Genomic DNA, 60,948 nt, shown 5'->3' with positions numbered 1-60,948 from the left:
ATATATATAGAGTGAGGTTCCAGAGAAAACCAAGTTATCAAGAAAACCGAGGAACCCACTTAGATACCGTTCATTTTTTTTGGTATATATAATTGTTTCCCAAATTAAAATCAATCAAATATATATCCTAATCCAAAATACACAGGGGCAAAATGGTAACGAATCTGTTTTTAATCAATTAAAGATTTTCTATTTTTGGCATTTGCAAGAATCCAATCATAAATCATAAAACACTCTCAAATTATTACATATACATAGTGTCCTGCAGATTATATGCAATTGTAAGAAAAGAAAAAGCTACTGGGTCGTGTAAGAACAGCGAGTCACCAATCGAAGGTTTGTAACCCTTATCATTCTCATTGAGCTTAAAACTTTTTCATCCAATATATCTGTTATGACTTTTGTATAATCTCCGCAACCACATATTTCTTTTTCAGTGATATGATGGCTGAGAAGAATCTCGATGAGAATACCGGCCGTTTGTTGGTTCGAGCAAAACCTATGTTCTTGAAGAGAGTCGTGGACAATCTTTTGGATGTACAAAGGCAATGGGTTGTGGAGACTGGTTTTGAAAAGGTTCTAGTTTTCAACATCAATGAATACCCTCAACCTTTGACTTTTTTGATTGTGAAGTCTTACAAATCAATCGATTCAAGAATTTCAATTGGTGAGAATATTATAAACTTTTCGGAAAATGATGTCCAGATTATACTTGGCTTGCCGAAGGGGGGAGTTAATGTTTGAGGATCTTACAACAGTGAATATACAAATGTTTGGAGATCACAGTTCAAGGAGTACAAGGGTCCTCATAAGATTACTGCAAATAGTTTATGTGATGTTATTTAATCATCGAAATTGGTTGACTTGAGATTTAAATTGAACTTTCTTATTGTCCTCACTAATATTCTAATAGAGGGGTCCAGAACACCTTATGTGTGTTTGAAGATTCTGTCGTATTCCGGGAATTTGAATCAGTGCTTTAAATATAACTGGTATGGTTATCTACTACAATGTGTAGATGAGAAGTTTGATCAATGGATTATAAGCCCGTCAGGACAATGCTTCACTGGATCTGTTCCTTTACTTGATGGATGTTGATCAGAATCTCCTGGAGATGGAAAGTTTCGAGGATTCTACATGATCTGCTTAGAATACTAGGTTCTTTACTAAGGTGGAAGTTGATCTTGAGTTAATTTTTGGGTGTTCTAGTTTGTATTCTAGTTATGTTTGCTTAGAATACTAGGTTCTTGTGAAAGTTGTTTTAGTTTCTGGGTGTTCTAGTTATGTTTATTCAGAGAAAACTTTGAGCAGAATCTTTTATTCAGAGAAAACTAGATAATAAAACTTTTAGCGGAATCTAAATTTATTTAACAAATAAAATTGATAATAAAAATATTAAAAAAAATGAATTTAATCATAAAACTAAAAAAATACTAAATTTATATTAAGTTATAGGTGAAACACTTAGCAGAATCTTAAAATTATTATTGTGACCCTTAGTGAAATATCAATATTACATTATATTGGCCTTCTATTAAATTATATTATTTTAAAAAGTGTTAATAAGACTTTAAGAGTTGTATTCATAACTAACTATATGTCTTGTCGAAAAAATAAATTAATCTTTCACTAATTTGGAATATCAAAAAATTATAATACATCTTGTTTATTAAGTAGTAAAAAATAAATTAAAACATTAAACAGAAAGCATTTAGTATCATAAATGCTTAATATTAAATTTAGTGATTCGATATTAAAACACTTAATCGAATCTTACTTTTAAGTAAATGATATATTCAATTTTAATATTTTTTAAAGTATCTTATAATTAATAACACCATACAATATTCTTTTAGAATATATATACGAGATTCTCTAAGATATTTTATTATTTTTAATAACAAAATTTGTGCCATGCAAAATTCTTTTAAAATTTGAGATTTTTCTTGTATAAATCAATATAAAAGAATCCCAATACAAAATTATAATAATATCTCAAGGAACACTTTAAGAAACCTCCTCCGTCCAAAAATCATAAATAAAAATAAATGCTAAAATATTTAATTTAGTACTTTGACATTAAAACACTTAATCGAAACTTAAAAATCTAATCATTAACAGGACCGTACAAGATTTTTTTCGAATATATGTACGAGATTCTCTAAGATATTTTATTATTTTTAATAGTAAATATTTGTGTCATGCAATATTCTTTTAAAATATTTTGTTTTAGAAGATTTGTTTTACCAAGATTCTCTTAAGTACTTTAATATAAATTTAAATAATAAAATATTTGTTTTACAGAGATTCTCCTAAATACTTTAATATAAATATAATAAAATATTTGTTTTACCAAGATTTTCCTAAGTGATAGTAAATATTTGTTTTACCAAGATTCTCCTAAATAATAAAATATTTGTTTTACCAAGATTCTCCTAAGTACTTTAGTATAAATTTAATAAAATATTCGTTTTACCAAGATTCTCCTAAGTGATATTAAATATTTGTTATATCAAGATTCTCCTAAGTACTTTAGTATTAAGATTCTATTAACCATTTTACTAATGATGTTAAAATATTAAGATTGTATTAACCATTTTTCTAATGATGTTAAAATGTCAAAATCTTATTTTTATTATTCAATAGTAAATAATTGATTAAAACATTAAATAGAAAGCATTTAGTATCATAAATGCTTAATATTTAATTTAGTACTTTGATATTAAAACACTTAATCGAATCTTAAAAATCTAATCATTAACAGGACCGTACAAGATTTTTTTTAGAATATATGTACGAGATTCTCTAAGATATTTTATTATTTTTAATAGTAAATATTTGTGTCATGCAAGATTCTTTTAAAATATTTGTTTTAAAAGATTTGTTTTACCAGGATTCTCTTAAGTACTTTAGTATAAATTTAAATAATAAAATATTTGTTTTACCAAGATTTTCCTAAGTGATAGTAAATATTTGTTTTACCAAGATTCTCCTAAGTGATATTAAATATTTGTTATATCAAGATTCTCCTAAGTACTTTAGTATTAAGATTTTATTAAACATTTTACTAATGATGTTAAAATATTAAGATTCTATTAACCATTTTTCTAATGATGTTAAAATGTCAAAATCTTATTTTTTTTTTATTCAGTTGTAAATAATTGATCAAAACATTAAATAGAAAGCATTTAGTATCATAAATGCATAATATTTAATTTAGTACTTTAATATTAAAACACTTAATCGAATCTTAAAAATCTAATCATTAACTAGACCGTACAAGATTTTTTTGGAATATATGTACGAGATTCTCGAAGATATTTTATTATTTTTAATCGTAAATATTTGTGTCATGCAAGATTCTTTTAAAATATTTGTTTTACCAAGATTCTCCTAAGTACTTTAGTATAAATTTAAATAATAAAATATTTGTTTTACCAAGATTCTCCTAAATACTTTAATATAAATATAATAATATATTTGTTTTACCAAGATTCTCCTAAGTGATAGTAAATATTTGTTTTACCAAGATTCTCCTAAATAATAAAATATTTGTTTTACCAAGATTCTCCTAAGTACTTTAGTATAAATTTAATAAAATATTTGTATTACCAAGATTCTCCTAAGTTATATTAAATATTTTTTATATCAAGATTCTCCTAAGTACTTTAGTATAAATTTAAATATATTTATATTATAATTTAAATATGGATAAATAATTTTTATTCATTATTAACTAGTATTGTATAAAATTTAAGTTCTAATTAGCATTATTTATTTGGCCAGAATCTTTGTTTCTAATAAATTATTTTACGCTATATATATATGAGATTCTCTAAGATATTAAGCAGATTCTTTTCAGCACCATAATTATTAAGCACAATACAAAATTTTACTATTCTCAAAATTCTTTTAAAATTCTCCTATTCCTTTTGCTATTCTACTAAATAAAAGGTCGAGAATACTAACCTTGATTGAGATCAATATCTTCGTCTGCCATGGCTGAAGAAGATGTTAAGCTTGTAACTGAATTTAATATATAGAATGTGGAACGCACTGTTCATATTATTTCTATGTCTGATTGAAGATAGAAATATTTAACAAAAATAAAAATCTCTCTAAATATGGAATATATCTTTGATTGAATTTATGTAAATCTGTATGCCTAAACTGACCCTTACTAACTAGATTTAATTGCTTTTTTCAAAAATTACTGATTAGATCTTGATTATAAAATCAACGGTGATTAGATGGGTTTCTCGATTTTATTGATAAGCTGGGCTTTCTTAGGATCTTACTACTATATATATATATATATATATGAGTAAGGTTCGAGGGAGAACCTCGATATCAAGAGAACCGAGGGATCTTCTTAGAGCCGTTGATTTTTTGGATGATATTTATACATTGCCTTTTATTAATTCAATCAGAATATCTTGAAAAGTCTACTGATCGAGGGCATTTTGGAACACAAGAAAATTGTTATTATTTCCAAATTTTTTAAATATGGAATCTTGCATCCTTTTATCTCTCAATCAAATAATACAATTCATAGATTATTATAGAATATGGAATCCAAATCTTGTATATTTAACATATATTTTATTTTTGGTATATCTCGCACCTCAATCTATCCATAAAAACGTAAATTAATACACATATGATTTTTCTTTATATGAGAATAGTTTTTTTTTTGAAACATATGAGAATAGTTGTATTCTAGAGTAGATCTTTAAGATTTTTAAATTATTTTAAATTAAATTTCACATTATTTAAAAATATATACAAGACATGCGTATAATATATATGATCGACTAACGAAACACTTAATAAAAATTTCAGTAGAATCTTAAAGTATTTATTAAAAATTTAATCATATAATTAAAAAAATTATATTAATAAAAATTAGTAAAAAATCTGTAATACACATAAATTATATTAAAAATCTTTCATTATATAGAAATTTTAATGCATCAATTCGTAGAATCTTCATTATCATACCACTAAATCATTTTAGAATAGTAGAATCTTCATTATCATTTACATTTCAGAAATATATTTAGAAATTAAAATCTAAGAAATATATTTTATATTAGAATATTAGAATTATTACTGAAACACTTAATAGAATCTTAATACTATCAATGTGACACTTAGTAGTGTATCAATAAAAATTTACTAGAATCTTAATTTACAAGAATCTAATACACAATACAAAAAATATCATAAATTTTGATTATCAATATAGAAAGTTTAATACATCAATAAGTAGAATCTTCATTAATGTATCACTAAATGATTTTAAATTAAATTAAATTTTATTTGAAAAGATCACGTAACAAAAGTATATAATATATATAACCGAATAACGAAACGCCTAATAAAAGTTTTAGTAGAATCTTAATGTACTTATTAAAATACACTTAATCACATAATTTGAAAAATTATAGTAATTCCTATATTGTTAATTGAACCCTTATTATAATTTTAATATTATTATTAAAAATATTTAATTCACAAGAATAATATACTAAAGCTCTTACTTAGGTGTTCGAATGTGTTTCATCAGATAAATAAAATATATAAATAAAATACGATCCATGTGTTTAAATGTGTTTTACTAATATTAATTAATTCTTCTCTAATAAACATATTTTATTAAAATTTCCTTAAGTCTTTTATTATTATAAATTAAATATTTTTTTTATTATCATTGTATCTCAAATTCAATACATCATTTAGGAGAATCTTAACTAAGGTTTTACTAAATCAATTTTATGAAATTCAATTATATTTTATTTAAACAGAACATAAGTTTATAAGTTTTATGAAATTCAATTATAGTTTATTTAAACAGAACCCTTATATATATGAACGACTTATGAAGAATCAATGAATTCTGCTTTTCAAAAAAAAAAAAACGACTTATGAAGAACTTTATAATTTTTTTTAATAAAATCTTAATGTAAGTAGGGAATCATATAAATAAAAATTAATATAAAAGAAATATATTTAATATTAAAATAATAGAATACTAATACTATTTGTGAAAAACTCAATAGAATCTTAATAGAAATTAAAATGGAATAAATATATCTAATATTATAATGGTAGAGATCTTATATTATTAGTATATCAATTAATTTTTAAATATACTTAATATAATTTAGTAGTATATCAATTAATTTTTAAATAGAATCTTAATTTATTTGTTAAATAAACATAAACACATTAAAAAACTTATAATAAATTTTATATTGTTAGTAAAATCCTTATAACAATTTTAATAAATTATTAAAAATCTCTAATACATTATAAAAATATATTAAAAATCTTGGTCGTCATTCAATACAAAGTTTAATACATGAATCTCAATAGAACTTTTAATAGAATCTTAATGTGTCTTTTATGCTTCAAAGTGTTTAATTGTGTTTCATTAATATAAATTAATTATTTTATTACAAAGAATTTTATTTTTTTAAAATTCACTTATATTTTGGTTTATATATCTAAAAAAAATAAAATAATTTTGGTTTATACAGATGATCGACTAACGAAACACTTGATAATTTTTTATTATAAAATATTGATACAATAAGGAATCATATTATAGAAATTAATATAAGATAAATATATTATTAATATTAAATTCGTAGAAAGTTGATGTTAATATTAATAGAATCTTAATATTTTTTAATAATTTTTCGCTACACAGAGAATTTATATTAAATAATTATATTAAGATTCAATTGAAAGTTCTGTTAGATGTTTCAGATAGATTTTACAACACCGAGCTACACATGTGACAATTATTTACTCCGTCTTGCTCAACTAATTTATTTCACTCCTATCATATCCTTTGCGATTTGAAATAATCATTTCTCAGTTTAGATGTCACCAAAATTTATAAATCAATTCAGTCATATGTTCTTGAAATCCATCTTGACACAGTGGTCTCAAGTAGAACATCGGTGTTTTGTCCAAAATTCTTTTCATTCCTCACCGGCAAGAAAAAGAAGGCCAGAGGAGATGTTGGTTAGCAAACGAGCCATAAAGAGCATGAACAAGACTCTTCCAAGCAACTATGCTTATCATTCATATCACCACCACTTTCTTTTCTCCTTTAAATTTAACAAAAGACACCTTTAACTGAAAACCAGTTACATTTGTATATATCTTGATCTAGAATCTCCAGAATAACATAAAATTTTAAACTGAGATATGGTGTTCTAATCCTTTGTATTAGAACATTGGTGAAAACAACCAGAATATATGTGTTCTAATCCAAGATTCTTTTTATTTTCTTCCTCAAGCAGAGGACCTCGCCGGCAAGCAAGAAAAGACTATAGGAGATTGTGATTAGCAAACCAGCAAAAAACATGAACAACACTCTTCCACAGACTATACTTATCATCCACACCACCACCCACCACTTTCTTCCCTGATCGGTCGTTTTTTCCATCTGATTTTCTGATATCGAAACCACAAACTCTTCAATATTCTTTATAGAACTCATACACAGAATCCAAATCGTTGAAACTCTGATTTAGAAATCGTTTCTTCGAAGGATAACACCGTGAAATAAAATCAGCTATTATTTTTAATTGATCGTCCGGAGCTTCATCGTTGTCCGCCAGTACTATATTAAACACAACCAAAAAAGAAAAGATAGAATAGTAGTTCAGAATACATATGTTCTTGGTATGAAGGATACAACAAAATCATAAAAAACTTGATGCAAATTACCTTGACGTGATCATCAAAAGCGTTGTCCACATCTTCACTCTACATCGTGTATAAAGTCTGATGTGAAAAATAAGATGAAGGAGTGGTGATTTTACATTGATTTAGTTTGCTTACTGTAATACACAACTGCAGAATTTTAAAACAATCAAAGACAGCAAGAAATCTCATTAAAAAAGATAATAAATAATCATTAATTTCTTTTATTTTTGATAGTACAGAAATACCCCCAACCCCATTAGATTTGATTGATTTTGTAAAGATATTATTTCAGAATACAATTATATTAAGATTCTTAATCAACGGCAGATGTTGGAGTTCTCTCGGTTCTCTTGATAGTATGAGTTCTCTTAGGATCTTACTCCTATATATATATATAGAGTAAGGTTCGAGGGAGAACCTCGATATCAAGAGAACCGAGGGATCTTCTTAGAGCCGTTGATTTTTTGGATGATATTTATACATTGCCTTTTATTAATTCAATCAGAATATCTTGAAAAGTCTACTGATCGAGGGCATTTTGGAACACAAGAAAATTGTTATTATTTCCAAATTTTTTAAATATGGAATCTTGCATCCTTTTATCTCTCAATCAAATAATACAATTCATAGATTATTATAGAATCTGGAATCCAAATCTTGTATATTTAACATATATTTTATTTTTGGTATATCTCGCACCTCAATCTATCCATAAAAACGTAAATTAATACACATATGATTTTTCTTTATATGAGAATAGTTTTTTTTTTGAAACATATGAGAATAGTTGTATTCTAGAGTAGATCTTTAAGATTTTTAAATTATTTTAAATTAAATTTCACATTATTTAAAAATATATACAAGACATGCGTATAATATATATGATCGACTAACGAAACACTTAATAAAAATTTCAGTAGAATCTTAAAGTATTTATTAAAAATTTAATCATATAATTAAAAAAATTATATTAATAAAAATTAGTAAAAAATCTGTAATACACATAAATTATATTAAAAATCTTTCATTATATAGAAATTTTAATGCATCAATTCGTAGAATCTTCATTATCATACCACTAAATCATTTTAGAATAGTAGAATCTTCATTATCATTTACATTTCAGAAATATATTTAGAAATTAAAATCTAAGAAATATATTTTATATTAGAATATTAGAATTATTACTGAAACACTTAATAGAATCTTAATACTATCAATGTGACACTTAGTAGTATATCAATAAAAATTTACTAGAATCTTAATTTACAAGAATCTAATACACAATACAAAAAATATCATAAATTTTGATTATCAATATAGAAAGTTTAATACATCAATAAGTAGAATCTTCATTAATGTATCACTAAATGATTTTAAATTAAATTAAATTTTATTTGAAAAGATCACGTAACAAAAGTATATAATATATATAACCGAATAACGAAACGCCTAATAAAAGTTTTAGTAGAATCTTAATGTACTTATTAAAATACACTTAATCACATAATTTGAAAAATTATAGTAATTCCTATATTGTTAATTGAACCCTTATTATAATTTTAATATTATTATTAAAAATATTTAATTCACAAGAATAATATACTAAAGCTCTTACTTAGGTGTTCGAAGGTGTTCGAATGTAAGTAGGGAATATAGGAAATTAATTAATTACATATATTATTAATTATGTTAATCAAATCATGTCTATATATTGTCAAAAATGGAAAGTTGCTCAAAAGAATCTTTATTTTCAATGTCCAAGTTAGATTAAAATGGCTGATCTACGGTAGATATGTTAGTTCTCTCGGTTCTCTCGATAAAAAAGTTCTCTTAAAAGTTCTTCACATCCTAAGAGAACTTTTTTATCGAGAGAACCGAGAGAACTAACATATCTACCGTAGATCAGCCATTTTAATCTAATGGATACTATAATTAGGAGATTTAATATTAATATATTAACAATTCAGTATAAGGGCATACTTGGACATTGAAAATAAAGATTCTTTTGAGCAACTTTCCATTTTTGACAATATATAGACATGATTTGATTAACATAATTAATAATATATGTAATTAATTAATTTCCTAATCTATATTTTCCATATCTTTTTTTGTTTTTTGAAGAAATATTTTCCATATCTTAATCAATCAATCAAGCATTTAGTGTATATTAAATTTGAATTTCAAATTTCAAATTTTAAAAGATTTTATTAAAAAAATGTTTTATTTAATTTTTATACTGGATCAACGTGTAAAATACTTTGAAGAATCATAACTTATGTACCTAGTTTCGTGTTTATAAATGAATTTAGTTGATCAAATTTGATCAGATACTAAAACACTTATATGAATCCAAAAAAAAATACTTAATTAAGTTTTAATAATTGTACATCACATGTATTTGAACCTGGACATTAATAAAATAGTGAACTAAATTTTATTTGTCATATTTTATATTCTACACGAAAACACTAATTTAAACAAATTTATAAATCTTAATTATGGTAGTTAATTTGATATATGGAATTGAAGTTGAATTATAATAGCATATCATTACAAAGAACACTTACTTGAATGTTGAATAATATAATAAATCATATTAAAATACTTACGAGAATATGATAAATTGGAATGATTCTTGGAATTTTTATTATTACAAAATTATATTTTATTTAAAAAATATGTTCATAAAAATACATTGATGATTTCTCAATTAAGTAATTAATTCTATTTTTTTTCCCAATTTTGACTTGATTTATTTGTTTTGGTAGAATCTAATGACAAGCACATACTAAAATCTAAAAATATAATTAAAAAGTAAATTTTTTTTATTTAAAGTATTTATTTTAAAAAAATTTAAAAGAAATACTTATTTGATGTTCTCTGATTAGACGAACACCTAACATACAACACGAATACGTAGCAGAATCGTGTAATAATACTTAACAAAATATACGCTGAAATTAGTTAGTAGATTAAGAACTATTACATAATAGGAACACGTAGTAAAATTAGTTAGTAGAATTCTTAATTTAATCAAAACATGCTTAAATTTATTAAACACTCACTTAATAAAAAATATTATTAAGATCTAATATAATAAAAAAAAATTCTCAAGCTCTTATTTACATATTTTGTGTATATTTGGCAAAAAACACATAGTAGAATCTACAACTCCGACTATAATTGAATATTAATTTTTCAATAATAACTTAATTTATAATATTTAAATATTATATTACTTATTAGATTTAACAAATCACCTAATAGAATCTAAAAATTCTTTAGAGTATTCTATATAATGATTTTGTAATACATAAGACATTTTGAATATTTGACAAAATATACAGTCGAACATATAACAGAATCTCAGTATTCTTTAACTTGTAGTATATATTAATTTAATGTTGGATTCTGTTCCTTTAATTATATTTATAAACATTCAGGATTGATGCATATACTTGTAAATTTATGTATTTTAGTTTAAATTATTAATTATAGATTTTGTTTAAAGTAGAGATTTTAATTAAAGTTAATTATTGTTTCTTCATAATATTCAGATTCTTTGTAATATTCTAATAAAATATATATGTTATTTATTTTGAGAGTGAGGTAAGCTTTTTTTAAATAGGAAGATATTGATTTGATTTGCATTAAATTTTTATTGATTGTCATTAATAACTTGATAGTTGTTACCATTTTAACATCAATATACCCCTCAGCAATGATACATAACTTTGAAATTATTACAGATTTACCATTACTTGAATATAATATCATTAATTAATAATCTGGCGTGGATTAACGGTCTAGATGGGGATCCTCCGGTTCTCTTGATAAAATGGTTCTCCCTCAAACCTTACTCATATATATATATATATATATATATATATATGAAATATTATATATTAAATATACATGAATAATATTATGATTGATCTTATTTATTCATTTCTTATTATTTATCAATTATTTTAAGTTATTAGTTTGATTCAGATTTGCAGAATTTCAAATATTTAATAATCATTTAATTGAAATACTCATATATTGGAATTTTGAAATATGTTATTATTGCAACATGGAGTATGAAAAAATTATCACAGATATCGTAACCATGAGTTATTTATTCATCAAAAACAGTGTTACGGGAATCGGATCTAATTGGTTGAATTACCTATCTTGGATTAATTAAAAAACGGGGATTAATCAGAGGGATTATCCAGAGTAAAAATTGGATGTAGTTTAATATTGAAATATTATTTAAGATTTAGTTATTATTATATTAGTTATTTATTATCAAATATATATTTACTTTATCACAAGTTCTTTAATTGTTCATGATTAAAATAATATGGTATCTTAATTTCAATAAATTATCATATATGCTTCGATTAAGAAAAATTTATAAAATTCAATCAAATTTTATAGATTGAATCAACCGATCACAATGTTGGAGATTAATCGGTTAAATTAGTGATTTTTAAAACCCTAACCAAAAGTGAATTATAACTTAGATAATATTTTTAAACTGGTTCTATAATTTTGACACGTGTTTCAACACATAATATATATAACTAATAATATATTATGATACAATTTGTTTTTCTAATTTATACGATAAAAATTTAGATTAATACCAAACCACACCAAACATACTCACTATATCCCGCTTACAGAGTCTGAGGAGGTACGCAGCCATGCTACTGCCTTTAAAGGAGAGAGGTTGTTTCCGTGAAAACCCCGGACTTAGTGCATAATAAATAAATAAAACAGTGTGTTCTATAATAAGAATATAATATCTTAGTTCATGGTGTTCTTCACATCGGACTTACTCAAACAGTTTTGATTGGCGCGAATGAATTTTTTAATGACTGAGTTGAACTCTTCCCTTAAAATTTGGATTAATGTCGATAGAAAAAGTTTTCGACAAATGGAAAAACCCAAATTTTCCAGAGGTTATCCTGGTGTAGTGTAGAACTTGATCCTACCACTGAGTGAGTACCACTGAGGTAGCAGAACAGTGAAATATTAAATTACACTCTTGCCCTTACGTGGTCACAAACTAACAAATCATAATAGGTGGAGGTGGAAATTCAAAGCCGCGTTTGTGTAGCATCTGAGATGATGAAAATTGACTAAATGAGGATGAGGTTGCTTTGTTGGTACGGTAATGATAAGTTTCGTAAGACAGTGGGCCGTTTGTACAATAATTATAAAAGCGATTCTTTTGTTAAAGTAAATAAGTGGATTAGAAGTGACAAAATAAGTTAATAAAGTGTTTGAACAAAAAGTAGAAACTCTTAACATTCTCAATTTTTTTTTTTTTTTGAAAAAAAGGAGATAATTCAATAAATAATGGCCATACGACATCTACAAGAATGATCGAACAAACATAGAAAAAATTAACATGCCTGTCTTCATACCCAAGATGAGACAAATAAGCGATGTTGAAATTGACGATGGTACATGTATAGATCCTTGCTCTGTGTTCACCATCTTTTCCAAAAACTCCGTTTGAGCTATCGACCACAAATGCAATTCCCGAAAGGCTTTATCTATGAATCCAAACCACTCTCACAAAAGAAGGAGAGACAAATCACACACTCTCACCAGGGAGAGAAATCAAACTATAATCAAAACAAAAAACAATTAGATCTGCACCACGACCCGTAGGAGATCCACTCACAAATCCAAAAAGGCCTCTGGAAACGAACAAGAACGAAAATCGAAAGTTTCGGTGATATAGATCTAAGAAAACTTCCCCCGAAGATGGAGATTTATTAAGAAACTTAATGAAAAAGCAATAACAATCAAAAACTAGCAATCACACGAAAAGATTTGGGGCTTTCCACCGGAAACCGATGGAAGCCCCGTCGGAGATGAAAAGAGGAGGCGGCTAGAGAGAAGAGAGAAAAAGAAAACTAGAACATTCTCAACTTTTTAAAAGTGTATCTATTTATTTATACAAACGAATCAAGAAAATCAGTAACCCAGAAGCCACTTCTGCTAAACAATATGATTTCCATACATAGACAAGCATTCAGGTGACAATAATTTACTTGAGAGATAGTTTTTAAAAAGTCTAAAATAATTATTAAAATTATTTTATTTTTTAATAATAAATTATTTTATGATATGATGATAATGTTTTCACTATTTTCACGTCAAAATTTCATTTCCATATATCTTAATTCAGAGATATTCTTTTTTTAGAGTAAGTACATTATTGCAATAATATTGCTAAATGCAATGAATATATTCCATGTAAAAAAAAAGTTTTGATATGGATAAAGTTCTAATATTCTAAAAGAATTCGGTATTTATATTCTAAGAGCATTCCAATCGGTGTTGGTTATAATTATTGGGTAAGTTGGACCGATGGAACATTATAAAAATTTTACTGAATTTGTAAGATTTTTTATTTCAATGATATTGGTTATAATTCAACAATAGTAGTTAATAATATTTTATAATGTTATAAATAGAATACGTTCTTTCAATATGACAATAGATGATGCGTGATTCTTTTTAGAGATTTCTTAGTATAGGTTTGACAAATATAATTATCCACAAGTGTTTGATTATAATTCTTGATATTATTATATTATTTTAATATATCCAAAAAATTCTTAAATATCCAATTAATTCCTAAAAATATTTATACTGATAAATAAAAAAAATATCTTAGCCTTTGAAAAAAGGTAAAATAGTTAAATTAATAATATTGTTACTATCTTACCTTTATTGTTGGACTTAATATATAATATAGGCATCTTTTTAATCTTTACTTATATATGTTTTTTATTATATTCTATTATATTTGAGAGTAGTATTTCTGTCATTTTAATTTCATAATATGATTGTACTAATTAAATATAAATTCTATTTAGCTAAATTTAAATTGAATAAACCTTTTATTATGAACCAGCAATAAACTCTTAATAATGAATAATAAGAAAAAAAAATTGAAAACATTCCTAGTGATAATTATACCAATTTCTAGTTTATTACTTTTCTTATCCTAAAATAAAAATTTCTTAAAAATTAGGACCACTAACAACAAGTTATTTTATGAACTCCACTAGGTAAAAAAATCCAGGTACAAGTCTACTTGATTTGAGTTCAACTCGTTGAGGATCAGTTGAGGGTCAAACTCGTCAAACTCGATTGGAACAAATTTTTTATGATGTTATATTGAAATTTGATTAAATTAATTCCATTTATGTTATAGATTAGGTTTTACAATGTTTTTTAATATTGTGTATAAATAATAGAAATAATATGTAATTTTATTCTTTATAAATATGTGGGAAATTATCCCATATATCATTTGTTAAGTTTTTTATTAAAAAAATTACTACTTCATTAAACTAATTGCATATTTACGCTCTTGGTAGGAAAAAAATAAATTAAACTCCGTTTACTCTCTCTTTTCCCTTCCTCTCTATGTATCCCTTTTTCTCTCTCTCTACTCTATTTCCATCTCATTGCTCTCGTTTCTCTCGCTCATTGCTCTCTTCTTCGTTCTGTCTCGTGTTCTCTCCTGCCCCCTTTTCTTTTCTCTGATTTTCAATCTCTCCTCCTCTTACTCTCTTTATCTTTTTAAAAACAAATATAAATTTACACAATCAAAACAAGAAAAACTGAGATAACATCATAAGAGACAAATGTTGCTGACTTGAATAAAACGAAGGAGTTCGTCGATAATGGGGATCGGAGCTTCATCACCGGCGAAGAGCGGCCGCGATTGTATCGCTAGCCGGCGGACAGGATGAAGCATGGCGACAACAAGAATGACGAGAAGAGAATGTTGATGTTGAGCCATTTCATGTTGTAGTAGAGATTCTTTAAATTTGATTTTTAGATTTGCTTTTGGTTGGTTGCTTTTGAGTTGATTTCTAGTTTGTTATTTTATTTACTTTTTAGGTTTCAATGTTGATATTAGTATAGACCCGGAGGGGTTTTCATTTTTTTCATTTGCAACCAGTTGTAACTTATTATACAACTAAATGTAATTTTCAAAAAAAATTTCAAAATTGCATTTTTGGTTGCGTATATATTTGCTGGCAGTTGCAGATATGATTGTATATGCAACCACCATATTTGTGTAAATATTTTTTGGAACACAATATTTTTGCAATTTGTTTTAAAAAGTGACAGTATTTTTGCAGAAATTCCTTTAAACTTGGGTATTTATAAATAAAGCCCTAAATATTTTGATAATGTGAGGCTATGTTTATGATGATAGTATTATTTTCTTTTTATCAATTTTAAATCATGTTTTCTCATCTATCTTATATGTTTATTTGTTGGAAAAAGATTTGGTTTATCTTGTATCCGTTGTACGATGAATTATTATTTATATTGAATTAAAAAATGATTTTTTTAAAAAATGAATTAATAAATGTTACAACTAAGAAGTGTTATATGATCATTTTCTTGTATCGATTATCATTCTAGTATAAATTAGTATTAATTTGTATGTGATTTGTAAAACCAAAAATTATAGGAAATTTACTAAATATATTATATTTCTTTATTTTCTTTTACAATTTTACTATTTTTTAAAATTATTTGTATGTGATTTTTGTTGAATAAAAATACGTGAGAATCGCTCGTGAGTAATATATGCGTGTGAGATTATGTTTTTTTCTTGGGAAAAGACTATTGTTAAACTAAAATTATATATACTATGTATAAATTAGTTGTGAAAGACTCAATTATGTACGAACTCAGTTTCAATTCATACTCGAATTATTTTATTCGCTGCGAATTAGGAATGACAACGGGTCGGATTGATACGGATATCTAAGATATCCAAATCCAAATTATTTTTAAATTTCCAAATCCAATCGGGTTTCAATATCAAATCCCAATTCAAATCCACGGGTTTCGGATCGAGTTCGGGTTTATCCAAACCCGCATCCCAAAATATAGGGTTTGGGCCCCAAATAACCAAATTTAGGGTGAAAATGCCCTAAATAACAAAATACCTTAAAAATGGCCCTCACTAACCAATAGAGACGCGTCTCGTGTAGCGTTTTTGTTAAAAAAACAAAAACGTTACATCGTGTAGCGTTTTATACTTTTTTAAACCTGACAAACGCTGCTGCAAGTACCGTTTAAGTTTTAAATTTTTTATTTAAAACACAAAACGCTATTTACATTAGCGTTTTGAGTAAAGCTTGCGTGGCCAAGGAGGGGGTTGGGGGCTTAATGAGTTAACAGGCACAAAACGTTACTTCAACTAACGTTTAGGCCAGTTTACCTTCTTTTAATTTTCCTATTTTTATTTCTAATTTTTTTTAATTTTATTGATCTATTTTATTTTGTGTTTAATTTATAATATCAAAAATGCTATACAAAAATACTTTTAGTTTTTAAGTATAAATTAATCATTCTAAAACCCGAACATAAACCCTAAATGTTAATGATTTTTAATTTACTTTTTAAAACTGGTTTCTCGGCCTTAGGGTCTTCGGCCCTACCGCCTTGCATTAATTAGGGTTTAGGCTCGAGGGAGTAGGGCCTCTCAATCCTAAACCCTAACCGTCGGCCAATTTATTATACAGTACGAACTAATCATTCTGCAACCCAAAACTAAACCCTAAATGTTAACGGTTGTAAATTTATTTATTCCGCCGGCGTCTCGGCTTCAGGGCCTTCGGTCCTTCAGCCTCGCTTAATTAGGGTTTAGGCTCGAGGGAGTAGGGCCTACCGGCCCTACACCCTCAATCCTAAACCCTAACCGTCGGCCAATTTAATATACAGAACGAATTAATCATTCTGCAACCCAAACCTAAACCCTAAATGTTAACGATTGTAAATTTATTTATTCCGCCGGCGTCTCGGCTTCAGGGCCTTCGGCCCTTCAGCCTCGCTTAATTAGGGTTTAGGCTCGAGGGAGTAGGGCCTACCGGCCCTACACCCTCAATCCTAAACCCTAACCGTCGGCCAATTTAATAAACAGTACGAATTAATCATTCTGCAACCCAAACTTAAACCCTAAATGTTAAACGTTAATTCAGTTAGCGTTTTTCTTTATTTGAAATATGGAAACGCTTATGCGTGTAGCGTTTTGGTTTATAAAAGAACGCTACTGCATTTGCGTCTGTACTTGGTACCGAGGGCCATTTTTACAGAAATGGTTATTCGGGGCATTAAGTCTGATATTTGGGTTAATCAGGGCCATCTTTCCAAAATATAAGTAGTATTGTAAAATTTAATTTTTGATTTTTCGCCCTTGAATTTTATTATATTTAAAACTAAACTACACTAATAATAAAGTATTACACATTAATTAAATCTCAAAATGTATTTAATAATTTCTATACACAAATCTTCACTATATACGGTATGAAATTTTAAAATAATTTTTGTTAAACAAAAAAGGCACCATCACCCCAAAATATACAAACATTCACACTTTATCTATATATATATATATATATATATATATATATATATATATGTATATAAGCAAAATTTAATATATTTAAAATTGAAAAAGGTAGATTAGTATACACAGAGATATAAATATATGTACACACGGAGAGAGTAATACATTTAGAAACTTGAAAGTGGAGACCCCCTTCATAATGCCTTTGTTGACACCCGTAGGGCTGTAATTCGAGTCGGGCGGCTCACGAGCTCGCCCGGCTCGAACTCGTTTAAGTGGGCTCGGCTCGGCTCGACTCGTTAAACGAGCCGAGTTCGGGTAAAGGTTTCCGCTCGTTTAATTAAACGAGCCGGCTCGACTCGACTCGTGAAATTAAACGAGCCGAGTTCGGGTAGAGGTTTGGGCTCGATTAAGTGTAAAATTATACGAGCTGGCTCTCTCGGCTCGTTAAAACCGGCTCGTTTAGCTAAACGAGCCGGCTCGACTCGACTCGTGAAATTAACCGAGTCGAGTTCGGGCAAAGATTTAGGCTCGATTAGTTAATCGAGCCGGCTCGGCTCGGCTCGATTAAAGTTGGCTCGAATTAGGCTCGGCTCGAAACTCGCTCGACTCGGCTCGAATTACAGCCCTAGACACCCGGGATAACTACTTCACTACTTCAGTTAGGTTATACTATTAAACTTGGAGCAAAAAACAAGGTTAGGCAGTTCACAAAAATTAAACTAATCTTTAGAACTTAAAAGTTTGTTCCTTGTTGTATAGTTACGGCATATAATTAATCCAAAAATATAAAAATATACAGAAGTTACAAATTCACCGATCATTTCCATGTTCTTATCTTCAATAATCTGGACATTAAATATAAGGAATAATATAAATCTGACATGGATGTTTGGTCTTAATACAATATTGTAATAATATATAATATAATAATATATTCTAGTAATGGGTAGCTGAATATCTTGCAAATTTATCTGATTAAGACTAAAAATACATATTTTTCTGCTTTACATGGTGTTTTCTTCTTGGACTTGTTGTTTTCTTAACTTGTACTCTTTTACCATCCTAACCTCACAAACCAATTCTTTAGTGTCAAGAATCTAGAAAGATTGTATCTTTTTAGTTTTTAATTGACTTTAGGTGCAAAATAGTCAAAACCTTAGCTTGTGTTCTTGATTTAAACCCAATTCTCTTTGTGTTAATCTTCTCATATATCTGCAGGTTTTGAGTTTTAAGATAAATCATATAGCTTCTGGGAGCTATCAGCTAATCTGATTCTGAAGGTATTCTTCACTTATGCTTATGATGTTTTTTGTTTGGTGATTCTTTTATGAAGATCTTTAGCTACATGGTTGAGTTTATGATTAAAAATTTGTGGATTTGTTTTGATTGTTGCTTAGCTGCTTATGTTAGGATAGGAATTGATATGGTGCTTTTATTAAGATGGATATTAATTGTTTTAAGCATCTGTAGTTGATTGACTTGGGAATTTATTTGTTTTAATTTGAGACATGAATTTCTTTATAGGGTGAGCTTTCTTGCAAGGTGTTTCTAATTGTTATATGATGGAAACCCAATTTCTCGAAACTTGGAATCTTTTGTTGTTGATTATTCATGTTTAATTTTCTGATGGAAACCTTGTGCCTTGAATTTTGAATTCTTTTGTTGTTGGCCATGCATGTCTGATAGGTTATTGATCTCTTTGGGTTGCGTTTTGTTTCAACTTCCTTGCGCGGCTTTAGCAAACGCATAATTAATTGATTAGTATGAAGGGCAGAGTGTATTTCATTGTTAAGTTATTTTTCTTAAATGACTGGTCTTAGCTCTTGAGACTGATACACACATTGATTATCAAATCCGGATACCCGTAGACCTTGAAATGAAATCTGTTTCTGATTGAAAGCACCGATATCTGACCTTTTGTGTTTAAGGTTCTGTTGTGTCAGATGACTTGTATTTTTCCTGCAACTGAATTAATCTACTGTTGTCTAGAACTAGAACTTGGATTTACACATATGAATATTGATTTTAGAACTTTTGCTCTTTAATTGATGCTGCCTCTTCGATATCATGACAGATCACCAGTACCTGAGAGAAGAAATATTTTCTTCAGCTGAGAGTACGTGCGAATAAGGTTTTTTCCCACTTCATGTTGTGTAATTCTATTATTCTTGTGATTATGTATACTTGAATTTTCTCTAATAAAAGGTAGCTTTTAACTTCTTTGTGAACTCAACTGTTATATTAATTTTTTGGTAAGGAGTTGTGTGTTGGCATTAAGCAGCAATGTACAGAGAAAGATATGGATATTATAAAAAAGGGACATGGGCAGACAATGTAGTGCAAAATTTTACTTTCCATTTGCATCTATTTTGTTGAAAAGAAAATAACTGCTGTGAAATGCACAACATTTTTTATCACTGATATTGACTCCGACTTAGGTGATGTACCGTCTTTCTTCTTCGTGATCACCTCTTTTTTTTTTCAGGGCGATGACCTAGTTAATGAGTTTGTGTCTAACTTGCAGATCTGTAGCAGTTTGTCAAACATGTCTTTAGTTGGTTCTTCCTCGTCATCATACGGAAACCGCAAGCATTACTCACTAACTGGAAGCAAAAAGAAATCTGGATTGTCCGCATCAATGGACAGTTCTAACAAGCCTAAGATCCTGTATGGGACTGGATCTGACAGCACCGAGAGTTATGATCCAAGTTACATCCTTGACTCACCGTCCAGTGAAGTTGTTCAGCTAGTGGCAGCCCAACAAATATCTGACTCCCCTGATGCGGCCAATATAAATTCTCATTCCTCTCTGTCCAAATATCAGTCAGACGACTTGGAAGGTCAATTTACAGAAGCAATGGATTTCGACGATAGTCGTATGAGATTAAAGCTTCAGGAACTGGAGAGAGAACTTCTTGATGAAAATGACGAAGATGATTCAATATTAGGTCCTAATGAGAGCATGGAAATCGAGAGTGGATGGGCAGACGCAGTTCCTAATGCACTAATCCATGACTCACCGAAGGAATCTTCATCCATAGATTCTAACATCAGTAGCATCAGCAGCAGCAAAGAAGTATCCCTGCTTCCAGATGATAATCCTAAGCAATTGCTTTTTTACTGTGCAGTCACAATTTCAAATGGAAATGTAGAGAATGCATCCACCATGATAGATGAGCTACGACAGAGAGTCTCAATTCAGGGTGAACCTTCTGAAAGAATTGCAGCGTACATGGTGGAGGCTCTTGCAGCTCGAATGGCGACCTCTGGAAAAGGTCTTTACAAAGCTCTTAAATGCAAAGAAGCCCCATCATTAGATCGTCTTTCGGCCATGCAAGTACTCTTTGAGGTATGCCCTTGTTTTAGGTTCGGATTCATGGCAGCAAATGGAGCAATCATAGAGGCTCTTGAAAATGAAAGAAAGGTACACATAGTAGATTTTGATATAAACCAAGGAAGTCAATACATCACTCTCTTGCAAACTCTCGCTAATTATCATGGAAAGCTGCCTCTTTTAAGATTAACCGGAGTTGACGACCCTGAATCTTTGCAACGTGCAACTGGAAGCCTTAAACTCATTGGGCAAAGGCTGGAGCAACTTGCTCAAGCACTTGAAGTGCCATTTGAGTTCCAAGCTGTGGTAGCAAATACAGAGGAGGTAACTCCTGCAATCCTCGACCATCATCCTGATGAAGCTCTTGTCGTGAACTTTGCTTTCCAGCTGCACCACATGCCCGATGAGAGCGTTTCAACTGTAAACCAACGAGATAAACTTCTGAGGATGGTCAAGAGCATGAACCCGAAACTTGTAACTGTTGTTGAGCAAGATGTAAACACCAATACCGCTCCGTTCTTACCAAGGTTTGCTGAAGCCTACAATTTCTATTATGCCATCTTTGATTCTTTAGATGCAACTCTTCCAAGAGATAGTCAGGACAGGATGAATGTCGAAAAACAATGTTTGGCACGTGACATAGTTAATGTCGTTGCATGTGAAGGGGAGGAAAGAATCGAGCGCTATGAAGTTGCAGGAAAATGGAGAGCAAGGATGATGATGGCTGGTTTCGAAGCTTGTCCTATTGGTCCAGATGTGAATGTCTCAATTCGAGAACTTATAAAGAGGTACAGTGATAGATTCAAGGTTAAGGAGGAGATAAATGCACTCCATTTCGGGTGGCAAGACAAAATATTGATTGTTGCTTCTGCGTGGAAGTAATGGGCTCATCTCAAGCTCTTGTAACTCAGTGTCTTGTTGATTTGAATCTTGTTTGCCTTCGTAAAGATATCAGGCCGCATGTTTACTCTTTCTATTTGAGAATGACTGTTTATAAATTGTGCTAATATTGCATATATTAGTTATTGTTGGAGGAATGTTGAATTTCTCTAAAATAATTCTTAGTTTTTATTTTTATCCATGTCAAATGCGACCATTTTTATAATAATTTGGCACCCCTAATTTCTGTATCAACTATTATAAGATAAATAATGAATAATATATATAATAAGAATCTAAATGATCTTAAATTAATTATTATTAGATAGAAAAGTTATAAATAAATAAGAAAAAGGTCTAAATTTGGAACTTTAGACCACCATTGAATTTGTCCTTAAATGTCAATCAGAATTCTCATTATGTGTTAGTTTTTGACATTCAAGTATATTCTAAAATTAGACAAATGCTACATATTGTTTGGAACTTATGGCCAGTCACCGAGACATATTCCTCGAAAAGGAAGCGAAGAATTTCTTTAGAACAAATATTAAAAAAGAAATACAACTGAATATTGGATTAGTATCTGTAGAAACTGTACATTTGTTGCCCTCCAGTACCAATATATCCTTCATAGCAATGAAAAGGGCCTGAAAAATCTCTTAGCTCAACAATAGCAACAGTGATGTAGATTCCGGCTGCTCCTCCAGTAATCCTCGGATCTAAGATGTAGGGAGCACAAGAAACTAAAGCAGTAGATCATAACAAAAAGGTTCGTTGTCTCAAATGTCAAAAATTCTGCTCCTTTTAATTATGGTTTGGTGTTTAAATCGACAAGCTGTCAGATAGCTGTACTTGTATTTAGTGCTTTACGCCCACAAAACACAACCCTACTTCAGCTTGGGCTTGCAGCTCTTCCAAAACTTTAATTATGTGCTCACGCTGTAGAGCAGTTTCCACTTGTTGTGTCAGCATTCTCCTCAATCTTCATATGATAAAAGAAATGAAAATTCATATTGTAAAGGGAATAGAAGTGGACGGAGAATCAATGTAATTTGTAAAACGAAACACACAAAGTACATGTATTTCAAGCTATCAAGTTTAGAAAGGTGATATGATGACAATCTACTCTACACCCAAGATACTTAACTACTTAAATGCATTTCTATGTCATGTGAGAATTAGATGTGAAATAAACAAGATATGCCTGTCCCCAAATGATTTTGTTCGAGTCATTCATATTATGGTTGTAAATACTAGAAAATAATGAATTCCTAAAAAATATTGTAAACAACAAAATTTACCAAGATAATATACTTATATAAGCGACATTCAATCTTCAGATATACAAACGTACCTATTTAAAGTCAACAATTATATCTTGTATTTGTAGTTCTTTGGTATTGAAATTTTGAATTTCCTAATCCAGCGATAAGTAGCCTTTTAGCATTTATTACCACGATCAAGGATAGTAAAACTTGATCATTGCCTCTAGAGTCTAGACTCTACATTGTCAGTTTCTTTAGTACCACTTGATCAGTTTGTCAGTTTAAACTCAAGTTGACATATAATACTTACATGACTAATCAATGTGCTTATTAATACTTGTAATGCGTTATCTTACAACACAGGAGGATGTCAGACCACTTGAGGTAACTTAATAATGAAGATAAAAAAAATAAATGGTTGGATGAATTTAAAAGAATAGCGAGGTTTAGTGATGTGTACCTTTGTACAACTGCAGTGTCCCCATGACCAGTGCAAATAATGATCATGGTATTTGTAGGTAAACTGGTGTACAAAGCTTTGACACGAGTATTTAATCCATGAAGAGTGTCCTTCAATTCAGAGGTAATCTGGCACTTGATGCTTTTTTTTCTTCTGGTTAACTTTTTACAAGTAATCAATGCTATCATCTCTGCAAGGGTTTCCTTTAATTTAGCATCATCCTCTGCTTGCTTCTTTAAAAAGGCATTTAACTCGGAGAATTGTACCCATACAAAATGCACCTTTTCATTATTGATCTGCAAGGAAAAAATCAAGTTACAATACGAACTATACATATTCCCAAATCCCACCTACTATTTCTCAAGATTTTGCATAAAACAAAATCCAGATGAGTACCTCTTTATTGGCTTTTATTAGAGCCTCATCGTCAGATGACACTGGAATGGCATTGGAGGAATCAGATGCATATCGCTTCACCACAAATATGTTGTCGATAACAGATGAGGTTTTGCCACATTCACCTAAAACTGTAAGCAGTTTCTTTCGCGTGAATGAAGGAGGTGCACCAAATTCAGGTCCTAATTACCAGCAGCGGAGCCAGCAACAGAAATTAGATAATGATGTTACATAATTTCCAAATAGAAGCATAGTGTTAGGATATGCACTGGAATTAAAGGGTACTAAAAATATAGATCCACCTAAAACAGCAATACTCATTGCCCGTGAATAATGAAAAATACTAAATTAAACATATATTAATGAATATGGAATTGTAACGAAGCATTGCTCATTGGTGCAGACAAAATTGTACACTTCGAAAGGGATATAAAGTAAAGTTTCATTTGGTTCCTTCTGGGGAAGTGATCCTCTTTTAAAGTTTGACTGTGGAACATGTTAAAGACCACAAACATATTATACTGCCTACTAGCATCACCAGCAAGCAATACAAATCAAACTAACACATCCAGACATCCTTAAATATACACTTATCTTCGCACCGATCTACCTATCTATGTCAATCGTTAACATTTTGATTTGATAAAAGTCAATTAGAAATAATATAAATGGGTCTTTTACCTATATTTCTAGTTACTGGTTAGTATACTAAATTGCTTTATTAGCAATTATATTGAGTTATTTCTTCCTTTAGTCTTATATGGGGGAGAGAATTTAGATACATTAGTTTTGTAAACTTTTATCTCTCTACAAGTCACATATTAAATTGACAAGGACTTCCTCTAATATTGGATTGGATGATGAGTCCAAGGTCAGTGCCTCTTCAAAACAGAATTTCGATCTCGTTATAATTTCTAATAAGCTTATTATCTCCAGATAAAAGCATCATACAAGGAGCCAAGGAACACTACAAAAAGGTAGCTTGTTTGCTCTCACATCTCTTTTACAAAAGTAAAATGGAATTACATTCTGAAGTCCTATATATATGACTAAATTGAGATTTGAGAGAGAGAAATGCAAAAACATGCATCAAACCAGACAAACAAACAAACAAACAATCAAATTAAATCTTGTCCCCTCAAACCAAGCTCTTACCATGTTAAGTAACCAACTCATCTAAAACCTTAAGACATTAGAGGGAGGCCTTATGAATATCATTTATTATTCAACACTCATAAATATAGTTGCCAAAAGCAGAAAGCGCACCAAAGCCGAAAAGGTCTCCTGGGGCTAGCGCAAAGCGAAGCGCTCGCTTTTTTGCAGAGAAGCGAATAACATATATAACCAGTAATCTGACAAGTTAAGCATCATCCTCATCGCAAGATATCTTAACATCTAACCAGTAATAGCTCAAATAGTTTAAAGTCGATATTAGAAACATAAACTAGTGAATAAAGCCGCGCTTCGCGGCGGCGTTATAAATTTTGATACGAATTAACATTTTAATAGCATAAATATTATTTTGAGTAAACATATCACTAATAAAAAAATATTATAATTAGTATAAAAATTTGTTTAAGTGGTCATCCTGTCAAACACAATACTAATAATAAAATTAGTTTGAACTCGCCTTCCGTCAAAGACAATATTAATCCATAAATATTATAATTTAGATCAAAATTAGTTTGATCCGCTCTCTTGTCAAACACAATACTAATAACAAAACATTATAATTTAGAAAACATTATAATTTATATATTAGTTTGAGTCGTCTTACTATCAAACACAATACTAATAAAAATTATTCTAGTTATGATAAAATTAAAGATTATAATCGGATAAAAATTATTTTGAACTGTGGTCCCGTTTTAACAAAAAAATATATTATAACATTGATAAAATATTATTTTAGCCACTTTCCCCTCAAAACATAAAACTAATAGAAAATTTATTATTATTTAGATAAAAATTATTTCGGGCCGCCTCTCGTGCCCGTCAAACACAATACTAATCAAGAATCATTTACATTATCATAAAATCAATATATGATTCCTATTTTATATATGATTCCTATTTTATATATCCTATTTTATTTTGTTAATTATTTTTATTTTATGATTCCTATTTATTAGTTAAAAATTATTATTCTTTTATGGTTCTAATTTTTTTTGCTATTATTGTTTTTTAATGATTACTATCTTTACAATCCTTTATTATATAGTCAAAATTTAAGAAAATTATAAGACTAAATCGAAAATAAAAATTATACGTATCACCTTACAAATCTTAAATTTAAATTGTATTTTATCTATGATTATTAGTTTAAATAAATATAATAATTATTCTAATTAAAGATTATGGGGCCGTTTGGGTTAGCTTAAAAGAAGTGACTTCTTGCTTATAGTAAAGAAGTGGAGTAAAAGTGAGAAGTAGATAAGTTAATAAGTGTTTGGAAAAAAAGCAGAAGGTGTAAGAGAGAAGCTAGCATTTTCAGCTTCTTAAAAGTGCTTCTACTTCTTTACACAAACGGGTTAAAAGAAGCAGAAACCAAAAGCACCTTCTGCTTCCATGAACCAAACAAGCCCTATAATTGGGTAAAAATTATTTTGAACCGTGGTCCCGTTTTAATAAAAAAAAATTGTGGCATAGACAAATAATTATTTTAGTCACTTTCCCGTGAAACATAATACTAAAAGAAAAATTATTATTATTTAAATAATATTTAGTTTAGGCCGCCTCCCGTGCCTGTCAAACACAATACTAATTAGGAATCATTTACATTATCATCTTATTTGTTAGTTTACAATATTTACAATATTTACATTATTTTATCTATGATTGTTAGTTTGAATAAATATAATCCTATTTGTTTTAGGATTTTCAAATAGGAAATGAGTTGTATTACCTTTATAGTCCAATGAGAAAACAATTGTATTAACTTTAAGATTCTTGAACCTGATTATTTGAATTATAATTATATTTTCTATCCGAAATTTAAGAAAATTATAAAACTAAATCGAAAAATTCCAGAGACAACACATCACCGCCTTGCATCCTTCGACTATTGAATTAATTATTAATTTTGGGATTCATATAAATTTTTTGAATAAACAAATGACAAAATTTTCACAAACATATTGTCCAAAATGTATTTACATTTACATATATTTAAAATATCATCATAAATTTAATAATGTTATTTTGTGACCATTAATTTATATTCTAGGTGCGGGTTATTCACTTACCTAAGATTTTTGAGATTTCTTGAAATCTTGTATGGTTTCACATATAAATGCCCGCATTAATCAATGTGGAAGTAATTATTGTTTTAAACAAAATGGTATTAGTTATGTGAAGCCGTCTCGATAGGGAAACTGTCCCAGAAAAAAGAAAAAAAAATTGTATTACTTTTAGAGTCCTTTTTCTATATTCTAGAGTATTACGTTTAGAATCCGATAAGAAAAGAATTATATTGCCTTTAGAATTCTTAAACCTGATTTTTTGAATTACAACTATATTTTCTATCCAAAATTTAAGAAAAATCAGAAGACTGAATCGAACAATTCTAGAGACGCCCGCATCCTCTTTTATTTTAAACAAAATGGTATTAGTTATGTGAAGCCGTCTCGATAGGGAAACTGTCCCAGGGAAAAGAAAAAAAATTTGTATTACTTTTAGAGTCCTTTTTCTATATTCTAGAGTATTACGTTTAGAATCCGATAAGAAAAGAATTATATTGCCTTTAGAATTCTTAAACCTGATTTTTTGAACTATAACTATATTTTCTATCCAAAATTTAAGAAAAATCAGAAGACTGAATCGAACAATTCTAGAGACGCCCGCATCCTCCTTTATATATATATATATATATATATATATATATATATATATATATATATATATATATATATATATATATATATTGATACTAGAGTAATTAAGTTAAGTTCAAAGTTTTAAGCATCATCCTCATCACAAGATATCTCAGAATCATCATCATAGCCTGAATTTGGATGGTTCCACAAAATCACTCTCCTCCATGTCCTCTTAAAAATCATCCTCATCTTCATCTAGTAGATACCAGTAGATGATGATCTTGGATTTGCTACAGATGATGATCTTGGATTTGCTACTCATTCTTGAATAAGAATAAGAAACAAAGTATTTAGAACTCTAAGATTGAACTCTCTGAGTAACGTGCTTCTCGGGTCCCCAAGCCGCACTGCCTATGTCTTTCCATGTCAAATTATCATTTTCATCAATAGATGCTCATTTTCTTCATTTGCATATTCATCAAACTTTCCAACCAACCATTCAACAATCATCAATTTCGTTCAACAAATAGGGTCAATAGTTAACGAAGCTCAGAAAACCCTGGCCTCCTAAAAAACCTCGTTGCCGCTCTCTTCTTTTAGCCGCCGGCGGAGCTTCTATCGGCTTTCACCGGTGGAAAGCCCCAAATCAATTAAATTTTTTTGGTTTGTTCTTATTTTTTCAATAACACTCCTCACCGAAACTGTTCTTGAATCTTAGATCTGCTGGATTTTCAAGATTTTGATTCGGTGATAAAGCAATTGGGATGAGTAAATGACGAATTAGGTGACTGCAATTCAGTTTTAGCCATATCCGGTGCCACGATAATGGTACGAGTTCAAAATCTTTTTTCTTAGTGCTTTTAATATTATCTTGGTTATGTGTAATATATGTCTTTTGTTATTGGTTATATATTCCGTAAATTGATTTTTGTGATTCATTTGTAGCTAGATATATAAGGCTTTATATTGCAATTGTGTTAAAGTCTTCTTGTATCATCTGTTTTAATTATTGTCCACCATTCGAGGGAGTGCCATTGTTGATGACTTTTTGATCGTATGTGACAATTTTGTTTTGTCATTAATTAACAACGGTGTCATTTTAGATGACTTTGTTCGGTGCCTGACATAAGCATTTGTGCTTGATTCCTTCTTTCCTTGTTCCTTTTTTCTCTCCCTCTTTATTTTATTCCTTTATGCGGATCTTGTGTCTTTTACCTGGTTTTTTTTTCAGTCATTAAAGTTTTATTGACTAAATTTTCAGGGCCATATCTGCATCACCTGTGGTTAGTCGGTAAACTTTTTTGAATGAAAGTTCTTCTTTCCTTCCTAGGTCCGCGGATTTTACTTTTCTTTCGAGTGTTTTTTACAGACATCAAGATTTTATACATTTCGGCATGTTCTCAGGTAGATGAAAGATTGTCATGTATGAAAGAAGCTCTACCTTTCGGTATTGTATCTCGGTACAATTCATTGACGTGAAAATCTTATGATAAGAAAAAAAGAGTTAACGAATCTACTATCGGCGCCTAAAGCTCTACTCCCTCCGTCCCGCCACATTGTTTACGTACACTGTTTGCACGCATTTTGAGGCTCTTGTAAAGTATAGTTCTATAACGTATTTTTATTTTTTTTTCCTTTTTTGAATAAAAGTCTAAACGTCAAACTTTTTTTCAGATTTTAAAAAAAATATATATATATAATGTAAGTATACTTTATAAGAGCCTTAAAATGCGTGCCAAAAACTAACGTAAAGAACTTTGTGGGACGGACGGAGTATTATATTTCACAAGGCTACAAAAAGTCATTGTTTCTGTTATAATAAAAGTTAAAGTGGGCGAAACACATTAGCCAATATATAGTTTGTAGCAGCCTATATTAGTAAAATTTTATTATGTTATGCTTCTTTGCAAAAGCCTGTTTTTTACCGCTTTTTTGGGCCTTTTTGCTTTGGGCTTTTTTGAGCTTAAGCCTCGCATATTGAAATTCGCTTCACTTTGCTTATATTGAAGCCCAAAAACCGGAGTTTGCTCCGTTTTTGGGCTTAAGCAATTGCTTAAGCGCGCTTTTCACAACTATGCTCATAAACAATTTGTTTAATTGATGTTATTTATGAAATTCCATTAGATTGGTCAGAGAGATAATTAAACAAAAAATTTATTAATTTATTAAAACATATTAATGATTAAACAACTATAAATGTAGATTATAGTATGACAACAAACAAAACTCAAAGTTTATAGAAAGATTCAAAGAATTATATTTCATGTTATATTATTCATGAACTAAAACATCAAAAACAGTATACACAAGATACACAATTGCGAGCGTGACTTCCTTCAAAGATAAAGTACTTTAAACAGATGCAAAGGTAATTTTAGGGAAGAGTACCATATAATTTTTATCATTTACGAGGAAAAAAAGATAGGCATATCAAAATAAGAAGATAAATTCAGATTCTAGTCCATTTTTGATTGCATATGGGACACAAGGGAGAAAATTTGAGGTACCAGACTTGTCATATTCTAAGCAGCTCATCCTAGTCTAATCTCTAATTGGGGTGGGGGGGGGGGGGTTAAAAACCTATTTTAATCTGAAAAGTAAATAATTTCTTGAAGGCAATACTTTAGTGCCATAATAATAATAATTCTAATATCTGACATTTATATAAAAAGAATCTAAACACTTACCATGTCTTACTTTCAGTAATGCTAGTTCCAGAGTAGCTTTTGCATCTTCAATACTATCATGTCCATTTGTTGATTCTTGTATTTCTCTATCAAGGTAATTTCGAGTGAGCACACGAAGTGACAATTTGTAAGTACTGCCACGTGAATGCTTGTACAACACTGCTGTATCAATCACCAGATGGTGAGATATCTTTAGTGCTAGCAAATCATTCTCCAACGAATGTCCAACCAATATTGTTTCTCTGTGAACTAGTTGTAGAAAAATTTCCTGCAAATAGTACACACCAAAGGCGTACACATCATGTGAGGTAGAAGTCTATGTTGTACTACAAGGAACAAAGATACGCCTAAACTAAACCTGAATATCTTTAAGGGTAGTAGTCACTGGATCCAACATATCGGGTGTAATACCACTGTACCTGCACAATTAAGTAAAATTTCAGCCATTGAACAGTGCCTTTTTCATGAAACTGGGTTTCACGTGAGATCTTGCATATAATCCACTTTGTTTAGAATTGAAATATCTGGAAAAAAAAAAAAAATCATGCCCACATGCCATCAACATACTTATTCATACATGGATAATGTGCAGTACTAAAACTAATTTTTCTTTGTATTTACATATGTTGATAACTAATTCAATTTTGCAATATTTAAGGGTTTTAAATAACTTATAATCCAACCCGGCTTCCTTAATCAGCTCTACTAGTCATCCATGCACTAACGAAAATATGAGCATGTGCACCCCAATATTTTGCCTTTTGTTATGTTCAGTTTTAATTTAGTGCCATTCATAACCAGCATAATAGTGAAAGACATGGATGTGATCTTTATATTTTGAATTAATATATCATCATTCTTTTCAAAAAAAAAATGAATATATAAAGAGTGTGAACAATATTAAGGCGTTTTTGCATATTAAAAAGCAAATTGCATTATACCTCAAAGTATTTTCAAAAGTATGAACTGGATATAGAAAAGATTTAATTTTGGAGTTCCTAAAGATAGTGATAAGAATTTTGGTTTCCTTTTTTCCTTATCTCTACTTCATGCAATATGTGTTCATATATGCAAGATGGTGTTCATATATGCATGTAATGATGTAAACGGAGCAAACCAATAATTAAAAACCACCAATACAATTATTAGTACATTTATTGCAAAATTGGAAGATTTATTTGAGACGTATTAGTATCCTAGCTTCTTTAGCCTGTCACGGGATCGCCTGTGTGCACTAACAGCAGATATGGGCATGTGCACCCCATATTTCACTTTTATTCTCGAATGTTCTGTTTTGTTTCATTGCCTCCATGATCGACATTAATAGCAAAGAATAATGATGTGATCTTTCTGTGTTTGGTTAATATATCACCATTCTTTACATAAAAAAATGATATCAGGAGTATGAACAATATATGGAGGCGCTTTTTGCATATCAATGATCATATTGCCGTGGACAACAAGAGACATATAGGAAAAGATTTAGTTTTGGAGCTGTTAAAGATAAAACGGACATGGAAATTCTGTTTCCTTTTTTCTTTATCTCTACTTTATGGCAAATGTACATGTAAGATAAGGTTTATACATGTAAACCATGCAAACCACAAACTGATAACCACCATAAATTTATTAGTACAATTATAGCAAAGATTTAGAGATTTGATTCAGATTTATTAGTAATTTAGTACCCATCTTTTTATCTTCTTTCATCAGCTCTATCATGGGACCATCCGTACTGTTCACTAAGAGCAAATATGGGCATGTGCACGCCATATCTTGCTTTTTCTTCTAGGTTGTTTTGTTTTGCTTCAGTGCCAACCTATAACCGGCATAATAAAAAAATAGCAAAAAACATAGTTGTGATCTTTGTCTGTCTGGGTTACTATATCATCATTCTTCCTAATGAAAAATAACTATATAAAGAGTATGCACACTATCAGGAAGTGCTTTTTGTGTATCAACGGGCAAATTCTGGTATACCTCAGAGTATATCTAGGGGGTGAACCAGAATAGGAGAAGATTCAACTTTGGAGCTGCTAAAGATAATGTAAATATAAGATTTGGTTTCTTTTCCCCTGTATCTTTACTTTATAGAAGATGTACATGCAAGATGGGTTTACATATGTGATTAACTAGTGCAAGTTACATATGTGATTTCCTACCTACGACAAAAATATTTATCTAAAGATTCTTTAAAATTATATCTGAAATAATAAATACAAAAAGATTCTCTAAGATATTTTTTTATGATTTATAATAAATATTTGTGCCATGTAAGATTCTTTTAAAATTTGAGATTTTTCTTGTATAAATTACTTACAGTATGATATTCTTTTGTATCTTCTAATATTTTTAATAAATATCATTTTGAAGAATCTCAAACCAATTAATATAAAGAATCCTAATACAAAAATTATATTAATATCTAAGAGAACACTTTAGCAAACCTCATACATCAAAAAATCATAAATAAAAATAAATATTGAAATAATGTCATCAAATCTTTATTATTTATCAAGGTGAATCTTTTTGAAATTTAATATTTAAAATTCAAATTTTATACTGATTGATTGATTGAGATAAGGATATTATAAAAAAGGAAATCAATTAATTACATATCTTATTAAATGTACTGATTGAATGCATTAAATATATGTACTAATTGAATGCATTAAATATCTGTAGAAGATTACTACAATATCCCTTATGATTTAGATTTGATTGATTTTTTGATAAATCATAATTTATATTATGATTATAAAATCAACGGTGATTAAGTGGTTTTCTCAGTTTTCTTGATAAGCTGAGTTTTCTTAGGATCTTCCTCCAATATATATATATATATATATATATATATATATATATATATATATACATACGTGTGTGTATATATATATATATATATGTATTATTCAATTAATTATTATTAACTTTTCGACTAGTCAACGACTAGTCGATTAGTCAACAAGCTGGACCTCTATCAACTCGACTCAACTTATCGACGTGATAACCTTGGCTTTATTTCAAAAAATATTCGGTTGCTTTATACCTCTATTTTATGGTAGATGTGTATGCATGATGGGGGTTATACGCAATAAACCAAAAACTGAAGATACGACTTAGATTTTTATTAAAATAAATTCTTTCGCAAAGATGCAATTTAGATCTAATTCCAAATATCTTTTGATAATTAGTTTCACCACTACAGGAGGGTTGTATGTGTAATAAGTTCCACAAATGATGTTGCAAATGCAAGTTTTATACAAAATCAATTGTAATTGAAAAATCTCTTCTAAATACCATCCATTCATTTAAAAAGAAACTATATGTATAAATAGGATTTCAAAAGTTTATAACTAATTTTCTAGGTGTAAAGTACAGCCCATGATTTATCAGCACGGAAGTTAAGTTCTGAACTAGTGTGTACCAATATAGCTAGTAAATTAAATTTTGAATTGGTGTGTGTATGTTTGTTGAATGGTCCGGTAGACATTAGTGCGTGGGCATTGGTTTGGGGTGTTATAGTTTTTAGGTTAGATTTTAATTAAAAAAAGAACTAGGGAGATTAGGTGACTTTGAATTGTTAACCACTAACATTAAGTTTTAGCAGGCAACCAAAACAGCAACTAAAGAATGAAAGGCCTTATCCACTAACCAAGCAAACTCATTTCCTTGCATGTATATTGCACCTATAATGCAGCTACCTCACATCTTCAATCAATATTTCAGTGCTCAGCCCTTGGTATTTAAGAGCTTGTGATAATGAGCAATCACAAGCATTTAGTAAGACTCTGTAAGAAACAATGTAAAGCTTGTATTCGGTTGAGAACTTATGAAATGGGACAGGAATGTAATGATTTAATAGTTCTATTAGCATTTTAAGCATAAAATCCTTCCGTAATCTCGCTCCACAAATATTCCTAAGTTCAGTAATTCTGTCTCACACTGTTTCCTCATTCTCTTCTCTTAGACGTGTCTTTCAAAAATTTTATAATCTTCTTCCAACACTTCATTTTTCCTCCCTGTTGTCCTCCTATCTCCTTCATCCTTGCATTAAACATCTAATTTTGTTTCAGGACTTTCTTTGCAATTTTATCTAATAATATTGTGAGGAACATTACACGGGACATAGGTGAAGAAATTCAATAGAATAGAGACAAAAGATGTCAGCACCACCAATTTTGTCACAACTAAACTAAGAGATAAGACAGCAGCTTGCATATGCATCATGTTTATTATATATAGATGAAAGTTTGAAACTAGTAGTAACAGATGTAAACGTGCCACATATCAGGCAAAATGAACGCATTTGATATAGGTAACAATCCAGCAGAAATATCCAAATTCTTACACAAGCATATGATTTAAGTTCCAGAATACATACCTGGTGTTGTAATTAGTAATCGGGTTTGGTGGTTTTACCAACTTATCTAGTACGACCTGTTGATAATATAGAATCAGCAGATGTATAGCAACCAATTAAATACGTAAACCTAAAATATTTTTAAATTAATTAATACTAATAAAATTGATATTATGAATCTAAGTATAAAGAAGTATATTGTTCAGATATGTGAAGGAAACGAATTGAGTTTAAGTAATTAGTATATGGGTAATTACAACGAAGGCATAAGACTACACACAATTAGGTGTCCCACTTTCAATTTTCCGCCAAATGGTTCAAGTTATACAGTCGGGTTAATGCTTTTTGCACAAAGGTAGAGCACAAGGAAGGTTGGCGTCTCAAGTAGAAGTTGTTCATATATGCCCCCTCCCCCAAAAAAACAAATTTATTTTCTAATTGCAGAGTTTCATGCAAGAATGCAATGGCACCGAAGTATCTACTGTTATATCACTTATCTACTTTTACCTATTATTATATTGCTAATGCTCAACATTATAATATATACACGACACCAGCAAAATAATTTTGTTTCTCACAGAGAAATAAATGCAAATGTAATTATAAGCACATGCATCTTGTAACGACTCGTAATTTTATGTAATTATTTATTTATTTGCTATTCAGTTTCTAAAAGAGCAGGAATAGAATTTTAAATTTTATTCCAAACTGTTGGATTTTCAAAAAAAAAAAAAAACAATCTTGTGAGTTGCTGCAATTATGTGCTTATTTGATTTAATTGTGGTACATGTTAAATGAGCAATTTTAATTGTTTATTATCTGTCCTGAGTGAGTAGCTTAGAAATTGGGTTTATTAGACCTTTTATAAATCAAAGTTGTTCTTTGATTTAAAAATATTAAAACCCGTGTTTATTTTTATATCACAAAATCTTGTCCAATTAGAATTACCAGAATATTTTAATTTTGGTATTTTTACATTTTAACGGCTTTAAAAACATTTACAAATCTTGCAGATAATTATTTTTAATTATTTGCACTTTGAAAATTATTGGACAATTTAAATTTAAATGTTTAAAAGTATTTAAAAACAAAACTATTCACGGATTTATTCTATTCAGAAATTTAGAAATTTTTGGATACTTTTAATTCGGTGTGTGAAATTATTTTTGAACCCCAAATTTGATTGTCGTAAAAATTAGTCTTTATTTTATTAATTGGGGGTTTGAATTTTAAGTATATATGTGTAAATAGATTGTAGATAGAAATTGAGACGTAGATGAGGCGTGGCTTATACGTATGATTTGAGTATACACTCAGATAATAGATTAACATCACAAAACATATATACACGCTACAGATTATCAAAACAGAGGGGTGGGTTCGAAAGAAATATCGAGAGAATTAGGGTTGGTGATTGGGGGTCAACGGTGGCCTCAAATCGTGAGTGTTAACACTGATCTCTCCATCTACTTGTTCAATTCAGTTGGTTTAATTGCTAGTATATGCGGGTCTTGTGTTGTTTTGGATGATGTTCGAAGCGAGGTTGCTGGGAGGCCGATGGCAGCGGCTGCGACTCGATCGAAGAGGAAGGAGGAGTCGCTGCTAGAGAGAGGGTGTTGGTGTGTAGTTGGTAAGGCGGGGCGGCTTGGGGGCTGGTGCAGGGCGGCGATGCCGCGATCGGTGGAGTCGCTGCGACTTGTGGGGGAGTTGTGGTTGGCAGCAAGTGGTGGTGTATTGGCGATGGGTGTGATTCCGGCGAGCACTTCACCCCTTGCATCTCTTATTCTGATCAGTGGGTATTATTAATTTTCTTTATTAGAATTAGATTATATATATATGTGTACTTGTGTTGTGATCAATGGGTATACACCTTTCTTTGATAAATTAGTTATATATGTGTATATGATCATATTGCTGGTTGAGAAATTTACTTGATGTGGATGTTAATTCGATATATAAATGAAGTATAGGAATTAGTTGCTATGATTTTGAGTTTATGATTGCTGGTTATTGATGTTTGATTTGTGAATATGGGTTTTGAGTAATTAGAGTTGTGGTATTAGAATTAAGTCAATTGTTGTCAAGCTTCCACATCGGTTATGCCCTGTTTTGCATATTTGTTTTGAAACTGTTAAGTTCGAATGCTATGCCTAATCTCCTTGTGATTATATGCTTCTTGAAGTATAGATCAAGTATGAAAAAGAATATCAAAGTTTCGTTAAACGAGCTAAAGGATATGTATGTTTTAGTGAGAGTTGAGCAGAAAATTCTGGGCAGGTGTGTCCTATTCTAGGCCCTGTTTTGCTACTTTAAACTCGAGCTTTGCTTATGAAATTTTTACTAGAGTTAGATGTTAGTATCTGGAATATATTGAAAGGGCAAGCATTTTTATCTTCCTCGTGTGATTAAAGATAAGTTAGACTTTTCTATTGTTATATCTACGGTTGACAACATTGCTAGAAATATATTATGTTCTTGGTAGCTGAGATAGCTACTTGGTCACATTGATTTACATTGTGAATTTAAACTATACTCAAACCTTGGAAAGTCAATTGTGAAGGGGCTAGTGAATAGCCGGGGCTAGTGAATAGCCGGGGCTAGTGAATAGCCGGGGCTAGTGAATAGCCAATCAGAAAGGCCAATTAGATGCCTATGGGGTACCCTAGTGTCGTTGCCGGTGGGACTTAAATCCAGTGCCCGGGACGATCCGTCGTCGGTGGGACTTAGATCCAGTGCCCGAGACGGAGGACTATACGTGGCTGATCACCCGTATTGTCAATTAATTATGCAAATGCAGTGAATTGTTAATTACTTTTAGAAAAATATTATTCTGATGAAAGAAAAATGGCCTTTCTATTTTAGCATATTGATGCACTTTAAAGTGTTGCATATCATATGGCCCGCACACGTATAAATTTATGCGCTCGTGGAAACTTTGATTTATAGAAATTGTTTACATGAGTAATTACTTTTAATTCAAAGCCTTTCGATTAGAATTAATATTTATATCTTGTACCTCTTGTTTTGTATATACTTGCTGAGCATTATTGCTCACTCTTGCTATTATTTCTAACCCTTTCAGATAGGAATTGAGATGATCGCCTGTATAAGCTGCGCATAAGAGTAATGCTAGGTGAGATTGCCAGGGGTTTAAGTTCCAGCTTGATGTTCAGGTAGTGCATCCAGGGAGATGTCCACGAGAATAGTTCTGGATAGAATTGAATTATTTCAGTTCAGTTGTATAATAGATTTATTTATTTGGTTATCAGTTACTTTCTTATCGAGGTTTAACTAATAATGTAGTTAAGTTGTAATAAGATGTTAAGATCTTGATTTCTGATTTCGATGCTGTAACCTATTAGCGATCCCGTTTTCAGGGGGTCAAAGTGATTTTGATTTAAATCTCTTTTAAAATATTCAGATTTTCAAATATCTGTTTGACCTTCTTCCGCAAATATAGGTTTTTAAATGATTTTCTTCTAGTGACACCAAATCCAGACCCCCGGATTTTAGGGATGTCACACATCTAATATCTGGAATTAGTACAAAAGTTTATAAATTTACCTGTCCTTTAATATCCACCATTGTAACTCTCGTGAGCTCAAACCCCTCTTTAGTGATACACTGACAAAAAAAATAAAAAATTTAACCGTGTAGTTCAACATTTGAAATAAAAAATGCAGAGAACTATTATTGATAGAGCACTTCCGGACAATGTCAGAAAATTGAAGAGCAGTGGACTCTGTCCAAAATCCATGTGAATATTTTAGTATGCAGCCTTACCATTTCACAATCAAGTGCCAATACTTCATGTGTCGGAACTCCTGAAGGAGAGGGTAGAGTCGAAACAAAATCTGCACCGATGATGTATGTCAATAGCTTTATCAAGAACTACCAACCAACTTGAAGGTGAAAGAAATAAAAGAAGATAAAAAGGAAATGGTGTTTTATAAATAGTCACCTGGTTGACTATTGCAGTAACCATTATCTTCTAGTTCCTTTTCTGTGAGTGTGTAATAGGACAAGGGAAATGGTATATCTTTCGGGAGAGCACCAGAGGATAGATTTTCTAAACCAGAATTGCAGGTTCCTGAATCAAAGATGAGATTTACTTCTTTTACCCCAGAAAGCACTACAGCTACAACTCTACAACTTAATATGTTGACATAAATTCGAACACTTTCATAATATTGCGTTCAAATGGACAAAAAAGACGCTACAATACAAATCAGTACAGGTCCTTTTACTCTATAAAGGCCTCCACTCTACCATTCAGATGTTATTCATGCTCAACAGAAATACACAGCACTGTCAAATTAGTCTATGCTGTATATTTATCAGATTCTTGTCGTTAAACCTATCTATCATATATTTACAGATTGTTCAGGCTACATAGAGTTAAAACCACTGGCACGCTTAAATTAGATATAATATTCCAAATTTTGCTAAAATTATTGTCTAATGTCGATGTATAGGGTACAACATAAACTTAAGAGTGATACTTAAGGATAATAAGTTTCCACAGAAAACTTATAATTTAGACCAATAAAGGTCAATATTACAGTTAAAGTACTATTCGAGTATGATAAATTCATCTTAATTAGTTCTAACATAACCACTAGAATATTATTCCATTAACAGGTGAGTTTGTAAGAGGACGGGAAACTTATATGAAACTGCCACAAATATATACCCTGATTAAAACTCTGAACAGGTTTGTTAACTGGCACAGCAGTATCCCTTTTTCTTTTCACCTTGCAAGTAAGAAGAGCATCTATAGTTTGCATTCCATCTGCTACACAGCTATCATCAAACAACAAACCAAAAGCATAGAGTTCTCAGAGATGCGACATGTAAATGCAATATTCTTTACTTCTATATATTAGAGAACATAAAAGTCACTAACCTTAGAGCTGACACTGCCCTTGGAACACCACAGTATTCTTTGAAACTGTGAAGTACCTTTGATTGTGACAAGTAAAGACCTGCGTCAAGGCCAGGTACATAAAGCATAACAACTTTAGGAATCAGGGGTTTGTTCTGCATAATTAAAGACTTACAACTCAGTACTGCAAACATCGGAAAAGTATGTGCCATTTCAATAAAAATGCAAAATGTAAATTCGAAAATGTGCTCCCTAAACGATGAAAAGGAACATTCAGGTGTGGTTCAGTAATTGAAGAAGATGTATAAGATAATCCGTGCATCAAATATTTACTTTAATGAAAATCCAGGAAGGCATGAACCCTTCAGCTAGCACCCAGGTGACAAGTCCTTGCACGTCCTAAGAAAAATTAAAAAAAAACAAAAAACAACAGAAGTTGCAACTTTAGTTAACTGAATGAAATGCAACATCAATTTAATGATTCTCATAAATGCCTCGGAGTACGTGAAAGTTCAAAGTAGAGTCTGGCTCTGGAAGCTTAAAGACGACATCTGCTTTTGCCTGCATCGTATCAACAAGTGAAGCATTTATCTAATGTGTAACAAGCATGAAAGACTACATGAAAGAAACTATGCACTTCAATTATGTTGTGTAGGCAGAATTCACAGGTAGATCTAAAACCAATAGAATTATCATGTTTTTTAGTGTTTAAGAAACAGGTTGCTTCCCAATAAGCATTATGCTGTCCTAGAAATAAATAATGCATGCAAACTTAAAATCCCTAATTTTCTTAGTAAGGGCATTGCACAAGAATTTTACTTGCAAATACATAACCTGAAGTAGCATCATTAATGACGAACAACCTAAATAAGGTTGGTGTTTAACTTCTTGGCTGGCGCATAATCATCATCCAAATAAAACACAATATTTCAGAATGTAGCAGAAATAATTTGGAAGGCAAGTCACGTTCTTCTTTTCAGGTGTCGGAGAAAAATAGCAGAGTCAGGAAAAGTGAGTCCCAGAACACCATAACTCCAGATATAAGGTTGTTAATTCAAAATTCTAATGCAACACACATATTTCAAATGTGTTTCAAATATCCCACATTCATACATGTGTGACACTTAAAAAGTAGTTGGATCCCCGTGATCATACAAGCACCAAGTCCCATCAAATTTGAAATTTTGGGTCATATTTCCATATTGTAGTATCTTGAATTCACCCTCAAGGGTCTCTCCTATCATCATGCCTTTGTGGCTAGAACAAGGTTGTTATCTTTTTTTTCCCCACCCCCAGTGTCCGAGTTCACCCTACATCATTAAACTTATGGTAATCTAGTCAAGCATTTTATTTCTTTCTTCCCCCCCCCCCCCCCCTGCCCCTTCGACACCATACTTTCCTCAAATCAATTTCCCTCTTCTCCAATTCTAATCCCCCCCCCCCCCCCCCCCTCCCCCAAAAAAAAAAAACAAAGAAAAAAACCTGAGCTTTCCTATTCCACGGCTGGACCTTAATAAAGTATAAATTAATAACTTCGCCAAAGTATAATGTTTTCCGGTCCCAATATAATAGAAACAGTGTATCTTTACCCTCGATAAATTAATATGTTTCCCTTGTCCCAGTTTAACAGTAATCCTTTTGAGTATCCTCTAATTCTCATAATCATCAATCCAAGAAGCTAAAAACAACTCATTACTAAACCAGCAAGCCATTTATTCATAATTCAGCAAAAAGGTATAAAAAATCAGACAGAGATACACAGTATAAATAAAAAACACACACATACACACAGTGCATCCAAGAATCAACAGAGCCAACAAGAAAACAAAAGGGGGTTCCCAGAAATAAGAGAAAACAACCTCTGGGCCATAAATATCAAGATATGGGTTGGTGTTGGCCCCGTCTCCTGGTCCTGGTGTAGTATCTTCATGGGAACTCTGACACTTAATGTTGTTTGAACTCATCTTTTGTTTGTGAGAGAACATAGAATCTGTGTCTACGTATGCACAAAACTTGGGCTTGCCTCGCCGGTTATTAATTTGGGGCGAGTGATTAGCATAATAATAGGTGTTACATGTACAGGTGCCACCCACAGTGTTCATACCCCCGTACGCATCCAGTATTCTCAGTGTTTATGGGCCTCAAAGCCTGTTTGTACACTATAAAAGGCTCCGTTTCATTTTTAACTAATTTGTTCAACCACTTTTCAAAACTAATCAGTTTTTTTTCGAGTTTTCAAAACTAACCAGTCTAATTCATATGAAAAATGGCGACCCAAACCATTTGATTTCCACAGCACGGGCCGCCCTTCTTCATTTTATTGCCATATGGGTCGCCCTTCCAAAGGGCGACCCTGACTTATTTAAAAAAAAAAATTCGAAAAACCCAAAATTCTTATATATTATTTATATTATAATATTTTATAAAATTTTATATAATGATATAATATAAAAAAAAATCATATAATGATATTGTTTTACACGAGCGACCCTGACCTATTTTTTTTAAAAAAAAATTCATTAATCGGATAATTCTTATACATTATTTGTGATATTATATTTTATATTATTATATTATGTAATGATATAATATAATATTATAGATTGTAATATTTAAATATTTAAGCTCATATAGATTGTACTTAAAAGGTAATTAATTATATATATTCCTACCGCTAGCAGTTGCAATCCATTTTTGTTAAATTAATTTTCGTTAAAATGAGAATTCGTTATACATTTTCGTTAATTAATTTAATGTACTGGTGTTAAATCAATAAATAAACTTAAAGGAAACAGAAGCATTACATAAACTTAAACGAAACAGAAGCATTACATAAACCGAAAGGAAATTACATATGATTAAAATGAGAACATGACATAAGTTCTCAATCCTGAGTGATGTCCACAATATAGTCGAAACCATATCCTTCATCATCATCTTCATCGTCCTCAGCGTGAGCATCATCGTCTCCACCATCATCAGCAACACCGCCTTCCTCTTCATCTTCAACATCATCATCGGCCCACGGGGTAGGCATTTGTACTCGACGGCACTGATAAGTTACATTGTCCACATCTCCCCACTCGGCCCAAAATCTGGCTTCCTGACGTCCCTCGAGTTTAGCCTGCAGTGCGGCGCACTCTTCATCGATTTTATCCGCATAATACCTCCAGCGAGAATCACCAAATGGGATACCCATCTCACGATGGCGTTGAAAATAGAGTTTGTGAACTTCAGGGAATTTTCTGTTATGGATATCATCTTCCGCCTCCGTCATCACCCAATCTTTGCCCCTTCTAATTCTCTTATAAACATACCTGCAGATTTTACGGAAGAGAATGTTCCACTTCTTCACGTTCTGATGATGTTCAGCCTCAAGACGTCTCTCTTCTCTCATCTCCTCTCTCATTTTGTTGATGTCAAAGTCAGTGCGCATCCGTCCCAACGGTGGCCGAGTTTGCTTTTGTTGCACGACCGGTGGTGCCTTGCTTTTAGGAGTTGGTTTAGGTTGTTGGTTGCTTCGGTTGTTGCGCATCCCTCCCAACACAAGCTCCGGCTGTCTCCTATCTTGTTGCTGTTTGAGACGTTTTTCGTAGCCGGGGGTCATTGGTGTCTTGCCCTTATCCATTGGTGCCTTGCCCTTATCCATTTTCAGCTTAAGTGATGAGTGAATTTTGTGTTTGTTTAGTTGCTTGTATGTGTATCAACCATAATGAAGACCTATTTATAGGCGAATGGATTATTGTTTAGCTGAATATATTTTCGAATTTCAGTGTCAATTTTGGAATTGACAAGTCCTTTAAATGAGCTGAATCTTTTCTTTCAATGCATGCTATGGTTTAGCAGTATGAAAACGTGGGTCTAATCTATAAAGTGAGAAACTTTGTAGAGTCTAATCTTTACAGTGAGGCACTTTACTTGTAATGCAGTCTTTCCTTTTGCAGAACCTTTACTTTATGACCTACTGTACATCATGTGACCCTCTGCATTATCAGATACTACTGTTGATCATGTGAATATCAGCATTATGAGATACAACTGTTGATCATGTGAATATCAGCATTATGAGATACAACTGTTGATCATGTGAATATGAGCATTATTTTGTTGCAATGTTATGTTGTGCCTATAAATAGGTTCACATACAATATTGACAATGCACTCACAACCATAGAACTCGCACAAGAAATAGTTCATCATAAATCATGAGTTACACACCAGGTGATCTGTTTGTTGCCATGGGTAGGAAATGGTGGTGTGAGGATGAGTTTAGCTACTCCCCTGAGTCGATTACCACCATGTTGGATGAGTGGACGTGGCGTGTGCGTACGCTTGAAGTGTGCAGGGAACGTTGTGCACTAGCTGGGATTTCAATTCCTAAACAAAAGGCTCGTACTATGCCTTGAGAGACGCCGCAGGAGATGGAGGCCGCCCTATTCAGAGCGAGAGAAGTGGAGAATCGCATGCAGCTGCGTCTGCATCGTCAGAGTCTATACGATGATGCTAGGATGTTTCGGGAAGCAGGGGACTGGTTTAAGGTACAACAATACCTTGCATTGGTCACTAGTCCGGATTATTATTCTGATAGTACAATGTCGTCCGAGGACGAATAAGTGCTCTGTAGTAGCATCGTGATTGTTTTCTACTTTTCAGTCTAAGTTGGTTTTCTCGTGCTTTAAATGTTGTGTTGTTAAATTTGTCGCAATTTGGTTTCAAGCACTTGTAATGACATATTTTCAAGTTAATGTCACGGATTTAATTGTTGTACATTTATATATCGTGCTTTAGTGCATGATGTAGTCATTTTAGCAGTAAAGGCCTGTATTGAATTTCTCTTGTCATTTCAAAACTGTAAATATGAGTTGTCTTCTCAACACTTTAAACAAAATAGAGACAACACTGCAAAAGAAAACTGCAAAGAAACAACACTGCAGCAGAGAGTTGTTATTTCAAACTTTTAAAAATGTCAGGCTTATTACTGTACACATGTGAACCATGTCTTCCATCAAAATACGCATGCATTTAAAGAAATCAAAGCATGCATTTAATGAAAAGATACTTCAGAATACAATCGGATTTGAATTTTTGCCTAACAATAATTCCTTGGCGAGCTGTCTTATAAATAGGTCCTCCAGTCTGTCTTCTACACAGACATTGAACTCAGTTTCCACATTTGAACTACGAAAAAGCATCACTTCAACTGCACCAAGATGGAAAAAGGTAAAAGGCCAATGTCCCCTAGCTACGAAAAACGCCTGGAACAGCAACAACAGAGAAGACAACAACCAGAGCTATTGTTGGGAGGGATGCGCAGCAACCAAAACAACTAACGACCTGCAGTAGCTCCTAAAAGCAAACCACCACAGACGTTGAAGATCAAGCGGGATCATGCGTACTATTTGCAACACAAGTTTTCTACTAGGAGAGCCCGAAACGGCAAAGATTGGGTGCCGACAGAGCAGGAGGTTGAGGACGAGGGGAGACGTTATCCTGAAGTTGATAAACTTTTAGAAGACAGACTTCGTCCGTTGGATAAAGTAGTTTCTGATGCTCGCTACAATCGATACATGGCTGGAATTAAGCAAGAATGCGATGCATTGCAGGCTAAACTATATGCACGTGATGAAGCTGATTATTGGGCAATTTGGGGAGATGTTGACGCTGAGGACGATGAAGATGATTATGAAGAATATGGTTCCGACTATATTGTGGACATCACCAAGGATTGAGAACTTATGTCATGTTCTCATTTTAATCATATGTAATTTCCAACCAGTTTATGTAATGCTTCTGTTTCGTTTAAGTTTATGTAATGCTTCTGTTTCCTTTAAGTTTATTTATTGCTTTAACACCATTACATTAAATTAATTAACGAAAATGGATAAACAACAATAAAAAATAAGGACTGAAAAGAAAAATACAGATTAACAATAAAAACTAGATCATGCACTGAAGCACGATAGATAAATGTACAACAATTAAATCCGTGACACTAACTTGAAAACATGTCATTACAAGTGCTTTAAACCAAATTGCGACAAATTTAACAACACAACATTTAAATCACGAGAAAAGCCACAAACAATGCGATCATTAAACAAACTAATCCTACTACGGAAGTCAATGCCTTATGCATTTTCCTGCTTCTCTCCAGGATAATTGCATTCTCAAGTTCTTGCACCCTTGTCTCATAAGCGTGAAGAGTGTCCTGCAGATGTAGACGCTCATCATTCAATCGAGTAATTATAGCATCGTCCTCCAAAGGCTCATCATCAAGCCATTTGAAATAATAACAGCTATTTGCCTGCAGTGAAATATTTTACAGTTTTAAGCACAAAGAATGTAAACATATGCTGTATATTCCAAAACTTTACTTACATTTTGAGAACCGCAGCAGTAAAATCTCTGAGCCATCATCTCATCATTCCAACAAGTTCGTATTTCAGCCCTCAAACCACAATTACAGAGGTGGTTGCTTGATGCAACGAGAGAGCTTGAAGACAATGATATCATCGAAATTGTAACAAAATTATGTGTTTTATGTGTTTGTTTGGTTGAATGTATGTGTATCAACCACATAATGAAGACCTATTTATAGGCCAATGGAGTATTGTTCAGGTAAATATATTTTCGGATATGATAATAATTTTGGAATTGACAAGTCCTTTAACTGAGCAGAATCTTTTCTTTACATGCTTGCTATGGTTTGCCAGTGTGTAGTCTAATCTATAGAGCCTTTCTTTTCGCAACACCTTTCAGGGACGAAGCCAGCAAACATTTATAAGGGGGGCCAAAAAGTTTTCTTTGACACAGTGAAATTTTTCGTCAACACGGTAAAATATTTAATATAAAATAAATACAAAAATACTAGTAAAAAAATTATAGTAGAACCGTGCGTTCTTTTAAACCAGGAAATCAAGTATATAGTTGTGTCAATTAAAATATTTAGCTATTTCTCTTTAGATATATAAGAGTATAAAATATCAGGAAACTCATCATAATAATTCTAAATTATACGATAATCTTTAATTAGCAAGTAAGACACATTAAATGAAATTGTATTTCAAAAAAAATGATATTGTATTTAAACAAAAGTAAAATTTTTACAATATCACAAAAACTAAATATTATGCTTATTAACCTTACAAAAAAAAATATTATACTTATTTAGAAGATGAGAAACTATAGTTTAAACAAGTAAAAACTGATAATGCGCGAGTACTATTCTACGAAAATGAAGAAGTGAGGTATAAGTTTCTCGGATAAGAAAGACCTCCACCAAAAATTCTTATTTTTGTAAAAGAATTATATTGACGTTTACCTTTATCACATTTCACGATCTTTTTCTTAAATAGTATATTTATATATATATATATATATATATATATATATATATACACACACATATTTTTGTTTATTTTTATTTATAAATTTGATCTAATACATAAATTAGAGAAATCTAAAAATTAACACTTCATCTTACAATGTTAATTATCTCTTAAGACCGAACAAATATTTTTTTAGGGGGGGCCAAATTTTTATATTTATATAAATATAGAGATAAAATACAATTTTTTTCAAAGTTATATAATACAAATTATAATATTACGGAAACCCTAGGGGGGGCCATGGCCCCTTCTGGCCCCTATGTAGCTTCGTCCCTGACACCTTTACTTTATTATATATTCCGAAAACGACATGTAATATCTTGTCCCGAATGCTTCTTTTTCCTTTAAGTTTATTTATTGCTTCAACACTATTACATTAAATTAATTAACGAAATTGGATTAACAATAAAAAACAAGGACTGGAAAGAAAAATACAGATTAACAATAAAAATCAAGGACTAAAAAGGAAAATACAGATTAACAATAAAAAACAAGGACTGAAAAGAAAATGGCAATTAAATTACACAGTAGGGTCAACATTGTACAATGGACACCTTCTACTACGTCTAGTGTGTCCTTCTTGCTTGCAGCGACCACATTTGTGACTTGTACGGGAACTGTCCATCTCCGTGCGTATTCTGACGGATTGACCCATTTCTCCTCGTTTACGCCTTCTCTTTCGCAAGGCCTCGTTCGGTACCACAGTTCCAAACATTCTCCATTGCACTGGCAAATCAATATCCCAATACCCAGTTGCTGGTAATGGATATATCATTGGCTCCCACAATTTCAACAAAGTAGAGTTGTAGTGGAAGGGGCCAATCCACTGTTTCCAGTTTAAGTGATTGTGGTTGCAAGCAGCAATCAAATGTGAACACGGCAGGCGGTGGCAAGCCCATTTCCCGCAAGTGCATGTACGCTGAGTTATGTCAACCACCTGTGTGTTCCCGCCCTTATTGCACCCTTTTACCATGTACCTTTGCGTCTTTACGGAGAACAAACCGGTTCCTCTATTAAATGTCTTGACCCGGTGTGTGTTAGCTTTGGCTGCAATCTTCTCCAACTTATTTCTCGTCCTTAGACAAAGTTCATGACCCTCCCCAATGCCCTCAAGCACTGCGTTCCCCTCCTTGTTGACCGTCCTAACAGTTTTATAAAACATGAATTCAATCATTGCGGTCACAGGTAGGTGCCGAGCCACGCGCACGTTACCATTAAAGCTCTCCGTGATGTTTGTGGTAGCTTGGCCGAAACGAGCGTGGCCTGTGTCATGACAAATAGTCCAGAGGGCTGGACTTATCCCTTGCAACCACCTCAAGCCTTGAGGAGAAAGCTCTCCAATCTTCTTCATGTAGGCATCATATTTACTAATCTGTGGCGTATTGCCGGCTAGCCACATGTACATTTTAAGCTCCTTTCCCGGGAATGCCTTGGAGAAGTTGCTCCTAACATGATGGAGGCAGAATCTGTGATAGCCCATCGGCGGGGTAAAACCACTCTCTTCGTCATTCATTGCAGCAAGGATCCCCGTCGCACGGTCAGATATAATACAAACCCCCAATCTATCTCGGCATACATGTCTACGTAAAAGACGTAGAAACCAAGACCAATTTTCAGTTGTTTCCTCATCAACAAGGGCGAAGCATATGGGATATTGGTGGTTATTAGAGTCGACTCCCACCGCTACCAGCAATTTCCCATTATACTTTCCCTTAAGAAATGTACCATCAATGGAAATAACTGGCCGTGCATACTGCCAACCATCAATCATTGCTTTTAGGCACCAAAATGCACGAACAAATGTCGATGTACCCCTCTCTTTATGATGTGGAACAACCTCAACCACAACTATACTTCCGACATTTATACTGGCCATGACATTAAGGAACCGAGGGAGCTCGTTGTAGGTTGTCTTCCAGCTTCCATAAACGCTTTCCATGGCGGCCATCTTCCCCCTCCATACTTTCAAGTAACTAACCAAATGGTGGTACTCATCATTGACCATTGTGATGATGTTGCTTACCTTCAATTGAGGGGTCTGGGAAATCTGTTGAAACAAAATATATTAACATTAACGATGAATAATAAACGATAATATTTAGACATATAATGATATCCAAGGTTAGACTTACGTAGGGAGCAACCACATAGCCAATCATTTTTGCTGAAATTTTGCGGTGGTCCTGCGTGGGTCTATCCAGTAGGCATGTGTGAATCTCTGGACATTTAGTTATTTGAAAAAGGCCGTGGGACTTCTTCTTCGCGGCCCTTAGCTTCCACTTGCAGTTTGAAACCACACATTTAACTTTGTAGACTTGCGTGGTGCTTTTCTCCACGATGAAATTTCGATATGTACTTATGTGTGCATGTTTCACAGCAGCTATGAGCACTTCCTTGGTAGCAAATAGAGCTCCTTCGGTCAACTCATCGGTGGCGGGATCAAACCTGGGTGACATAACTGCGTCCTTGTTGGACACAATCACAGGCTCGTAATCCTGGGATCCAAACCATGCAGCTCTAGGTTCATGAATAGACAATGCATGTGTTTGCAAGTGCATGTTTCCCTCTCTTTCTTCATCGGAATCAACCTCCGAGAAATCTTCACTTTCCGCAACATCCTCCTGTGATAGATTCCACTCCGAATCGTCACTGCTGCTTATGGCTCTTTCCGAGCCATACTCTTCATCATCCTCCTCGTTCTCCAGTGCAAGAGCTATAGCTGCACCTCTTTTCGGGGTTTGACGAGCCGGTGATGGCTGTCTACCACTCAAATCGTCCTCGTCCACAACCTCTTCAACAACAAAACGACCCGTATTACTCGAGCCACCACCAAACTCTCCAATCGTCCCGTAGTTGTAGCCGCTAGACCAACCTTGCATGCCCTGGCTTTGTCCATAGTTTCCCCCATAATCGCCTCCAAAACTCCCACCGTAGTTTTCAACATAATTTGAAATTTGGCCACCTGCAGCTGTTTGTCCGGTTTGTCCATAGTTCCCCCCATACTCGCCTCCATAGTGTTGGCTGGGTTGAGCAATACTCTCAGCCTTGATAAACAATGATTCGTCTCCACCCAAGTGAAATCTCTCGGGGATACTTAACATCCTACGAACATCGTCGTCCGATTTAACAGACTTCACAAAGAACCCCGAAACGAGGTTACTAACCCCGATTCGAGGATATTTCACACTAAGCTTGACATCCCAATGATGCCTACTTATATGCATCAACCCGAACACCATATCTCGTAGTTCTTCAAGTGAGCTGCTCAATTTCACATACATCATTTCTTTCGGATCTAAGGTGTAGAGAACATCGTTATCTTGTTTTATGATTTCACCTCCCCAGAAGAAATTAACGTTTACGTATCCGTCCATCTTTGTTTTGGGTTTTTTGGAATGGTTTTGCTTTTGGTGGTTTTGGTGTTCTGATAGCTTGCCAATGAGGTTTTTTCAAGTGATGATGGTTTTGTGGATAGGCAACCACAAATGCTTCAGCTTTTAAGGACGAATTTCAAAGTTAACCACTGTGCTTCAATAGTGCATGCAATTTTTGTGTCCACTTATTGGTATGCAGTCAATCTATCAATGAGCAATAAAGTAAATCTTTTTGCTGCTGAATGAATGATTCTCTGGACAAGCTACTGCATAAATCCATTGATATTATTGCATGCTGCACTATGTGTTAAATGTGAGGGATGTGACCATACGGAAAAAGCTGATGCACACTGTTCAAAAACTCATAATTGCATGACTTTAAACGAGCTCATAATTGCAAACAGATGATGCACACTTTTCAAAAAATCATAATTGCAAACAGATGATTTGACCATACGTTTTAAATTTTTTTCACACTCTTTAGAAAAATACATTAAATAATATACATATACACACACACACATATATATAATATATTTATATATATATATATATATATATATATATATATATTTCAATCTTTAATATATATATATATATATATATATATTATTTACATTATATATTTTATATTATATAACCGTTAAATTAAATATATATTCATAAAAAAAATATTAAAAAACCCACTCCTAGGGTTGCCCTTGCCACGGGCGACCCGTGGGAGAGGGAAAAAACCCCGTAGGGGTCGCCCTTTGGAATGGCGCCCCATATGGCTAGCATGGGTCGCCCTTTGAAAGGGCGCCCCTCACTGGTTTTTTTGAATCAGTTTGGGTCGCCATTTTTCATATGAATTAGACTGGTTAGTTTTGAAAGCTCGAAAAAAAACTGGTTAGTTTTGAAAAGTGGTTGAACAAACTGGTTATAAATGAAACGGAGCCCACTATAAAAAGTGCCTTCTGGGTACTGGTACGGTGGGCCTCACGGTACTTACTGCTCAGTGAAAACTCTATAAATTAGTAATGTCGGGACCGGAGAAATTTATTAATTTAGAGAGTTATTAATTTATGAATAAATTAATAATTAATAATTATTAATTCAAAGAGTTTTTAATTGATTATACTATACATATCAAACAAAAATGCAAATTAGTCTATACCTCTCAGATTACATTGCAGCGAAATTTGGAACTCAACACAAATTAGTAACTACTCTGTTCATATGTATTAGAAATCAATAATGACTTTTGAGGTACTGTACAGTAAATATAAACAAGAGGATTAAATGTGTTCGATGTACAGTATTCTTAATCAAGTTTTATGAATTATTAATTTATAATTTTTTTGAGACCGAAAATTATAAAGGGATCTCTCGAAAAATTATTATCTTAATATTTTATCGAGTTTTTCAATTTTTTACATTGGCCCAAGTCGGGACCAGACAAATTTATTATTTTAGAGAATTTATTAATTTACTGAGTATTAATTTAAAGAGTTTCTACTGTATTAGTAGCTTTGATTTGTGCACGTAATTTGAAGTTTCTGCGTATTGTTTCAAATTTTCTTTTTCTGAATAAAAGTTTAACATCTATATGTTTATTCTGAAAAATAAAATTTAAAAAATAATATGTAGAATTATGTTTTTTTGCACCTCAAAATACGTGCAAAATATCAAAGCGACTAACATAAAGGAACGGATGTAGTATTGCAAAAATCTATATCGTTTGAGATTCTTATTAGTTTGTTATTAGTTGTGTACTTCCGTCGAGTATAATTCATAGTGTCAAGTTATAAGTTAAATATAAATAGTCCGAATTTAATATACATTTTTGTATATATATATGTTGAACTTTACAATACTTGCAATACTATATTTTTGATAATTATTATTGTCTATTTATATCTTAACCGAATGTCATTAGCATTATTTGACTAAAATACACAGACCGAAAGAAATTTTGAAGAGTAGCATCGTAATCATAATTTTTTTGAAATCTATTATTGTAAACGTAGTAAAATTCAAAATATAGATACATAAAATGCACTTTTCTAAATAAAAAAGAACACATTTTTATATTAACAAAATTAAAATAATACTGACTCTTATATGAATTACATTCTGACCTTTATTAATTAAAGAAATATAGTAATATCCAAAGAGGATTAGCGATATTAATCGATCAATATACTTCTAAGTCTTTTTAGCGAAATTTTTAAAATTACCCTTCTATTTTAGTGTTTTTATATAATTTTTTTTGGATCAGATAATGTGTCTTAGACAGCTGCTCCATTCTCAAACTAATAGCTTGGCCCTTTCTTCTAGTGCTACAATACTTTATGATGGATTCTGCAGTTATATATTAATTTACAACATATTAAAAGAAGTGTACTCATCATTTCTTTTTTATCTCATATTTCAAAATTTGAAATTATTAGCATCTCACAAAAATTGTTAATTATATTTTTTTCACATAGGAGTCCACTAGCAGATATTAAATTCATTTTCTCGAGTAATCTTTCTTTTATTAAATGTTGTGTGAAAGTGCTTTCTTCGTTTTTTGTTTGTTCATTCTCTAATTTGGTATTTGTTCCAGTCTCTATATTAATTTTATGTGGATGCTCGATGGAAGGAGGAAATTATTGATTTTCTTTTAATTTGATATATAGTGTAATGATGTTCCATGTCTGCAAGTCGCGATGTTAAGTTTCCTTTAACATGTGTTTTGTTATTTTACACCAACTATAAGAAAGATTGTAGAAGGGGGGGTTGAATACAATCTTTTACAAAAATAAAAGATTCAAGAACAAACACTTTAAATAACAGAACAGAAAAACACCAAGTATTAAAAATATGGGTGGATTGAATGATCCACCCGTGAGATTTTATATTGAAGAATCTGTGGATTGATTACAATTCGCACAGCTGCAGGTTCATCACTTGAACAGTTTCTAACTCTCAGATTTTCTCTCAAGTTTTTCGAACAAGTTCAACTGATGCTACTAACTTGGTTATATACTCCAAGTTTTACAAAGCTTTTTAACTAGAATACAAATTGCACTCTAATCTAAAACAATGCTGCACATCTTTGTCTTATGCATGCTTTCTGAGATGTCTTCATCTTTGACCATCATCTTGATTTGATCCAGATTGCATTGCATGAGATAAGAATGTTTCTGCTTCTTCTTTATTTTCCTAATCAGGCTTCCATGTCTATTTTAGTGTAATTCGATCCATGTGATTTGTCAGACTTAAGCTCTAGTCACTTTCAACTGCTCTTTACTTCATCAGTTGAAAGTTCTGGTTACTTTCAACTGCTCTTGACTTCATTAGTTGAAAGCTCCTTCATCAGTTGAACGAATTACAGACTTCATCAGTTGAATGTTGTTCCAGTCTCATCAGTTGAATTCCTTAGCATCATCAGTTGAATACTTTGTCTTCAGTTGAATGCTTGATTTTCATCAGTTGAAACATGACCCAGTCTTCATCAGTTGAATAGTTACATCTCATCAGTTGAATATCCTTCACTTAGATAAAATTACATGGCATTGGATATTTACAATTAGCCATCCTATTCTACCCATCCGTTGATAATTCCCAAAGACAAGAAGTATAACAATTACAACTGAAATTTGATAAAGATTTTAAATAAAACATGTTACAAAGTGTTTATGTTATCATCAAAAATTATTGATTCCTAACAATCTCCCCCAATTTATGACTAGAGAAGATGCAGACATAAATTCTACACTTGATGATAACAAAACACAAATAAAGTAAAATGCAGAATTAGAATACAAGAGTAAGAAAAATTTACAGATGATTATGCTCCTCTAGACTGAGCAGATTACTTGTTCCTAGAAGATCTTCTTCTTCTGGACTTAAGCTTTTCTTCAAGTATATCAATCTGTTTCTGAAAAATCCTGTAGAACCATTCTTCATCACTGTCCTGTCTGTTAAGCTTGGATTGGAGAGTCTTCAGAGTATTCAAGCTAGCAACCTTGAGTTGATCATTAGGTCTGAAAAATCTCCTAACACCTTGACTGTCCCTGAACTCCATGATTGGAGTTGGTTCATGGTGAATTTTCTTTCCAGTGTAGGGGATTTTCAGCCTTCTTTGTAGACTAACATCTGAGGACCATTCCTTCCTGATTTCAAGGATTCTCTTCAATACCATCTGCTTGGCAGGTGGTGTAAATCCTCTTGTCCTCTTCATGGAAGCATAAATCTTGGTTAGAGAACTGAATCCTTCAGAACTCAGAACCCTGTGAAGAGGCCAGGTGACATCACCTTTGCTTTTGTATGAGAATACCAATCTTTCAGGAAGCTTGGAAGTTGCTTCTATTCCTCTAACTTCTTGAAGATCACCCAACTCCAGCTCCAACTCATAAATTTCTTCAATGTTAGCAATGACAAGATAGTCATCTGGATTTTCAGGTTCTTTTGGGGGTTTTGGAGGGTTAGCCATTCTCTTAGCCACAGTCTTCATTTTCTTCTTTTGTTTTGGAGTTTCTTGAACCAGGAAGGCTGGGATCGGAATATTGTCAAGATCAATTGGTTCCTCCTTTGTTATAATTGGCTCATCATGGAAGTTGACATCTGGATGCATCACTGTGGTGTCTTTGATTGGAGAAGAAGGTTTTGAGATAGGTACAGACTTTTCAGGCACTTCTTCTCTTCTCTTAGCAGCCTCAGGCATCTTTGATCCAGACTTGACTCTCTTTTTCCTTGGAGGATTCTCAAGAGCCATTCTATTTTCACTTTGCAGTTCAGCTTCCAACTCCTCTTCAAGCTCAATAGCATATCTTTCATCAACCTCTATTTCTTGATTCAAAGAGAGTTGAGACTCATACTCTTTCCTTTCACAATCTCTGGCCACCTCTTCAGCTTTTGCAAATGAGTAGTGACGATGGCCAGTTCCAATGAACAGCTTTTGGCCTTCTCTGTAGATGATGGCAAAATGTGATTTTAAAGCAACATCTGTAGAATCTTTGCAGCTCTTGATTTCTTGGCCCAAAAGTTTATACTCATTCTTGTCAGGCCTGGCTGGTGGAAAGTAGATTGAACTTGAGTCTTTTCCAAGCCTAGAGTAACAACAACTATTTGGAAATAGAGTGGCTTTAAATTCATTCACAAATGATGGCTCACCCTTTTCTTTCTTTGAAGGCATGACAATTTCAGGTGTGATTACCCTGAGAATTGTAGTTGTTGTGGGAAAAGAGGTTGGAACTGCAGATGTGGATTGTGAATTTGCAGAAGCTTTCTTATCCAACAGAGCCAATCTCTTTTCAATAGAGTCCAGAGCTGCAAGTCTTTCAAGCCTCTTTTGTTCTTTAGCAGTATGGAAAGGAGGAAAAATTCTGCTCACCAACTCTGCAGGAGTAGGCAAGGGTTCTTTTTCTTTCTCCCCCTTTTTGTTAGCATCAAGTACAGTGGAAGGACTGGGAAGGGGAATGCCAGATGCCAGAAGAAGATGTTGGAGAAGTCCAGTTTGCACTCTTTGGTGTTGGAGCATCTCTTCCATTCTAGAATTCAAAATTTGGACATTGTCCTCCAGAGCCTCCACTTGCTTTTCCAATTGAGCTTGTTTCTTTTCAGTTGTAGACATTGTAGATTTGACATGTGTAGAGAACTTCTCATCAATCTGGTTGGATAAGTCTGTTTTAACAGAAGTGATGAGAGAGTTGAGATGTTCAGCTTCTTTCTGGAAATGGAGAGACTGATACTTGTGCAGTCTGAGATTTTCAAGGGCTTGACTGGCAAAAGTAGCAGACTAGCAGTAATGGATGGAGAAGAGGAAGAGCTCCCAGCTTGTGGATGGAGAAGTGAGGTGACTTGCCTTTGCAACTCTAGACTGACTGCAGTTGCATTGGCAGACTGAATAGAGAGACAAGAAGTAAGAGAGACGGTAGCCTCTTCACCAAGAGAATCCTCAAGAGCTTCATTGAGGTCTTCATCACTATCATCATAATGGAAATCATCACCAGCATTGGCAGGCAGAGCTGAAAGTGCCTCCTTTGCTCTGAGCATGGATGATGTAGTGTGGATTAGATTTAAACTCCTCTCAACTGCTTGATTGTCCAGTCTTGCAAAGGCCTGAACATTAGACATTCCATGAGTAAAAGTCTCAGGGTCTAGTGAAACACTATCCAATATGGATCTGTATTCTGCTTAATATTCTTGTTCACTAAACCCTTCATTGACACCTGCATTTCTCTCATTTTCTCTCTGTTCTTGCATCAAGGGCTCCCCTTGGCTCACCACACACCTTACCTCTCCCTCACTTACCCTTTCTAAAGGGCCACTCATTTCCTCTCCTTTTTCCTGGCTTGAAGGAATAGCCAGACTCTCCACTCCCTCTCCTTTTGCCAGCACCCAAGGCTGCCTCTCCACTCCAGAGCTCACATCACTCAGTCCTAAGAGTGTTTGTGCTACCATGTGATCAACTACTGTAGAGGAAGGTAGATTAGTTGAAGTAGCATCAGTTGTCAACTGATGAGGGACATCAGTTGAAACATGAGTAGTTGAGACTTTTAACTGATGAAGGCTATTAAGCACATTAGTTGAAGGACAAACACTATTCAACTGATGAAGGAGATCAGTTGAAGATGTAGAAGAAAAAGGTAAGGATGCTGTGACAGTTGAGTCTGTGGTGATTGATTTTGAATGTAAATCCACAGAACACATTGTCACAGTAGAAGAAATTTGATGAGAAAGATCCAACAAATCATCAAAATGATGATGATCAATCTCAGAGAGGGGCTTCTCCATGAAGTCCAAAGATGGAGAATTTACAAGTGTGGTGTGAATTAATTCCACATCCACAGAAGAGGTGGGGGATTGTGTTTGAATTGTAGACATAGTGAGATCATGTATGTGTAAGATAGGTTGAGAAGAAGAGAGGGGCTGTGACTCCACATTTTTTTGGAGTCACATCAAGCTGACTTTGAGAATTTGCAGGCATAAAATCTAGAATAGATGCATGTGTGTGTGCAGAGTGCTTGGACTTGTCACCTTTGAGTTTCTTCCTCCCATAGGCTTTTAGAGGTGATGAAGTAGTGTCCCTCCCCCTCTTTTGCTGTGTCCCTGGATGGGGACTATTTTCAATAGCAACATCCTTTTGGGAGGATGCTGCTAGGGATGTGCTAGAATCCTTATTAAGCTGTACAGTCTTTTGGGAGACTGCAGAGTGGCTAGGCTGGTTATCACTCATCTCTCCAGCCTTATCCTCAGGGTTTCTTTTATGTTCACCCTGTCCCTCCCCCTCACTAACACCAATCACATTCCCCTCAGGTTTGTGTTTCTTGGATTTTACAACAGATGTCTTTTGGGAGACACCTGAGGTTGGTTTAGAGGATTTGGATTTTGAAGGTTGTGCCACTTGTGTGGACTGTTGATGGGCCTCCTCAACAGCCCTGATGGCAGAAAGCAAAGAAGATGAGGGTTGAGAAGGAGTAGAGGAAAAACCATATACCTCTTTTTCTTTACCAGCTTCCATTATTGGCAGGTAGACCACCTCTAAAGAGGGGTACAAATTCATCCTCAAGAGGTCTTTGAATACCATCTTTTCCTGCACAAAACTTGGAAGCTTGGCTTCTTGGTTAGTGATGACTAACTTGTCATCAACATGGATAGCCAACATCATTAAAAATCTAACATAGTATATGTTCTTAGGCCTATCAGTCCTATCACCTAGCTTCTCCCCAATTTCATGGATCATCAAAGTACCAAAGTTAAAGTACTCATTGGTCAAGAACATATAGAGCATTTGCAAAATCTGAGAAGTAATAGCATTGAAGTTACTAATTTTGCTAAAAAATGATTTAACAAAGGCATCACATAAGTAACTCCACTCTTTCCTAAGACCTCTCCTCTCTATTTTACCTAAGGCATCAGTAGGCAAAACATAATTCATGGCAAGAAGCATGTTAACCAATTGAACATCAGAAGGCAAAGAATTAACAGTGTTATCAGGAATCTTAAAGCATGCATTCATGACATCACAGTTAATAATATGCACATTATTTTTAAGAGAGAAAGAAATAGTATCATCCTCACTATTGAATTCAGCAGAGGTCCATATCTCTTCTACGACCTCATGGTAGATAGTTGGAGTTGAAAGCATGGCATGAGATAGTTGACTTGCTTTGATGAACTCCATCATCTTGTGATACTCTTTCTCCTCTACTGCCTTAGTGTCCACAAAGGAGGCAAAGTTGTTCTTCTCATAGATAAAGTTAGTGGGAGAAGAGTATTTCTTCATTGGCGCCATTGCAGTTACAGAAAAAGCTTGAAGAAGATGAAAGTTTTCTTTGCACAGAGAGAGAAGGGGGTTTGTGAATTCGAAAGAGTGTAGTGAAAAGAAATGAAAATAAACTAAAACACTTAAATACTTTCTCAGAAAATTGTTGTGATTGGCTGAGAAATTACCGTTGAGAAGAAATAACTCTTATTTAACTCTACAAAAATTACACACATCATCGTGTGTATAAAGCAGATGAGATATAAAAGAAATTTCAACGGCTCAGATCTGATAATAGTTTCAACGGATGAAATAAGCGCCTCTTTAAACTTCTTATTCAACTGATGATGATCAGTTGAAAGTGTTTTCAACTAGTGTCATCAGTTGAATGAAAAACAAGACAATAGAGTATTGTTTCAAACATCAGTTGAAACAATTTCACTATTTCATCAGTTGAAATATTACACATTTTATCCAGAATTATAACTAACTTAATTTTGAGAAATCAAAATTAGCCAAATTCTGGCTGCCAAATTACAGAAAAATTCACTATAAATTAGGAATTTGACATACCTAATTTACTTACCAACCTTGTGAATGTGGATTCATCAAGAGGCTTTGTGAAAATATCTGCAATTTGTTCTTCACTTGGAATAAAATGCATTTCAACTGTACCAGCCATCACATGTTCTCTTATGAAGTGATATTTGATGTCAATATGTTTGGTTCTTGAGTGTTGTACTGGATTTTCAGTTATAGCAATAGCACTGGTGTTGTCACAAAATATTGGAATTTTTGAGAGATTTAAACCATAATCAAGTAATTGATTTCTCATCCACAATATTTGTGCACAACAACTTCCAGCTGCAATGTATTCAGCCTCAACTGTAGAGGTTGAAACAGAATGTTGCTTTTTGCTAAACCAAGAAATCAGCCTATCTCCAAGAAATTGACATGTGCCTGTTGTACTTTTTCTATCAATTTTGCATCCTGCAAAATCAGTATCTGAATATCCAATTAGATCAAATCCAAAGTCTTTAGGGTACCAAATACCAAGATTTGGTGTTCCCTTAAGATATCTGAATATTCTTTTTATAGCAATAAGATGTGATTCTTTAGGATCAGCTTGAAATCTAGCACAGAGGCATGTAGAGAACATAATGTCTGGTCTACTAGCTGTGAGATACAAAAGAGAACAAACCATGCCTCTATAATTAGAGATATCTACAGATTTCTCATTAGGACTTAACTCCAATTTAGTGGCAGTTGGCATGGGAGTCTTAGCTTCTTTGCAATCCATTAAATCAAACTTTTTAAGTAAATCATAGATGTACTTAGTTTGATTTATGAATATACCTTCCTTTACTTGTTTAACTTGTAAACCAAGAAAGTAGGTGAGCTCTCCCATCATGCTCATTTCATACTGACTTTTCATTAGATTAGCAGACTTTCTGCAAAGTTTCTCATCTGTAGAACCAAAAAATATATCATCTACATAAATTTGAACTAAGATAAAGGCACCATTTACATTTCTGTAAAATAGTGTTTTATCCACAGTTCCTCTAGAAAAATGATTATCTAACAAGAATTGAGATAGAGTGTCATACCATGCCCTTGGTTCTTGCTTTAATCCATAAAGTGTTTTCAATAAAAAGTAAACATACTCTGGAAATTCTAGATCTTCAAAACCGGGAGGCTGACTCACATACACCTCCTCTTCCAGTTCACCATTTAGA

The 60,948-nt window shown here is 32.2% G+C and overlaps 3 protein-coding genes and 1 long non-coding RNA gene across 6 annotated transcripts; 2 read left to right on the top strand and 2 right to left on the bottom strand.

Annotated features, from left to right (window-relative positions):
- Window positions 1–19,112: 19,112 nt before the first annotated feature.
- LOC108204944 (scarecrow-like protein 1) lies at window positions 19,113–22,535 on the top strand. 2 transcript variants are annotated; one of them, XM_017374644.2, is made up of 3 exons: window positions 19,113–19,410; window positions 20,205–20,261; window positions 20,655–22,535. In XM_017374644.2, the coding sequence occupies exon 3, from the start codon at window positions 20,676–20,678 to the stop codon at window positions 22,344–22,346; it is 1,671 nt and encodes a 556-aa protein (XP_017230133.1). In that variant the 5' UTR covers window positions 19,113–19,410; window positions 20,205–20,261; window positions 20,655–20,675; the 3' UTR covers window positions 22,347–22,535. The 2 variants fall into 2 exon arrangements, with proteins under 2 accessions (XP_017230133.1, XP_017230134.1); XM_017374645.2 differs by having other exon boundaries at window positions 19,151–19,410; window positions 20,205–20,246.
- A 149-nt stretch (window positions 22,536–22,684) lies between these two features.
- LOC108205354 (small RNA degrading nuclease 5) lies at window positions 22,685–42,360 on the bottom strand. Of its 2 annotated transcripts, none has more exons than XM_064092156.1 (14): window positions 42,074–42,360; window positions 40,719–40,775; window positions 40,548–40,613; window positions 40,236–40,369; window positions 40,023–40,132; window positions 39,291–39,419; window positions 39,113–39,183; window positions 38,894–38,953; window positions 35,351–35,406; window positions 31,325–31,385; window positions 30,967–31,234; window positions 24,465–24,646; window positions 24,069–24,364; window positions 22,685–23,282 (listed from the first exon to the last, which is right to left on the bottom strand). In XM_064092156.1, the coding sequence occupies exons 1-14, from the start codon at window positions 42,314–42,316 to the stop codon at window positions 23,270–23,272; spliced, it is 1,746 nt and encodes a 581-aa protein (XP_063948226.1). In that variant the 5' UTR covers window positions 42,317–42,360; the 3' UTR covers window positions 22,685–23,269. The 2 variants fall into 2 exon arrangements, with proteins under 2 accessions (XP_063948226.1, XP_017230778.1); XM_017375289.2 differs by having other exon boundaries at window positions 22,685–23,325; window positions 42,074–42,359.
- LOC135152286 (uncharacterized) lies at window positions 22,974–30,823 on the top strand. The gene is made up of 4 exons (XR_010291338.1): window positions 22,974–23,112; window positions 24,127–24,191; window positions 28,998–29,107; window positions 29,541–30,823. It is a non-coding gene; the product is annotated as an uncharacterized LOC135152286 (long non-coding RNA).
- A 3,912-nt stretch (window positions 42,361–46,272) lies between the features above and the next one.
- Window positions 46,273–46,727, bottom strand: LOC135146951 (uncharacterized). The gene is made up of 2 exons (XM_064078897.1): window positions 46,593–46,727; window positions 46,273–46,518 (listed from the first exon to the last, which is right to left on the bottom strand). Exons 1-2 carry the CDS (start codon window positions 46,725–46,727, stop codon window positions 46,273–46,275), a joined length of 381 nt encoding a protein of 126 aa, XP_063934967.1.
- Window positions 46,728–60,948: the final 14,221 nt, after the last annotated feature.

This window comes from Daucus carota, chromosome 1, assembly GCF_001625215.2.
Source record: "Daucus carota subsp. sativus chromosome 1, DH1 v3.0, whole genome shotgun sequence".
Lineage (NCBI taxonomy): Eukaryota > Viridiplantae > Streptophyta > Magnoliopsida > Apiales > Apiaceae > Daucus > Daucus carota.
Note: the sequence above shows the minus strand (reverse complement) of the source record. Positions and strands in the feature narration are given on the sequence as shown.

What these genes read in the sequence shown, in the direction of transcription:
- LOC108204944 (XM_017374644.2), top strand. Translation starts at nt 20,676, where the DNA reads ATGTCTTTAGTTGGTTCTTCCTCGTCATCATACGGAAACCGCAAGCAT.
- LOC108205354 (XM_017375289.2), bottom strand. Translation starts at nt 42,316, where the DNA reads ATGAACACTGTGGGTGGCACCTGTACATGTAACACCTATTATTATGCT. An exon ending in TTGATATTTATGGCCCAGAG is followed by an intron (nt 40,776 to 42,073) that starts GTTGTTTTCTCT and finishes GATACGATGCAG; the next exon opens with GCAAAAGCAGATGTCGTCTT. An exon ending in AGGGCAGTGTCAGCTCTAAG is followed by an intron (nt 40,133 to 40,235) that starts GTTAGTGACTTT and finishes GTTTGATGATAG; the next exon opens with CTGTGTAGCAGATGGAATGC.
- LOC135146951 (XM_064078897.1), bottom strand. Translation starts at nt 46,727, where the DNA reads ATGATATCATTGTCTTCAAGCTCTCTCGTTGCATCAAGCAACCACCTC. An exon ending in ACTGCTGCGGTTCTCAAAAT is followed by an intron (nt 46,519 to 46,592) that starts GTAAGTAAAGTT and finishes ATTTCACTGCAG; the next exon opens with GCAAATAGCTGTTATTATTT.